Source organism: Arachis ipaensis, chromosome B3 (assembly GCF_059453495.1).
Source record: "Arachis ipaensis isolate K30076 ecotype BB chromosome B3, ASM5945349v1, whole genome shotgun sequence".
NCBI classification, from domain to species: domain Eukaryota; kingdom Viridiplantae; phylum Streptophyta; class Magnoliopsida; order Fabales; family Fabaceae; genus Arachis; species Arachis ipaensis.
Window position 1 is genome coordinate 108,676,042 of NC_142438.1, and position 60,948 is coordinate 108,736,989.

General features: G+C 36.2%; 2 non-coding genes and 1 pseudogene across 2 annotated transcripts; 1 reads left to right on the top strand and 2 right to left on the bottom strand.

The window, feature by feature from the left end:
- Positions 1–26,117: 26,117 nt before the first annotated feature.
- On the bottom strand, positions 26,118–26,225 carry LOC148571990 (small nucleolar RNA R71). Its single transcript, XR_015908606.1, has one exon. It is a non-coding gene; the product is annotated as a small nucleolar RNA R71 (small nucleolar RNA).
- A 12,223-nt stretch (positions 26,226–38,448) lies between these two features.
- LOC148571991 (uncharacterized) lies at positions 38,449–39,348 on the top strand (annotated as a pseudogene).
- A 19,824-nt stretch (positions 39,349–59,172) lies between these two features.
- LOC148571992 (small nucleolar RNA R71) lies at positions 59,173–59,280 on the bottom strand. Its single transcript, XR_015908026.1, has one exon. It is a non-coding gene; the product is annotated as a small nucleolar RNA R71 (small nucleolar RNA).
- Positions 59,281–60,948: the final 1,668 nt, after the last annotated feature.

Consider the following 60,948-nt stretch of genomic DNA (forward strand, 5'->3'; position numbering starts at 1 on the left):
ATTAATCTAAACTTATGGCAAAAACAATAAAATTAACTAGAAAACAAAATGGTATATTTATAAAAATATCAACATAATAAATCTCTTGCTAAGAATTGTATAGTCAAATTTAAAAAAATGTTTGCTTTAAACTAAAATAAGTCCAATCCTAGTATTCTATTTTTCACTATCTCCTTCCACAAAATTCATCCTTGCAGCGATGTCTGGTGCTAGCTCCTTATCCTGCCGTTAAAATAGATATCTCAGAGTACTCTCCATCGCCTGCCTATTTTTCTTCTCTGCTGCTACTTCATCCTTCATCACCTTCCTTTTCAAATTCTTGGCTTCTAGTTCTGCTTGTAGTTCAAGCAGCTTCCTCTGCGTCTCCTCTACTTGGACTCCGTTGCTCGACGGATTTGAATTCAGACAGAAGAGTTGACTAAGAGTCGGTCCAAAACCCGCACTACGCACTCTACCCGATTTCTCTTTTCCAAGTACTTGAATAATCGAATCATTTTTAGACAACACTGTAGAAGACTCATCCTATTGCTCAATCTCCTCAAGTCTTTCCTACAAACATAAATCAGCAAAAATAATCATTTTGATGATTGGTCTATCTCTTGTCAAGAACATGCCAAACAGGATGATTAACTGCATGACTTTCATCACAGTAAAATAACATTCAACCATTACAACTCTATAAGTATGTTAACGAGTACAACAACTTATATCCTCATACCAATAAAGGGATCTATTTCAAAAAATAAAAGGGTAAAACACAATAAATTAAACAATTAACCTATGTGAGATTATAATTTTATCAATCAATTATAATAAGTAGTACTTACACCAATTGCTCTTCCTCCATCATTGATATAGGAGTCATTTTTTTGTACACTGTGATCCATAACTCTCCTCTACCGACTCTTATCCCTTATTGTTTTGACTGTAACAACAAAGTTTATACCATTACCGGATTCCACACAATTAAGGAAAATGTAGTCATAGAGATAGTCCAAAGAGTGAATAAAAAAGTAAAGTACCTCTTCTTTCTTCTGCCTTGCCAAGCTTTTTGAACCGCCAGTGTGGGTATATAGTTGTTTTAATCGATTCATCACGTTTTTTCTACACTTCTCCTATTGGTTTATCAAAGATAAAGGGCGATTAGAAACTGATTTAAAAAGACTCAATGCAAGATAAATAGTATTATTGTGTTGCAAATGATATACTAGATTACATGCATCTCACGTTTACTGCGATAGTCAAGAAACCATCTCCAATGCTCTCGATCAATTTTCGACGAGCGGTTCTCAATATTTTGTTCAGTCATTGATGTTGAGTTGTAATAAGCATCATACAACATCAGCCTTGTATTCTTCCAAAACTTTTCCATACTTTTCAAAATATTTTCTTGATAGTTCCTTTACTATCTTTATCAAAGTGAAAAATTTGCTGTATAGACAATACAATTTGTTAATAATTGTCAAACAAAGCATATTTAATTTAGCAACGCTATAAACTTTTACCTTTACACATTTGTTATAAATCTTGTCTTTAGTGGTAATCTTATGCCAATTTTTCTCACATAGGAAATTTTTTATAGTCAGCTCCTAACATTCCAAGAACTCCACTCAACAGTCCAACTTCGTCTCTAATTGGTTGCATTTCGTTGTTGAACTTGAGTATGATCCTTCTGCCATCAGGCCATTTCATAGCCTCCCTCACACTTAATTTTTCTTGCTTGATTGTGCCATCGGAATCTATAAAGAATAGAATAACCTTATATATGTATCCATTGTGGACAACATGCAATAAAATTAATAAATAACATAGAGTCTAAATCATGTTGAACAAGAAAAATTATGTATATGTTACCGATCTTAACCATCCAAAATTCTATAGTCTTGCGTTTTTTGTGACTTTGAGCTCCAAAAGTAACAAAGAGGCCGTCAACTTCTTGATTAAGAGAATTTACCTCATTTGCATTAGCATCCAAGTTTTCGTGGCCTGGCTCCGAGTTCTGGGCACTATTTGTGCTCATTTGTGGAGTAGGCATTGGTTTACTGTGGGTGGACGGAACAACGGAACACTATCACCACTAGGCAGGAGAATTTGAGAGACATCCTGGTGGGAAGCCGAAGCCGTAGGCACTCACGTTTGAGGTTGCTGACATGTTGGTCCTAATTTTAATATTTTTGTGTAATGACCTGTCCTAGCCATCTTAAATTCCTAATACCAGGATGGAGAAAAAAAAAACATCACATTCTTTCCAACAACACATAATGCTGGTAAGTTATGTTTATACAAATTAACCAAAAAAAATACAATTATATAATACAAGGAGTTAACCAGCACAACACATAGTTATAACCATGTATACTTTTATGTTATTTTTAAAGGAAACTAAACTTATACAAGGAGGAAAAAGAAACATATCAACCAAAATAATAATAAGACAGAGGAGTTGTAAAAAGACCCAATGTTTGTATTGTGTGTGTTGGTGAAGTTGATAGAGTTGGATTTCATAAAAAATTGAGACAAGATTAATTGAAAAGTTTGGAATAGAACTGGTTATCATTATAGAAATTTTGTTTACAGGGTCATTTATTGCTCTAGTTGGCATATATATCTCTGTAACTTAGATAGTAAGTCATATCAAATTATGAAAATGGAGCGTTCAAAGTATTCTAAATACTAGTTAATTAAGTAAAACTATTAGTTATGTGCATAGTATCAAATCAAACAGTGTTTGAATGGATGAAATGTGTGTGACGTACTTATATTCCAATGAATATTGTCCCAAAGCTAGCTCAATAATCTTCAACGTTTCAAAGGTTCTTTATGAATTTGATCAATTTTTCAGCTCTCTAAATATTACTAATTTATAAGGAGACAGAGAAATAATGCACAAAGTTTCAAACAAAATTCCAACTCACTCAAAACATATTGCAATCTAATACAATAACACTCAAAATTCCAAATCATTCTTAGCTCACCGTTTTGGATTATCCTTCATATAACCTTTAGTTAGTTAATTGCTTAATCATCATTGCCTATAAAAATACCTACCATTAATACTAATTAACATCTCAAATAAGAAGAAATAATCAAGATTTAAGTGAGATGAAAATGACAACAGCTCCATTATTCCCATCAAATGATTATACAACTTATATAATGTAGTTAACAAAGCTCCATAGAGACGGGTGCTACTGGAGAAGAGAAGATGGACCAGTAGCAGGCCCGAACTAACGATGACAACGCAAGCAGAGACGGCGATACGACAGGCAGCTCCTAGAGACCACGACGGTGACGCGAGGAGATGAGTGGTCCTCGTCGGCGAGAGATGCGAGAGGTGAGAGCTTGTCTGGGCAGAATGCTTGGTTCACTGGATTTAGGGTTGTAAATTAGGACTGGAGTGAAATACAATGTATAAAGATGGAAAAGAAGAATTGGAGCGTAAAGACTGCTTTCAAAAGAGAAATGGCAATAAGACTGATAATTTTAACTTGTATTGATATTTTATTAATAATAATAATAATAATAATAATAATAATAATAATAATATTATTATTATTATTATTATTATTATTATTATTATTATTATTATTATTATAGAGACAATAATAGATACCGTACTAATCTTAATAATAATAATCACACTGACAATAATAATAATAATATGAAGTATAATAATATTTATTATAATGAGTATATATTGCCATAATAATAGTATAATAATAGGAATGATTATTGCAATAGGAATTTGAAGAATAAAAATATTAAAATAGCTAAACTTATAAATAAATTTTTATTTCTATAATAATAATAATAATAATAATAATAATAATATGTCTTAGTGGTTGTTTGGGCGTTATTAAAATTTTATACAAAAAAAATTATTTTTTTAATGTATTTGGTAAATTTTTATATGTAAAAATAAAGGCAATAGAAAAAATAAAAAGTCATTTTACTAATTGTGCCAATTAAAACTATATTACTCCGCATCTTGTGATAGTGTTTCAACAAATTGCTTAAATATGTAAAATGGTAGACTAAGGGCCTTCAATGTGGCATAATAACAATCCCTAAAAATAAACTGAACAGTTATAAAGTCACGACAAATTCAACAAACAAGTCTTGGCTATCCTATATAATCTGAATCGAAATTCTTCAACTAAACTACTACATTATCCTCAAGGTTTCAAGTATCGTTTTGCCTACATAGACAAGTGCCACACACTCTTCTTCTCAGGAGACATTCCACTATAAGAAAATTCATTCTCTTCTAACGTTTTATCGAGGTCATATGACAGCATGAAAGTATTTCGTCCAGTAGAATCAGTCTCATCAGAACTATCAGAGACAACGTCCTCTTTCTCTATTGAATATGGAACCACCTCTCCTGGTTTTTCGGATGTCTGTTGAATCTTGTCTTGAGATAACCCTGAAAGTTACATTATAGCCAAACAAGCCCAATATATGAAGAATTAGTGTGTAAACATAGTATTATTACATTAACATCATATAAGTCGTATCTTTCTTACGTTCCAGAGTCGTTCAAGACCATATTCTATAAGTTTGAATTCCTCCCGTGCTGCAATATCCAGTTCAACGATAAAAGTGTTTTCATAATGTGTCTACACAATATACAAAATTAATATCAAAGAGGTATAATAGTTAAAGCCATCGAGTGAAAATAAAATCAGTGACATGTGAACTATAATAAGCGGCTACTGTTAAATGCTTCCCACATTATCATCTTTCAATTCAGTATTGCAATTTGATACAAGAGTAGAAACATAGATTAGTATATATATATATATATATATATAGTCAGGTTTCTGGTGGCCTAATAATAGACGGTTAAGTATGGCCAAAAGGTTGACTAACCTTTTAATAGATGACACATGATAAAGAGTTTACTCATCATACATTTAAAGGGAATGTTGAGTGTAGTAAGTGCCATAAATTACTGATGACAAAAAGAGAAATGCAATGCAAAAAATTGTTTTTGTCTTTTGGGCCTTATAATAATTAAACCAAAAAAACTCTTGCTACTTTTAATTTAAAAAAGAAATGATGATAATAAAAGAGAGTGATAGTTCAAAAAAAACATATAAGATGATGAATTATTTTTTTTTAAATATATTATATTTGTGAAATATACTAATTTAATTACACATTTTCATTCATTTAAAAATAATTTTATCTATCCATAATAAATTTAAATGTTACTAAGATTTATTTTTTATATTATTATATTATAATTATTTGAAAATAAAAAGATTAGAATATATTAAAAAATTATACCTTCGTAGCTTTTTCTTATCAATTATTTTAATTTTTTTCTTTTTGTTTTGTTTTATAATTCGTCCACTTTCAATTTTTTTTCAATGTAGTTATTGCTCTTGAAAAATTATTTTAAAAACAAAAACATTAATATCTTAAATGTGTAATATATATTCGATTTGTTACTTTATCTAGTCAGTTTAATATTTTTTAAAAGTATTACCTAAAACTAAAAAAATAAATATTTACATGTAGTTATTTTCCTATAAAATTAATAGTTGAAAGCCATTACATAATAATTTATTCAAAATTTTAAATATATCAAATTTGGAAAAATTAATACTTACATGTAATTAATAGTTATTTTAGATAATTTGATATATTTAAAATTTTGAATAAATTATTATGTAATGACTTTCAACTATTAATTTTATAGGAAAATAACTACATGTAAGTATTTATTTTTTTAGTTTTAGGTAATATTTTAAAAAAATATTAAACTGACTAGATAAAAGAAACAAATCGAATATATATTACACATTTAAGATATTAATGTTTTTTTAAAATAATTTTTCAAGAGAAATAACTACATTGGAAAGAAAATTGAAAGTGGACGAAATTATAAAACAAAACAAAAAGAAAAAAAATTAAAATAATTGATAACAAAAAGCTACGAAGGTATAATTTTTTAATATATTCTAATCTTTTTATTTTCAAATAATTATAATATAATAATATAAAAAAATCTTAGTAACATTTAAATTTATTACGGATAGATAAAACTATTTTTAAATGAATGAAAATGTGTAATTAAATTAGTATATTTCACAAATATAATATATTTAAAAAAAAGTAATTCATCATCTTATATGGTTTTTTTTTTCTTTTTGTGAACTATCTCTCTTTTATTATCATCATTTCTTTTTTAAATTAAAAGTAGCAAGAGTTTTTTTGGTTTAATTATTATAAAGCCTAAAAGACAAAAACAGTTTTTTGCATTGTATTTTTCTTTTTACCATCAATAATTTATGGCATTTACTACACTCAATATTTCCTTTAAATATATGATGAATAAACTCTTTGTCATGTGTCATCTATTAAAAGGCTAGTCAACTTTTTGACCATACTTAATCACCTATTATTAGGCCACCAGAAACCTCACCTCTCTATATATATATATAATTACACGACGTCTAAAGTATTGCAATTCAGTATTGCAATTAAAAGTTGCAATAATGACATTCACCCATTTAGATATATATCAACAACAATTACACTCATTTGAAGTATTGCAATTCAGTACTTCAAATCAGTATTAGGCAAATAAGACATCCTAGAATGCCTATTTTTCCTCAAAATAACTTGTATATATTTTTCATAACTTTATAATTCTATAAATTAGCTTCGTATATATTGGGACCAAAACACAATAATAAAGAGTTTAATGAGTGTACTATAAGGTGATGGTGATAGTAAAGCAGCAGATCCAATATGCAGGGTATCCTAGTCCTTGAAGTTAAGAGCTAAGGGCCGCCTCTTTTATTTATATATATATATATATATATATATATATATATATATATATATATATATATATATATATATATATAGTGTACTATAAGGTCTTTATTGCTAATAAAGAGCTTTTATACACGTCAGACACAAATAGGTTCTACTTACCAATATTATATACGTCGGACACTAATAAGTGCAAATATAAATATCTAAATATTTACCTTCACTTCATCAAGTATTTTCTGTAACTACAATGTGTCCGTACTTGTTATAAATCCAAATCCAAATTTGCTTTTGTACCTTCTATCCTATTGATGCAAATCCTAAAATTTTAATAAAACCCAATGAAATCTAATTCGGGTTTCTTCTGAAAATATGAAACACAAATCAGAATTGTTGGGCAGCAGAGATCAAACCTTTTTCATTGAAGCAGGCGCATGACCAATGGCATCAGTAAGGTGAAGGTGTCCAGAGAAGGCATCGAGCCATAATTGTATACGGGACTCTTGAAACCACAGTTGTCTTGCAAAGGATGTTGCATGATCCAGCGAAGAGAACGGAGATGCATCTATCATCGCCTCTACGAACCAGATACTAGTGCAAATCAGAAGGAAGTCTCGGCTCTCCAATTTTTCTGATAGGTCACAGACATAAAAAGAATGTATAAAGATACTACTGACTCAACAAGGATAAAAAAATTGCCAAAAAAAACATCCAAGATAATACAAAAAAAAAAGTGATAAAATCAATCAATTAAACTAATTAAGACAGCAACACTCTCTAGAGGTAGAAAAATAAAGAACAATATCTAACTACTATGCGTAATTACTATAAAATTATGCAAAATGATTATTCACTGGTTGTTCATTAAAGAAACAATAATGCATGCAAATTATAATAAAAAACTACATTAGGTGGGATATGGAAATTATAATAAAATAAGCTACTTAATTAGCATTTCACATAAGAGAAAGCTTTTAGTGGGATATGGAAGCCACTCCTTAACCCTTTAATAAGCACCTTAAAGTAGAGTTTGATTGAGCAGAAATAAATATATCAGTTTCTTTTCTTTATATTAAGACAAAAGCATATTGTAATTGAGGTGATGGAAATGGCAATTTTATATATGTATGAACAAATGTGCCAGAAAGTCTTTCTCTCTCTCTCCTCCATGCAGGAGAATAAGGGGAAAACGTGCATGTGCTATATTCCCTTATTGTATGCTTCTATTTAGCAAGCTTTACTCAAGAGTCAAGAACATTGAATTTAGTTACTTTACTATAAATACCAACCATAGAATGTAACATCATTTTGAATTTTCAATGGCTTATTGCGAAATCTAACAATGGCAAGACACAAATATAGTAGTGCAGGTTATTAGGAACATATAGACTAATTTAGTCGAGTTTTATTTGGTAATTATATACTATGAGGCAAATTTCTGATATAGAAGTTTCAACAATTTTTGATTTCCAGAGATCAGAGAGATATATTCAAAACCAAAATATTCTAAGCTCTCTCCTGCATTTACAGCTATAGTGGTTTAAGACATTGAAAACAAAATAATAAAGAACAAAATTCATGAACATAATAATTAGACTCCAAGTACAAGGCTAAGGAATTAATATAGGCATAAAAAGTATTTCATTGCAATGGTTCAATTGAGCTAATAATTTTTTTTGTTTGAAGCAAGATAGTAATATATATGAAGCTAGTCAAAGCCATCATTAGTGGATTCTATTTATGAATCGGCAGCCTCATCGCGATCTTCAAAGCCATTATTAGTGGATTCTTCTAAATCGCCTTCTCTTGTCAATCGTAAGTCTTTGATGTCAAATTCAGGCAAGCTAATACAATGTTGGGGAAACAGGTCGATCTCATAATGTTCATAGTCTTCACCCATGTCAAACAAATCTATTGCCTTCACATGGACTACTATACTCCATTTCTTGTCAACTTCATCATTCACGTAGAACACAAGATGTGCCTCAGATGCTATTATGTATGGCTCGTTGTCTTCTCGATCACTAGTGTGAATCGGACTGGCGAAGTTGACACAGGTGTGGCCCAAAATGTCTTGTCGGATGCCTCTGCCTGACGTGGTGTCTGCCCAAAGACATTTAAACAAGACTACCATGAATTGACCATTGTACTTCAGCTCAGTGATGTCTACTAATCTCTCATAATATGAGACACTACCAACAGCAACATTACTATCGCGTTTGCTTGCATAACATCAAGGGATAGAAGGATCCTAAAATTTAAAGGATTACCTCATGCCTGAACCAATAAGGAAATTCTTTGCGCACAACTCTATCGATGTGAGATTGAGACCTTATTTTATTTCGTAACCTTCTCTTACTTGTGGCTCTGAACTCACTGTGTATATAAAAAGTTGATTTAAAGTCAATACTCTCAATACTCTAGGTGCTCCTTTCCTACTTTCAAAAATTGCACTCTATACTTACTCCAAGGATTTCTCGACACCAGTGCAATTGACAAGTATGTGATGATGTGTTTAAAGTTTTTCGGTTTCTGTAAGAGTAAAAAATGAAGTAGCCCCAACTGCCTTTCCAACCTCTAGGAACATGCTAGCAATCTCATTTGGCGCGGCTTCACTCGGCCAATCATCAACACGCGTCGGTCGGTGGATCCTACTCTCGATATTATCTAAGTATCTTGAACAGAATGTGAGAATCTCTTTAGATAAGTAACCCTCTGCAATTGAGCCTTCCGGTTGTGCCCTATTACGCATGTACTGCTTGAGACGACATAGGTACCTTCGAGAACATAATCAGTATCTTAGTAGGTTCAGGATATTGGAACAAAACAAGTCGAAACTTTTATTTATATGATTACCTTTCAATTGGGTACATCTACTGGTAATGCACTGGGCCACCAAGGTGTACCTCATCAACCAGATGCACCGTTATATGAACCATGACTGTGAAGAAAGAAGGTGGAAAAATCTTCTCCATATGGCACAGAGTATGGACCACACAATCCTGAAGGAGAGGAAGTTGTTGAGGGCCTATGGATTTACTGTATATTTGTCAAAAAAAGGTTGATAACTTTGCCAAAATGGCAGACACCGGGGGTGGGCAATACATTTCTTGAAGAAATTGGCAATAGATGTTCTATTAGAATGTGGCAGTCATGACTCTTCAAGCCCAACAACCTGTGCTATTTTAAATCAACACATCGAGAGATGTTGCAAGAGTACCCGTCTAGAAAGACAACATTCTTGATGGTCCTAAGAAAGACATCCTTCTGTGGATTGGACATGGTAAAGACTACGGAGGGATAATTTCCACCATCAAGTGGCCATATATATATCACACCTGATTTCCATCAGCTGGAGATCTTTTCGAGCTTTTAGGTGGTCCTTGGATTTACCACTCTCGTTCATTATTGTGAATACAATGTTGTCGCACACATTCTTCTCTATGTGCATCACATTAAGGTTGTGACGTAATTCATTGTTATCCAAGTATGGGAGTTCAAAGAATATGCTCCTCTTTTTCCAAGGAGACTCGTCTTGCACGACGGTTTGCTGTCCAAGCCTTGTTTTCCCAGCCACCATTTGCACCATGCCAAGTGAGACGTGTACAACCTCTAACTGTCTCAAGATATCTCCGTCAGTCAATTTGACAAGTAGAGATCTATCCTCTACCTTACTAAGAAATCTAATTGGGTCATGTCTATATCTGTGATCGTAATTCAAAAAGCGACGATAACCCATGAAACACCATTTCTGACTGAAGGTGAGTCGCTTAGTCTCGGCATCCAAATTGCACGTGGGACAAGCCCTCCCACTGTATGTATTCCTGATAAACCACAATTTGATGGTTTATTTCATATTAAAATGAGTGAATTTTATCAACTTAACCCACATTCATTCATTGAAATAGCATGGTTTTGTAAATTTCTCCTAAATTGTGCTTTAGATTGAAAATATGCTTTTTTGGAACTTAATTTACTAAATTTAATTCACTTTTATCCCATTTGATGCCTTGATGTGTTTGTTGAATGATTTCAGGCTTACAAGGAAAGTATGGATTGAAGAAGTGAGAAAAAACATGCAAAAGTAGAGAATTCATGAATGGAGTTTGGAGCTTTTCAGGGTCATGCGTACGCATGCCTGATGCGTACGAATGAATGTGAAGTTATGCGTACGAACAAGCCCGTGCGTACATACGTTTTAGAAATTCGCGCAACCAACATGCGTACGCATGACTACTGGCACGTGATTTCATTTAATGCAACAGGTGGGTCGTGATTTTAGGCCTTCTTAAGCCCAATACAACTAATTTCTGAAGTATTTGAAGCCAAATTTAAGAAGGTTGAAGGGGGAGAAATTAGGGTAGCTTAGAAATATGTTTTAGGGTAATTTTCTAGGGAGAAAAGCTCCCTCTTCTCTTTAGAATTTAGGATTTTTAGTCTAAATTTCTCATAGATTTAGATTTTGATTCTTGTTTTGACTTGGTTTTCTTTACTTTTTATTGTTCTAGTATCTCAATTCTCTTAGTTTTACTTGTTTATTTCTCTATTTTTGTCATTTTTTATGTTCATGAACCCTTGTTAATTTTGATTCCTTTTAATGCAATTTGATATTTTATGTTTCTTTAATGCTTGTTTCAGTTATTGTTTATTATTTTCTTGCAATTGGTAGCTTAGATTTTATTATTCATGCAATTACTATGTTTTTCCTTTTATGCATGCCAAGTGTTTGATAAAATGCCTCTTTTAGTTTTAGTGTAGTTTTTTACACTCTTGGCCTGGGATTGAGGGCTTAGGTGACCTTGAGTCATTAATGTCCAATATTGATTGGTAATTTAGGGTTGTTAGTTGATTTGGTTTCCACTAACGCTAGTCTTTCACTAAGTTAATTAGTGAGTTGGCTAGGATTTGTGGATTGAATTCAATTATGCCTATTTGACTTTCCTCAATATATAGAGGTTGACTAAGCAGGACTAACTCTTCATAATTGCCATGTTTGTGGTCAATGACTAGGATATCAAACCTTGCTTCTCATTCCCTTGCCAAAAATCTTTTAGTATTTGAATTTTCTTTCTTTTGCTTTAATTGCCTTTAGTTTAATTCCTTGCATGCTTGTTTAATTTCTTGCTATTTACATTTCTTGTTTATTTCAACCACAACCCCCAATTTTCTCATAGCCAATAATTGATCACTTTATTGCAATTCCTAGGGAGAACGACTCGGGATTCTACTCCTGGTTATTTTGGTTTATATTGTGATAACCTTTTAAACATTGATTGAGAGTCAATTATTGGTTTAGACTATACTTACAATGAAATTCTTTTCTTTTTTTTTTGAGAATTCTGAACCGACGTTTATCTCTTGATGCGTGAGCATATTTCCTATCTTTTCCTAATGAATTTGTATTCAAATTGTTGAGTTTAATCAAGATTTAAATATCTTTTAGCCACTATGAATTCTTCTTTGAGTTGTGTGTAATTCTGTTTATTTCAGGTGGCATTCAGATAGATTTGATGGAGTTTCTGTAGAAAAAGAGAAGAAAGTGAATGATGTTGTCAACTCCAACCTCCCTGCACTCCAATAGAAATAATTTGAGCTATAGAGTTCTAGTTGACGTGATTTCAATGGCATTAGAAAGCTAACGTCCAAAGCTTTCCAACGATATATAATAATGCACACTTCGTCTCCAGCACACTCGGCCTCAAAGGCGCCAAACTTGGGATTCTCCAAGTTTGGCGCCAAGAAGTGCTACAACTCCCATTCCTTTCGGCCTCAACGGCGCCAAACTTAGGATTCTCCAAGTTTGGCGCCACCTTTAATGAACCAAGTGGTCCCCATTTGTCCCAAGGAGCAACATGCGAAGGCTTTGTTAATTTTTTTATTAAACTTTATTCTATTTAAAATTAGGAAATGATATTTTTTAGTATTAGGAAATATAATTTACATTAATTAGGATTAGATATAAAAGGGAAAAGAATCAGCCCTTCGGGCTTATCTCTTCTCTTCTACCGTATTCCACAATTTACAGTTTTTCTGAATCCTAGTTTTCTCTCTGAACCATTGATAAACCCATATTTTATGATATATATTGTGCTCAATTCAAGAGATTTATTCAATCCTTCATTCACTTATTCATGTAAATTGCATGGTTTTACTTTCCCTTCCTTATTATGTGATATATGTGAAATACATGTTTTCTATGCTTTAAAATTATTTATTTTAATCACCCTTTATTACCATTCGATGCCGTAATTTGTGTGTTAAGTAGTTTCAGATATTCTAAAGGCAGGAATGACTTAAAGGATGGAAAGGAAACATACAAAAATGGAAGAAAAGCACAAAATGGACTTTTTGAAGAAACTGGCAGCGACGCGAACGCATGGACGACGCGGCCGCATGCCTAGCGCGAAAAGACAGCGAAGCGAACGCGTGACTGACGCGGACACGCGCCATGAGCAAAACGCAGATGACGCGGACGCATGACCGAGGCAAACGCGTGATAAGAAAAACTCCAGATGACGCGACCACGTGACCCACGCGGACGCGTGACAGACGCCACGCACCAGAAATTACAGAAAACGCTCCCAGCGATTTCTGAAGTCCTTTTTGGCCCAGATCCAAGTCCAGAAGGCACAGATTAGAGGTTATGAAGTGGGGGAATGCATCCATTCAGGGAGAGCTCCAATTATTCACTTTTCATAGTTTAGATGTAGTTTTTAGAGAGAGAGGTTCTCTCCTCTCTCTTAGGTTTTAGGATTAGGATTTCTCTAAATTTTAGGATTATTTCTCTTCAAGTGCAGGTTTAATGTTTCTCTTATTTATTTTCTACTTTTATTATATACCTTTAATTATCATTTATCTTTTCAATTTGGCTTATGCTACATTCATGTTATGAATGCTCTTAATTTAATTTAGATATTTTATTTCTTTTGCCTTTTGTTAAGTAATTGGTAACACTTGAGTTGTCAAACTTAGTAGTAGTTGAAATTGGCAGATTCCTAATTAATCTAGATCGCTCTAAAGCTAGTCGTCCCACAGGGATTGACTAGGACTTGAGGATCAATCTAATTAGCCCACTTGACTTAACTAAGTGGGATTAAAATCCAATTCTCACCACACCTGATAAGGATAACTAGGATAGAAATTCCAATTTCTCATACCTTGCCAAGAGTTTATTTTACAGTTATTTATTTATTTTATTTGTCCTTTAAATTACTTGTTCCTTATTTTCAGAACCCCAATTTACAAAACTCATAACCAATAATAAGAACATACTTCCCTGTAGTTCCTTGAGAAGACAACCCGAGGTTTAAATACTTCGGTTATCAATTTATTTAGGGGTTTGTTACTTGTTAAGAAAGGTTGATTGCTTGGTTTAGAAACTATACTAACAATGAGAATTTATTCTGAATTCTAAACCATCAATCTTCCTCTCTTCAAAATGGCGCCGTTGCCGGGGAATTGCAAACGTGTGCCTTATTATTGGTTATTGTAAATATTTTTATTTTACTTGTTTATTTGTTTTTGTTTTCTCCTTTTATTTCCATTAGCCACTATGAACTCTCACCCCTCTCGTTTTGAGTTTGGTTCTAATATTGTTGAAGGAAACGGAAGTTATAGCAGGAACATGCATCAAGGTCAGAACAATCAAAGATGGATAGAGCCAAGAGAATTTGATCAACCCTTTAGGCAACAACACCCTCCAAGATATCATGGACAAAGACCATTATACAATGCAAACCAAGCTAATAGATATGGTGAACAGCCTTGTAACTACCAACAAGCCCTACCCTGTGCCTATAGACCATCCTCTCAACATAACTTTGGACCACCACACTCACAAGCTCCTTTTCACCATTCACCACCATACGATCCTTATTTACCCCGATTCCAATCCAATTACTCCCAAACACCACCACTTTCCTATGTACCATGTCCAAATCCATCACCTTGAGAATCACAGGCTCGCCTCAAGGAAACAGTAGGTCAACTTCATACAACCCTTCATCAGCTGGAGCAAGCAATACATCAATTATCTTCCAGACGTTTAGGCACTCAAGGAACTCCAATAGTCTTATGTGGAGAATTTAATAATGAACGTAGCATGAAGGAGACACTAGAAACCCCAGAGGGCAGTAATGAGCATAACTTTATTCTGGAACAATTGGAGGAAGCTCAAATTATCCAAGAAGAAGAAGTACTGATTAAAGATTTAGGAGATGCTGAACCTCCATGGGAACCCAGAGTAGCGAAGAATTCCGTCAAGGACGTTACAATTGATGCTAAGGAGGATAGTGCACAAACCCCAAGGCAGGTATTTTATGAAGAACTAGACGGAATGACCCAAGATGCCAGTTTCCTTAATAATGATAATCTCAAGTCAAGTTCTCCTAATAATGAACTTGCATCTGCAAGTGAATTCTCTGAGATTGAAGAACCTTATCCAAGTGAATACGAAGAAGATGAGGAGGTAGATTTCTCTCAACCTCCAGCTTATGACTTGAGTGATGAGGAAGACATAGAAGACTTTGATCAAGACGATGTTGCATTTGAAGAATTCTGCAAGGAAGTGGAGAAATTCACAGAAGATCACAAGGGAGTAGAACTTACAGAACCACTGGAAACACCTATCCCAAGGCCATTACCACCCAATACAAGCTTCAAGTGGGTACAATCCTTAACCTTTAATTTTATTTTTTCACTTGAATATGATTTGCTTGAAACAGATGGCTAGCTTAGAGCTCTCTGTGGCTTTAAGAGTAAGAGGAAAATGGCTCGTACTCAAAGCTGGTGCACAAGGTTCAATAAGGTTCTACGCTTCAACTCGAAGTGCACGGATTGGCATTATGTTCAATCGAATGGATCTCGGAAAACGTTTGGTCATCTTGGTGAGAATCTAATTTCTGAACCGCCCGGACGGAAAAATATAGATCAAGACGAAGGCAGATTTAAAAGCAAAGTTTGGGATCCTGGAATCTATTCTGACATTCGTCACCCCGGGAACCTGAGAATCTGTTTGAAGCTGCTCAAAAGCTTTACATGCCTAGTTTGGGACCCCGGAGGCTGTTGGCATTCCAAACATTAGTGGAGATTTCTGGATGAATTTAAGCACCAGCCACTATAACAGGAAGCTCATCTAAGGTCCAACTTAAAGACTTTAACTAAAAGTGCTAGGTGGGAGACAACCCACCATGGTATGATCGTTCCTGTTTCCATTTCATTTCATTTTGTTTATTTTTATATTGTTTTATTTTCATTGAACCTGGATAGTATTCGTGAGCATTTGCATTAGCATTACATACTGCATAACTGCATAATTGCATAAAAAAGAAGGCGTGCGACGCGATCGCATCACTAAAGCATTCGTGTCAGTTGCGAAAAACACCTCCCACGCGTCCGCGTCATTCACGCGGCCGCGTGATCTGGAAATTGGCGTAAAAATCCAACACCCAGAAATCTGGGCTGGAATCGTACGGCTGTCGTACGTTTAGCACAACACGGCCCACGCGTTCGCGTCCATCACGCGAACGCGTCACTTGCACAAAACCTATCCCACGCAAAAGCGTGAGCAACGCGTTCGCGTCGCTTGGATTGCACAACACCCCAAAGGAGACAGAGAGTTGCGCTGAAACGACGCTGGAATTGTGCGTTTCGCACAAATTCCAACGACGCGGTCACATGCCTCATGCGACCGCATCATTCATCCTTGTACCCACTCCATGCGATCGCATCACTCACGCGATCGCGTCAACCCCCCTCCCCTCGTCCACCCTAGCCACGCGACCACGTGCCCCACGCGTTCGCGTGGAGTCAAATTCATTAACCCCAAGTGACGCGAAACCCTACCCCGTCGCGCCCCCCATTCCCCTTCTTCTTCCCCAACCCCCTCTGCTCTCTCCCCCTCCCCTGTGCCCATCACCACCACCCCAACCATCCCCACCGGCCGCACCACCGTCGACCACCCAGCCATGACCGCGACGCCACCACCCCCCTTTTTTCCTTCCCTCTCTTTCTTCTCTTTCTCTTCTCTTCTTCCCCCCACCACTGCTGCCACCACCGCGGCCAGCCACCACCACCACGCTCTCACCGCTGCACCTCCCACCAACACCCACCCCCTCCCTTCCTTCCCCCTTAACCACCCCTCCCTGCACCCCAGCCCTAACCAACACCACAACACCATCCCTGCCGCCACCAAGGTTCGTCGCCGCGCCGCCCTACGCTGCCGCAGCACCACCGCAACCACACCCCCGCCATCCCTCAGTTCCTTAGCTTAGCTCATACGCCTACCAGGTTCCGCCGAACGCCACCTTTCTTTCATTCCTAGTTATTTTCATATTTTTTTTAGTTTATGTTTAAATTTAGGCTAGTTAAAGATGTATGTTGTAGTGGATTCTAGGTGGTTAGGTAGCTAGGATGTGGTTAGTGGATTTAGGCCTGATTAATTGCGCTGTTCTTGCTACTTGTTTTATAATTTTAGCAATTCTGCTGTTGCTGTGATCTAAGTATTGTTCATATGATGTTCTTACTGTTCATGCTGCTATTGCGACTGCTCTTTCATGTTCATATTATCTATATCTATTTGCAGTTTATTTTAATTTATATGAACTATTCTGCTTGCTGTTTATTTTTCGGGATCATCCAATTTTAGCCGGAATGCTGCCCAATTTTCTGTAAATCGTTTGGATTCTCATGTATTGGTTTTGGCATTTTCAATTTTGCATTCCTTAGCTCTTCCCAAACCAATTCATGAATGCACGGGCCAATATTCTTATTCCTTTTGTTTCCCCAGTTAATAAATCACATTATTGTTGATTTGATTTCAAATTTTCGTTATTGGTATATCTATATGAATCATCAACAACTTGATTTCCTTGCTTAAATATAAGTTGTCTGTTGCTTCAAATTGTGAAATTCTTGTTACTTAGAAACCAATCATCATGCCACTTACTCTGACTTTCTTTTTACTAACTCACTAATTTTTGCTTTCTAACCTCTTTTTCAATTTAAAACCACTTTTAACTTTCTAACAACCCCCTCTGCTTTTTGACTCACTCTTTACTTTTACTTTTTAACTTAAGGCATGTTTATGGTTTTTCCTAATTAACATGAATTCTATTTATATTACATTTTGGATTGAAATTTCTCATCTCAGCTTTTTAATTCCGAAACAATCCAAAATGCACAATTCTTCAACTCATTTCATAGTCTACTACTCCTTTGCCACTTTGTGCTTATCTTGTTATTTTCCTACTTATTTTTCTGCTTTTATTATATCCTAAATTTCTGTTTTTCAGGATGTCTGACACTCAAAGAAAGGGAAAAGGCAAGGCAACAACTGGCAAACGGAAAAGAGGTGAATCCTCTATGTCTCTCCTGGAGCTTATGCATGATGACTCCTGGCGGGAGAAGCACTTTACCCCACAGGAGAAGGCTGACCAGCTCCTCCCTGCCACTGATCCAATTAAGTTTGCAAACCGATACTGTGAGCTGAAGTATCCAGTGTTTGCTACCTCCAGAAATCTGTACCTGGAGAGGACTTTGAAAATCCCAGAAGAACTACAGCAGTACACCTCCGATCAGATCAAACAAAGATGCTGGTTCTTCTTGGAGAGAAATTTAACTGAGGTCAATGCTTCCTGGGAAAGAGAGTTTTACTGCAATTATTTCAAGACTTCCCTGGATGCAGTGCACCTCAGAGGAAAACAGATACTGGTCACTGAAGAGGCCATTGAGGATATTCTGCGCCTTCAACCTAAGTCAGATCAGCCTGACGGTTACCAAAAGGCTGAAGAGGACATGCGCTTTCTGAGATTTGACTGGGATGCTGTCAAGGAGAGGATAGCCCTTGACCCTACTGTCCCATGGGTCATGGGTAAGAACACCACCATGCCTAAAGGAATCAACCAGATATACTTGAATGATGAGGCTCGGCTCTGGCACCAGATCCTGAGTAACTTTATTATGCCGAGCACTCATGAGACGGAGCTGCCTGCTGCTATGATTACCCTCCTCTGGTGTGTGATGGAGGGTAAGGACCTGTATCTGCCACGTTTCATCTGGCACTATATGGCCAGGGTCCATGTCAGAGGCACCCTCCCTTTCCCTTACCTGGTCACCCAGCTAGGCCGTCGAGCTGACGTGCCTTGGGAGGATGCTGCTGAGAAGCCACCTGCTGCGGACTGCAAGAAGATCATTCCTCACAGCAGGAACTTCCTGGCTTTAGGCTATAGACCTCCATTCCTTCCTGCTTCTGATGAGACAGCCACACCTTCAGCTGCCCCCTCTTCTTTCACTGCTGCACCTACCCCACCCATTGCACCCCCAGTTGCTCCTGAGCCTATTTACCATTTGGTGCATCGCCTCTTCGCCCGCTTGGATCATATGGAGTGTCGCAACAAGCGACGCTATGAGCACGTCAAGTTGATGATCCGTTTCGGCGGCGAAATCTCCTCCGAGCCTGACACCCCTTCTGATACATCTGAGGTGGAGGACGACGTTCACGAGGAGGAGACACCCACCCAGGCTGCACAGACAGGACCGGAGCAGACTGCGCCACAGCGGAAGGAGCCACAGCAGATTCAGGCTGCAGATCTAGAGATTCCTATCCAGTCAGAGCCTCCTCTCCAGCAGACAGACCCACCTACCCTCATCCAGTCTGCAGATCCTCAGGCCACCACCGGGACTCCAGCAGCCCATCTTTCCAGTAATGACACTCCTTCACACCCGACTTGAGTGAGCATCGAGGACGATGCTTTATTTTAAGTGTGGGGAGGTCGCCATCTCTGGCGCATTTTTTGGTGAACCACTACAGACTCTTTTATTTTATTTTGGTTATTTTTCCGTATTTTTATCTTTATTTTTATTTTTATCTTTCAGTACTTATACATTGTTCTTTTCATGTGTTTTTACTCTACTTTCTGCATTTTGCACTTTAGTTTATACCATTAGCCAGTTAGTTTAGTTGCAATTCCAACTTATTAGTTATAGAATATGTGGATTAATTAGTATAGTTTACCCTTTAGCATGTGATAGTTGGTTTAAGTTGAAAATAAAAAGGAAGTAAACTAGAGACTTTAACAGAATAAAAATAATCCACACACCTTGTATATAGAACATAACATGTTAGTTAGTTAACAACATTTCACCAAGGAGGAACACTAAAACTTTAAAGCCACAAAAAAAATTTACATTGAGAATAATGGGAACTCTTAATTTCCACTTGCATGACATATATAACTGATATATAATTTTTGAGCTAGAGAACACACAGCCTGTGAGTTTTAGGCTTAATTGTATGGTTACATTCAAACCATAAATTTTTATTCCTGTGTGTTTCGCCCTTCTTTTTATCCTGATGTTCTTTGCTTTGTTTTAATCGATATATCCAATTATAGAGTATAGATACATACTAAGAGATGATTGAGGCAATTACTTGTTTAAGCTCACTTATCCCGAATAAGCCTACCTTTTACATCATCCTTGTTAGCCCCCTTGAGCTTTTAAACCCCTCTTGTTATATAAACCACATTACTAGCCTTAAGCAGAAAAACAAAATAAAAATTCCAAGTTGAATCCTTGGTTAGCTTAAGATAGAAATTGTGTATTGTTTAAGTGTGGGGAAATTTATGGGAACATGGATGATAGAAACAAAGGTAGAAAGTTAAAAAGAATAAAGATATCTCAAAATAAAAATTTTGGGAAGCATGCTCATGTGAAATCAATTGAATTACCATGTGCATTAAAAAAAATTGTAATTTTTATTTAAATAAAAGGGATACAAAAATTCCCCAATTACAAAAAAAAAAATAAAAAAGAATCAATGCACATGGGATAAAAAGTTAATGCATGAGCTTGCAAAATAAAAGTGAGAAAATCTGGGCAAATAGGTTAAGAAGTTTTGAAATACAAAATATCTATGTTAGGTGAGATCTTAGACTAATCAAGGATCCACTTATTAGCTCACTTAGCCTTATACATATACCCTTACCTTTACCTTGGCCCTATTACAACCTTGAAAAAGACCTCATGATTTTTGTATGTCTGTATTCTATAATTGTTGATTGGTTAGATGAAGAATAAAGTTATAGAAAGTAAGGATAAAAAGAAGAATAGAGTGATTAACCCAATAAACACTGAGTGACTAGAGAGTAAACATAGAATCCAGTGAGGGTTCAATAGCTCATCACCAAATATCTCTGCTTAAATTGTTAATTGTCTTGCAAGTTTAAAAAATATTTTTACCCATCTCAATTGTAAAAGTGCTTTAACATTATCTAGGGTTTGGCTATGCATATATGATTCCTTGAGAATGTGAATTAATTTGACTACATGTAAGTTTTATATACAAGTGAATAAAAATTAGAATTGCATGACTCATTTAGGTAGTTGCATTTAGATAGATTGCATTGCATGAGATTTCACCACTTTAACCTTACCTTATTCTTTATCTTGGACTTAGCATGAGGACATGCTATTGTTTAAGTGTGGGGAGGTTGATAAACCCATATTTTATGATATATATTGTGCTCAATTCAAGAGATTTATTCAATCCTTCACTCACTTATTCATGTAAATTGCATGGTTTTACTTTCCCTTCCTTATTATGTGATATATGTGAAATACATGTTTCCTATGCTTTAAAATTATTTATTTTAATCACCCTTTATTACCATTCGATGCCGTGATTTGTGTGTTAAGTAGTTTCAGATATTCTAAAGGTAGGAATGACTTAAAGGATGGAAAGGAAACATACAAAAATGGAAGGAAAGCATAAAATGGAGCTTTTGAAGAAACTGGCAGTGACGCGAACGCATGGACGACGCGGCCGCATGCCTAGCGCGAAAAGACAGCGACGCGAACGCGTGACTGATGCGGACGCGCGCCATGAGAAGAACACAGATGACGCGGACACATGACCGAGGTGAACGCGTGACAAGGAAAACTCCAGATGACGCGACCGCGTGACCCACGCGGACGCGTGACAGACGCCACGCACCAGAAATTACAGAAAACACTCCCAGCGATTTCTGAAGCCCTTTTTGGCCCAGATCCAAGTCCAGAGGGCACAGATTAGAGGTTATGAAGTGGGGGAATGTATCCATTCAGGGAGAGCTCCAATTATTCACTTTTCATAGTTTAGATGTAGTTTTTAGAGAGAGAGGTTCTCTCCTCTCTCTTAGGTTTTAGGATTAAGATTTCTCTAAATTTTAGGATTACTTCTTGATGAGCGGATAATTTATACGCTTTTTGGCATTGTTTTTAGTACGATTTTAGTAGAATCTGGTTATTTTTAGGGATGTTTTCATTAGTTTTTATGTTAAATTCACATTTCTGGACTTTACTATGAGTTTGTGTGTTTTTATGTGATTTCAGGTATTTTCTGGCTGAAATTGAGGGACTTGAGCAAAAATCAGATTCAGAGGTTGAAGAAGGACTGCTGATGCTGTTGGATTTTGACCTCCCTGCACTCAAAATGGATTTTCTAGATTCCAATTGCGTTGGAAAGTAGACATCCAGGGCTTTCCAGCAATGTATAATAGTCCATACTTTGCCCAAGTTTAGACGATGCAAACTGGCGTTCAACGCCAGTTCTCTGCCAAATTCTGGCGTCCAGCGCCAGAAACAAGTTGCAAAGTGAAGTTCAACGCCCAAACTGGCACAAAAGCTGACGTTCAACTCCAAGAAGGACCTCTACACATGCAACACTCAAGCTCAACCCAAGCACACACCAAGTGGGCTCCGGAAGTGGATTTATGCATCAATTACTTACTTCTGTAAACCCTAGTAGCTAGTTTATTATAAATAGGACCTTTTACTATTGTATTAGACATCCTGGATTGTATTTTTAATCCTGTGATCAAGTCTTGGTTACTCTAGTTCCCCTCTGGGGCCGAGACCAATGAACTCCATTATCACTTATGTATTTTCAACGGTAGAGTTTCTGCACTCCATAGATTAAGGTGTGGAGCTCTGCTGTTCCTCAAAGATCAATGCAAAGTACTACTATTTTCTATTCAATTCATCTTATTTCGCTTCTAAGATATTCATTCGCACTTCAACCTGAATGTGATGAACGTGACAATCATCATCATTCCCTATGAACGCGTGCCTGACAACCACTTCCGTTCTACATTAGATTGAATGAGTATCTCTTAGATCTCTTAATCGGAATCTTCGTGGTGTAAGCTAGAATGATAGCGGCATTCAAGAGAATCCGGAAAGTCTAAACCTTGTCTGTGGTATTCCGAGTAGGATTCAATGATTGAATGACTGTGACGAGCTTCAAACTCGCGATTGCTGGGCGTAGTGACAGACGCAAAAGGATAGTAAATCCTATTCCAGCATGACCGAGAACCGACAGATGAATAGCCGTGCCGTGACAGGGTGCATTGACCATTTTCACTGAGAGGATAGGATGTAACCATTGACAAGGGTGATGCCTCCAGACGATTAGCCGTGCCGTGACAGGGCATTTGGATCATTTTCCCGAGAGAAGACCGAAATTAGCCATTGACAATGGTGATGCATTACATAAAGCCAGCCATGGAAAGGAGTAAGACTGATTGGATGAAGACAGCAGGAAAACAGAGGTTCAGAGGAACGAAAGCATCTCTATGCGCTTATCTGAAATTCTCACCAATGATTTACATAAGTATTTCTATCCCTATTTTATTAATTATTTTTGAAAACCCCATTACCATTTTATATCCGCCTGACTGAGATTTACAAGGTGACCATAGCTTGCTTCATACCAACAATCTCCGTGAGATTCGACCCTTACTCACGTAAGGTATTACTTGGATGACCCAGTGCACTTGCTGGTTAGTTGTGCGAAGTTGTGAACCATGGTATTGGCATCATGTTTTTGGCGCCATTACCAGGGAAAGAAAGAGCGATGAATTTTACATAATCAAAGTGTGATCACAATTTCTGTGCACCAAGTTTTTGGCGCCTTTGCTGGGGATTGTTCGAGTTTGGACAACTGACGGTTCATCTTGTTGCTCAGATTAGGTAATTTTCTTTTTGTTTTCTTTTCAAAAAAAAAAATTTTTTTCAAAAATCTTTCAAAAATTTCTCCTTTGTTTTCGAAAAAAAAAATTTTTAAAATAAAAAAAAAGTTTTCAAAAATATATTTTCCTTCAGAATTTTTAAGAATGAATTCTAGTGTTTCATAAAGCATGTTGAAGCCTGGCTGGCTGTAAAGCCACGACTGTAGGGCATGATAGACGTGTCATGTCTGAATTACATACTAAAGCTTGGCTGGCTATTAAGCCATGCCTGACCCTTTGATTGGAGCTTTAGAGTATAAGATTCCTGGAATTCATATTAAAAATTTTGGAATCCTTATTTTTATTTTTTTCAAATAATTTTCAAAAAAAAAATCCAAAAAAAATTAGAAAATCATAAAAATCAAAAAATATTTTTTTTTGTGTTTCTTGTTTGAGTCAGGTGTCATGTTATAAGTTTGGTGTCAATTGCATGTTCATCTTGCATTTTTTGAAAAAATTCATGCATTCATAGTATTCTTCATGATCTTCAAGTTGTTCTTGGTAAGTCTTCTTGTTTGATCTTTGCATTTGCATGTTTTGTGTCTTTTCTTGTTTTTCATATGCATTCTTGGATTCTTAGTGTCTAAGCATTAAAGAATTCTAAGTTTGGTGTCTTGCATGTTTTCTTTGCATTAAAAATTTTTCAAAAATGTGTTCTTGATGTTCATCATGATCTTCATAGTGTTCTTGGTGTTCATCTTGACATTCATAGCATTCTTACATGCATTCATTGTTTTGATCCATAACTTTCATGCATTGCATCATTTTTCTTGTTTTTCTCTCTCATCATAAAAATTCAAAAATCAAAAAAATATCTTTCCCTTTTTCTCTCTTAAAATTTTGAAAATTAGATTTGACTTTTTCAAAAATCTTTAAAAATCTAGTTGTTTTTATGAGTCAAATCAAATTTTCAATTTAAAAATCTTATCTTTTTCAAAATCTTTTTCAAAAATCAAATATTTTTCAAATTTTTTAGTTATTTTCGAAAATATTAAAAATATTTTTCAAAAATCTTTTTCTTATTTTTATATCAAATTTTCGAAAATAACAATAATAATTAATGTTTTGATTCAAAAATTTCAAGTTTGTTACTTACTTGTTAAGAAAGATTCAAACTTTAAGTTCTAGAATCATATCTTGTGATTTCATGTGAATCAAGTCATTAATTGTGATTTAAAAAAAAATCAAATATTTTTTAAAAACTAATTTCTATCATATCTTTTCAAAAATATCTTCTTATCTTATCTTTTTCAAAAAAAATTTGATTTTCAAAATATCTTTTCTAACTTCCTAACTTCTTATCTTTTCAAATTTGTTTCAACTAACTAACTAACTTTTTGTTTGTTTCTTATCTTTTTCAAAACCACCTAACTAACTCTCTCTCTCTCTCTAATTTTCGAAAATATCTCCCTCTTTTTCAAAATTTCTTTTTAATTAAACTAATTATTTTATTTTTTATTTGAATTTTTGAAAAACTACTAACCTTTTTCAAAAACTATTTTCGAAAATCACTAACTCTTTTTCAAAAATGTTTTTCGAAAATTCTTCTCCCTCATCCCCTTCTATTTATTTATTCATCTACTAACACTTCTCTTCATCTCACATCACTGCTCCTATCCCTACTTTTGTGTTTGGATTCTTCATTCTTCTTCACCCCTATTCTTTTTCTTCTTCTACTAACAATAAGGAACCTCTTTACTGTGACATAGAGGATTCCTCTTCTTTTTTTTTTCTCTTCTCTTTCTTATGAGCAGGGACAGAGAAAAAGGCATTCTTGTTGAAGCTGATCCAGAACCTGAAAGGACTCTGAAGAGAAAACTAAGAGAAGCTAAATTACAACAATCCAGAGACAACCTTATTGAAAATTTCGAACAAGTAAAGGAGATGGCAGCTGAACCCAACAACAATATTGCAAGGAGGATGCTTGGTGACTTTACTGCACCTAATTCCAATTTACATGGAAGAAGCATCTCCATTCCTGCCATTGGAGCAAACAATTTTGAGCTGAAACCTCAGCTAGTTTCTCTGATGCAGCAGAACTGCAAGTTTCACGGACTTCCATCTGAAGATCCTTTTCAGTTCTTAACTGAATTCTTGCAGATATGTGATACTGTTAAGACTAATGGAGTAGATCCTGAAGTCTACAGGCTCATGCTTTTCCCTTTTGCTGTAAGAGACAGAGCTAGAGTGTGGTTGGACTCTCAACCCAAAGACAGCCTGAACTCTTGGGATAAGCTGGTCAAGGCTTTCTTAGCCAAGTTCTTTCCTCCTCAAAAGCTGAGCAAGCTTAGAGCTAATGTTCAAACCTTCAGACAGAAAGAAGGTGAATCCCTCTATGAAGCTTGGGAAAGATACAAGCAGCTGACCAAAAAGTGTCCTTCTGACATGCTTTCAGAATGGACCATCCTGGATATATTCTATGATGGTTTATCTGAGCTATCAAAGATGTCATTGGACACTTCTGCAGGTGAATTCATTCACCTAAAGAAAATGCCTACAGAAGCTTAAGAACTCATTGACATGGTTGCTAATAACCAGTTCATGTATACTTCTGAGAGGAATCCTGTGAGTAATGGGATGCCTATGAAGAAGGGAGTTCTTGAAGTTGATACTCTGAATGCCATATTGGCTCAGAACAAAATATTGACTCAGCAAGTCAATATGATTTCTCAGAGTCTGAATGGAATGCAAGCTGCATCCAACAGTACTCAAGAGGCTTTTTATGCAGAAGAAGCTTATGATCCTGAAAACCCTGCAATAGCAGAGGTGAATTACTTAGGTGAACCTTATGGAAACACCTATAACCCATCATGGAGAAATCATCTAAATCTCTCATGGAAGGATCAAAGGCCTCAACAAGGCTTTAATAATGGTGGAAGAAACAGGTTTAACAATAATAAACCTTTTCCATCATCCACTTAGCAACAGACAGAGAACTCTGAACAAAATACTTCTAATTTAGCAAACTTAGTTTCTGATCTATCAAAGGCCACTGTAAGTTTCATGAATGAAACAAGGTCTTCCATTAGAAATTTGGAAGCACAAGTGGGCCAGCTGAGTAAAAGGATCACTGAAATCCCTCCTAGTACTCTCCCAAGCAATACAGAAGAGAATCCAAAAGGAGAGTGCAAGGCCATTGACATAAGCACCATGGCCGAACCTGTAAGGGAAGGAGAGGACGTGAATCCCAAGGGGGAAGACCTCCTGGGACGTCCAGTGATCAATAAGGAGTTTCCCTCTGAGGAACCAAAGGAATCTGAGACTCATCTAGAGACCATAGAGATTCCATTGAACCTCCTTATGCCATTCATGAGCTCTGATGAGTATTCCTCTTCTGAAGAGAATGAGGATGTCACTGAAGAGCAAACTGCCAAGTTTCTTGGTGCAATCATGAAGCTGAATGCTAAATTATTTGGTACTGAAACTTGGGAAGATGAACGTCCCTTGTTCACCAATGAACTAAGTGATCTGGATCAACTGACATTGCCTCAGAAGAGACAGGATCCTGGAAAGTTCATAATACCTTGCACCATAGGCACCATAATCTTTAAGGCTCTGTGTGACCTTGGTTCAGGAATAAACCTCATGCCCCTCTCTGTAATAGAGAAACTGGGAATCTATGGGGTGCAAGTTGCTAGAATCTCATTAGAGATGGCAGATAATTCAAGAAAATAGGCTTATGGACAAGTAGAGGACGTGTTAGTAAAGGTTGAAGGCCTTTACATCCCTGTTGATTTCATAATCCTGGATACTGGGAAGGAGGAGGATGAATCCATCATCCTTGGAAGACCCTTCCTAGCCACAGCAAGAGCTGTGATTGATGTAGACAGAGGAAAATTGATCCTTCAACTAAATAAGGACAACCTTGTGTTTACAACTCAAGGATCTCTCTCTGCATCCATGGAGAGGAAGCAGAAAAAGCTTCTCTCAAAGCAGAGTCAACCAAAGCCCCCACAGTCAGACTATAAGTTTGGTGTTGGGAGGCCACAACCAAACTCTAAGTTTGGTGTTGAACTCCCATATCCAAACTCTAAGTTTGGTGTTGGGAGAGTCTCAACAATGCTCTGAACATCTATGAGGCTCCATGAGAGCCCACTGTCAAGCTATTGACATTAAAGAAGCGCTTGTTGGGAGGCAACCCAATGTTTATTTATCTAATTTTATTTTTGTTTTTCATGTTTTATTAGGTTCATGATCATGTGGAATCACAAAATAAATATAAAAATTGAAAACGGAATCAAACACAGCAGAAGAAAAATCACACCCTGGAGGAAGCACCTGCCTGGCGTTCAACGCCAGAACAGAGCATGGTTCTGGCGCTGAACGCCCAAAATGGGCAGTATCTGGGCACTGAACACCCAAAATGGGCAGCATCTGGGCGCTGAACGCCAGAATTGCACCCTGGAGAAGAGCTGGCGCTGAACGCCCAGAACAAGCATGGTTCTGGCGTTCAACGCCAGAAATGGGCAACAAATGGGCGTTGAACGCCCAAAATGGGCACCAACCTGGCGCTGAACGCCCAGAGTTGTGTGCAAGGGCATTTTGCATGCCTAAATTGGTGCAGGGATGTAAATGCCTTGACACCTCAAGATCTGTGGACCTCACAGGATCATCTCAGGATCTGTGGACCCCACAGGATCCCCACCTTCCTTCCTCATAATCCTAGTTTTTTTTTCCACATCTTCTTCTTCATCTATTCCTTCTTTTTTTGCTCGAGGGCGAACAACATTCTAAGTTTGGTGTGGTAAAACAATTATGTAAAGGATCTATAGCTCAGTGATAGAACATATGGCTGCAAATCAAAAGATCCCTGAAATACCTCAGGGAATGCACTTCCCTCCACATAGTTATTGGAAGCAACTGAGGATAGAAATACCAAAAATCACTAGGAATCAAGCCACAAAGGCAAGGAAGAGACATAGAAGAGCTCAAGAACATCATTGGTTCCTCAAGTAGGAAACGCCATCATCACTAAGGTGGACTCATTCCTTGTTCTTACTTTCTCTGTTTTTCGTTTTCTATGTTAAGTGCTTATCCATGTTTGTGTCTTCATTACATGATCATTAGTAGTTAGTAACCATGTCTTAAAAGTTATGAATGTCCTATGAATCCATCACCTCTCTTAAATGAAAAATGTTTTAATTCAAAAGAACAAGAAGTACATGAGTTTTGAATTTATCCTTGAACTTAGCTTAATTATATTGATGTGGTAACAATGCTTCTTGTTTTCTGAATGAATGCTTGAACAGTGCATATGTCTTTTGAAGTTGTTGTTTAAGAATGTTAAATATGTTGGATCTTGAAAGAATGATGACTAGGAGACATGTTATTTGATAATCTGAAAAATCATAAAAATGATTCTTGAAGCAAAAAAAAGCAGCAAAGAACAAAGCTTGCAGAAAAAAAAAAGAAAAAAAATAGGCGAAAAAAAAATAATAGAAAGAAAAAGCAAGCAGAAAAAGCCAAAAGCTCTTAAAACCAAGAGGCAAGAGCAAAAAGCCAATAACCCTTAAAACCAAAAGGCAAGGGCAAATAAAAAGGATCCCAAGGCTTTGAGCATCAGTGGATAGGAGGGCCTAAAGGAATAAAATCCTGGTCTAAGCGGCTAAACCAAGCTGTCCCTAACCATGTGCTTGTGGCGTGTAGGTGTCAAGTGAAAACTTGAGACTGAGCGGTTAAAGTCAAGGTCCAAAAGCAAAAAAAAGAGTGTGCTTAAGAACCCTGGACACCTCTAATTGGGGACTTTAGCAAAGCTAAGTCACAATCTGAAAAGGTTCACCCAGTTATGTGTCTGTGGCATTTATGTATCTGGTGGTAATACTGGAAAACAAAGTGCTTAGGGCCACGGCCAAGACTCATAAAGAAGTTGTGTTCAAGAATCATCATACTGAACTAGGAGAATCAATAACACTATCTGAACTCTGAGTTCCTATAGATGCCAATCATTCTGAACCTCAATGGATAAAGTGAGATGCCAAAACTATTCAAGAGGCAAAAAGCTATAAGTCCCGCTCATATGATTGAAGCTATGTTTCATTGATAGTTTGGAATTTATAGTATATTCTCTTCTTTTTATCCTATTTGATTTTCAGTTGCTTGGGGACAAGCAACAATTTAAGTTTGGTGTTGTGATGAGCGGATAATTTATACGCTTTTTGGCATTGTTTTTAGTACGATTTTAGTAGAATCTGGTTACTTTTAGGGATGTTTTCATTAGTTTTTATGTTAAATTCACATTTCTGGACTTTAGTATGAGTTTGTGTCTTTTTCTATGATTTCAGGTATTTTCTGGCTGAAATTGAGGGACTTGAGCAAAAATCAGATTCAGATGTTGAAGAAGGACTGCTGATGCTGTTGGATTCTGACCTCCCTGCACTCAAAATGGATTTTCTGGAGCTACAGAACTCAAAATGGTGCGCTTTTAATTGTGTTGGAAAGTAGACATCCAGGGCTTTCCAGCAATGTATAATAGTCCATATTTTGCCTAAGTTTAGATGATGAAAACTGGCGTTCAACGCCAGTTCTCTGCCCAATTCTGGCGTCCAGCGCTAGAAACAAGTTGCAAAGTGGAGTTCAACGCCCAAACTGGCACAAAAGCTGGCGTTCAACTCCAAGAAGGACCTCTACACGTGCAACACTCAAGCTCAGCCCAAGCACACACCAAGTGGGCCCCGGAAGTGGATTTATGCATCAATTACTTACTTCTGTAAACCCTAGTAGCTAGTTTATTATAAATAGGACCTTTTACTATTGTATTAGACATCCTGGATTGTATTTTTAATCCTGTGATCAAGTCTTGGTTACTCCGGTTCCCCTCTGGGGCCGAGACCAATGAACTCCATTATCACTTATGTATTTTCAACGGTAGAGTTTCTGCACTCCATAGATTAAGGTGTGGAGCTCTGCTGTTCCTCAAAGATCAATGCAAAGTACTACTGTTTTCTATTCAATTCATCTTATTTCGCTTCTAAGATATTCATTCGCACTTCAACCTGAATGTGATGAACGTGACAATCATCATCATTCCCTATGAACGCGTGCCTGACAACCACTTCCGTTCTACATTAGATTGAATGAGTATCTCTTAGATCTCTTAATCGGATTCTTCGTGGTGTAAGCTAGAATGATGGTGGCATTCAAGAGAATCCGGAAAGTCTAAACCTTGTCTGTGGTATTCCGAATAGGATTCAATGATTGAATGACTCTGATGAGCTTCAAACTTGCGATTGCTGGGCGTAGTGACAGACGCAAAAGGATAGTAAATCCTATTCCAGCATGACCGAGAACTGACAGATGAATAGTCGTGCCGTGACAGGGTGCGTTGACCATTTTCACTGAGAGGATAGGATGTAACCATTGACAAGGGTGATGCCTCCAGACGATTAGCCGTGCCGTGACAGGGCATTTGGATCATTTTCCCGAGAGAAGACCGAAAGTAGCCATTGACAATGGTGATGCATTACATAAAGCCAGCCATGGAAAGGAGTAAGACTGATTGGATGAAGACAGCAGGAAAGCAGAGGTTCAGAGGAACGAAAGCATCTCTATGCGCTTATCTGAAATTCTCACCAATGATTTACATAAATATTTCTATCCCTATTTTATTAATTATTTTCGAAAACCCCATTACCTTTTTATATCCGCCTGACTGAGATTTACAAGGTGACCATAGCTTGCTTCATACCAATAATCTCCGTGGGATTCGACCCTTACTCACATAAGGTATTACTTGGACGACCCAGTGCACTTGCTGGTTAGTTATGCGAAGTTGTGAACCATGGTATTGGCATCATGTTTTTGGCGCCATTACCAGGGAAAGAAAGAGCGATGAATTTTACATAATCAAAGTGTGATCACAATTTCTGCGCACCACTTCTCTTCAAGTGCAGGTTCAATGTTTCTCTTATTTATTTTCTACTTTTATTATATACCTTTAATTATCATTTATCTTTTCAATTTGGCTTATGCTACATTCATGTTATGATTTTCTTAATTAATATTACTTGAGGTATTTCAGCTTATGATTGTTTTTTCTATTTATGAATGCTCTTAATTTAATTTATATATTTTCTTTCTTTTGGCTTTGGTTAAGTAATTGGTAACACTTGAGTTGTAAAACTCAGCAGTGGTTGAAATTGGCAGATTCCTAATTAATATAGATCGCTCTAAAGCTAGTCGTCCCACAGGGATTGACTAGGACTTGAGGATCAATCTAATTAGCCTACTTGACTTAACTAAGTGGGATTAAAATTCAATTCTCATCACACCTGATAAGGATAACTAGGATAGAAATTCTAATTTCTCATACCTTGCCAAGATTTTATTTTACAGTTATTTATTTATTTTATTTGTCATTTAAATTACTTGTTCCTTATTTTCAAAACCCCAATTTACAAAACTCATAACCAATAATAAAAACATATTTCCCTGCAGTTCCTTGAGAAGACGACCCGAGGTTTAAATACTTCGGTTATCAATTTATTTAGGGGTTTGTTACTTGTGACAACCAAAAACTTTTGTAAGAAAGGTTGATTGCTTGGTTTAGAAACTATACTTACAACGAGAATTTATTCTGAATTCTAAACCATCAATCTTCCTCTCTTCAACCATGAGCAACTAAAACCTCCACTGTTAAGGTTAGGAGCTCTGTCTATTGTATGGATTGGTATTATTATTTTTCTATTTTAATTCATGTACTGATTTCTATTTCAAGAATTGTTTTCGTTCTTTGTCTTATGAATTTGGATGCAACGGAAGTATGACCCTTTTTCTAATTGAGTTCTTGTATAACATAGAAAACCTCTTTACTTGAACAACATCTTGAAAATAATTTCTCCTAAATTTCTAATTATCTGGACTTAACGGGATATGTGACATATAATCTTCTTATATTTGGGTAATTAGGGTTTCTGTGGCATATAAACTAAAATTGAACTTAACCCTCTGATTGGAATTAAGTGACCAAGCAAACTTGAAATCACTTAATATGTAAATAGCTTATTTTTGTTAGTAATTAGGAGTTTGTTTTCTTTTGTTTTTTGATATCTTTTGTTTTTATATTCTCTATTTTCTATGAATTCTAACCCTTTTGGCTTGGAGTTCGGTTGTTACTATGTTGTAGGGAATAGTAACTTTAATGCCGGTTCGCATTTTGAGATGAAAGATCAATTAAGGGAGGAGCTAAGTGCTTATAGATAACCTTCTTGGCAACAATCTCCTCCGGTGCACTTTAATTGAAATCCTTCCTATGGTGTGCACCAATTCAATGGATATGGTGGATCTTCTTATGGTTATCAACCAGCACCATATGTCTATGAATCATACCCTCAACATAGTCCTCAACCACAACATTCCCAAGTCCTATTCTAGCACCAAACACCTCCATATAAGCCTAACCCATATCCACCATACCATCAAACTTTTGTGCCTCATGAACAACCATATGAGCTACACTTAGAACCACTACTATTTCAACACCAATAATCGCATGAACCTCTTGAACAATTACCCTCATACACACCACCTTAACACTCTTACCAATATGAACCACCTTCCATATATGAAGACCTTCTCCCAATTAATGAGCCCTCTTTTTCCCCACAACTTTCAATGAAGGAAACACACTCTAATTGTTCCTTCAAGAGCAAGAAGAGTACCAAAATAAGGAAAAAAACATCATGGCTACTTTAGCCAAAGTTTTATCTCACTTAGCCTCAATACAGTCTTCCAATAATTCAAGCACTTTCACGGATAAAAGTGAAGAACCAACTTCAATTAAAGCATATGGAGTGGAATAGAGCTTGGAACTTAAAAGGAAAGAAGAGGAGTTGAAGCATGAGTTGCAACAAGTAGAGGAGGTTGAGATCAAGGAGTCGAAATAAGCGGTTGAAGAGTTAGCAGAAGATGAACAAGGAAACGAGCTTGGGGTAGTTTGTCAAGAGGTCGAGATCATACAAGAGGAGCAAAAGGGAGCAAAACTTACATTGATAAAGCCATTAGAAGTCCCTTGGTGCACGAAATTACAATCACACTTTTGTAATTCCGCACAACTAACCAGCAAGTGCACTGGGTCGTCCAAGTAATACCTTACGTGAGTAAGGGTCGATCCCACGGAGATTGTCGGCTTGAAGCAGGCTATGGTTATCTTGTAATTCTTAGTCAGGATATCAGTAATAATTCTTAGTTTTAATTGTAAAAAGTAAAAGAACATGAAATAAATACTTGTTATGCAGTAATGGAGAACAAGTTGAGGTTTTGGAGATGCTCTGTCCTCTGAATATCTGCTTTTCCACTATTTTCTTCACGCACGCAAGGCTCCTTCCATGGCAAGCTGTATGTTGGTGGATCACTGTTATCAATGGCTACCATCCATCCTCTCAGTGAAAATGGTCCGGCTGCGCTGTCACTGTAGGACTAATCATCTGTCGGTTCTCACTCAGGTTGGAATAGGATCCATTGATCCTTTTGCGTCTGTCACTACGCCCAACACTCGTGAGTTTGAAGCTCGTCACAGTCATCCCTTCCCAGATCCTACTAGGAATACCACAGATAAGGTTTAGACTTTTCGGATCTCAGATATGGCCGCCAATAATCCTAGCCTATACCACGAAGGTTCTAATCTTAGATTAGAAACCCAAGAGATATGCACTCAAGCTATTGCAGATAGAATGGAGGTGGTTGTCAGGCACGCGTTCATAGGTGAGAATGATGATGAGTGTCACGGATCATCACATTCATTAGGTTGAAGTGCGAGTGAATATCTTAGAATAGAAACAAGTGTGATTGAATGGAAAACAGTAGTAATTGCATTAATTCATCGAGACACAGCAAAGCTCCTCACCCCCAACTATGGAGTTTAGAGACTCATTTCATCAAAGATACAATATGAAACGTGTAAAATGTCATGAGGTACATAGTAAGTCTCTAAAAGTAGTTTTTATACTAAACTAGTGATCTAGGTTTACAAAAAATGAGTAAACTAAGATAGATAGTGCAGAAATCCACTTCCGGAGCCCACTTGGTGTGTGCTTGGGCTGAGCATTAAGCTTTACACGTGTAGAGGCTTCTCTTGGAGTTAAACGCCAGGTTGCAGCTTGTTTGTGGCGTTTAACTCTGGTTTGTAACCTGTTTCTGGCATTTAACTTCAGAATAGGACAGGAAGTTGGCGTTTAAATGCCAGTTTGTATCGTCAAAACTCGGGCAAAGTATAAACTATTATATATTGTTGGAAAGCCCTGGATGTCTAATTTCCAACGCAATTGAGAACGCACCAATTGGGTTTTTGTAGCTCCAGAAAATTCATTTCGAGTGCAGGGAGGTCAGAATCCAACAGCATCTGCAATCCTTTTTCAGCCTCAGAATCAGATTTTTGCTCAGGTCCCTCAATTCCAGCCAGAAAATACCTGAAATCACAGAAAAATACACAAACTCATAGTAAAGTGTAGAATGTAATTTTTGCATAAAAACTAATAAAACTATACTAAAAAGTAGCTAAATCCTACTAAAAACTATATGAAAATACCCCCAAAAAGCGTATAAAAATATTCGCTCATCATCCCTCCTCCTAAGTCACTATCCATTCCTTCGTTTAAGTGGGTAAAACTTTTATCCTTAAACTTTAATATCCCGCTTGAATATGGTTTGCTTGAAACGGATAGTCAACTTAGGGCTCTTTGTGGATTGGAAATTAAGAGGAAGTTATGTAGTGGTTGGAAACATAATTCTAGGTTCATTGAGGTTGAATCTTTAAGGCTTGGTTTCGATGGTTGGTGTAATGCTTGATTGAGTGAATTTTGGAGAATATTTAGGTGTTTAAGTGAGAATTTCAAATTCTTGTCACCTAGATGGAACTATGAGACTCAACTAGAAGATAGGTGCAAAACCAAGATTTGGGATCCTGGTATACATCATGTGGATTAATTTTTGGAGCTCGAAGCTTGGTTTAACTTTCATCAAGGCTTGGTGCATTTACTTAGAAATCTTGAAGATCATTAGAAGTCCAAGCATTGGTGGAGGCTCAAAGATGAGTTCAAGCACAAGCCTCCTTGAAAAGATCTCTCCAAAATGTCCAACTTAAGGTCTTTAAATAAAAGTGCTAGGTGGGAGACACCCCACCATAGTAATATCCTTCCAACTTCCCTTCTTTATATCATTCTTGTAAATATATCTCTTAATTGTTAGCTTTCCTTGGTAGATTTTTGTTTTAAGTTGCATATTTGAATAGTTAATAATCTTGTTTTAAATTACTTTTTTGTTTTGAATTGCATGTTTAATGAGTTGAAATAGTTTTTGGAAGTTAGAAATTTTGTTAAATTTGGAGTTTAAATTATCTTAGAATGTAAATAGTTAGGATGAAAAAGTCTTGTGCTTAAGTTGTTTATGTTTAAAAAAAAAGCCATTTGTGCGTATGCATAGCTTTGTGCGTATGCACACCTCTCCCAAACCCCTCTGCTCTGTGTGTGCACACACAGTTGTGCTTACGCACACTCCATTTTGAGCCCTTTGCTCTGTGCGTACGCACAACCCTCTAAATTCCTTTGTCATGCGTACGCATGGTCATGTGTGCATATGCACGGATTCAAAATCCCAGCCCCTTTTAGGCGAAGCACTAAATGCATTCACACAACAACCCCCCAACATCTTTCTTCTTCATCATCCCCTCTCCCTCTTTTCACCACCATCAACACCATCACCCAATTCCAATCACCAAACCACCACCAACGTCCCACGCTGGTGACAACCCTAATTGTCGCCGTCAAGCCTTTATTATTTTTTCCCTTCTTCCATTCTTTCTTTCTTTCTTCCATTCCTCTCTCCTTGCCCTCCGCCACCCACAGCCATAGCGCAGAACAGCTGTCGGCGCCACCGCACCACCCACATCACCCCTTCCTTCCATTCCTCCTCTTTCTCTCACCCCCTGTCCGAGGCAATACTCACAGAGCATGACCCTGTTTTCTCCTTCCTCCAGCGAGCTCACTGCTGCCGGCAACGCCTCCTTTGGCTGCCGTCACTGCTGCGGCTACACCACCGCTCCACCCACTCCCACCATCCCTTCCCTTTTCTTCCCTGATTAGTACCCTGTTCTAGGTTCTTCCATGTTCCATTTTCTTTAATTTCTGTTTAATTAGTAATTTTTTTAATTAAATTAGTTAGATTATGCATGTTTTAGTTGAATTAGGTGGTTAGGTAGGTTTGAACTTAGTTTGTAGTGGATTTTTAGGTCTGAACTGCTCTGATGTGTTTAGAATGAATTTTCTTCTGAATTTGTTTATTAAATGATGATAATTTTCTTGGTTTATGGATTTAATTGTGAACTGCTACTCACTCAAGTTTGTTTATTTGTTTAGTTCCTATGAATTGATATGTGAATTGTTTTTATTTGTTTGTTGCAATCATATGGAAACTTGTTGATTGAGTGAATTTGGGAATTGTGTTAGTTTACTGCTGAAATATTGCCAGAAATTACTTGGTTTAGTTTTAATTGTTCATTCTTGATGCAATTGAGTAATTGAGATTGACAACATGCCACTTTTGCTTTGAAATGTCGCTAAGCTCAATTAATCAATCATCCGGCTAATTGCTTCACTATTTTGTTGCTGAAAGTTGAGATTTCTGTTATTCTGTTTCATTAAGCTGCATTCTGAGATTTGGTTCAATAAGGTTTTATTCGATGGTTTTCTATGTCAATAGAACCTTGCTTATCAAACAGTTTTCAAAGATGCCTCAAGGAAGCTTTATTGCAAATTTTGGTCATACCTTATAATCATTTGCTTGTTTTCATCCCAACTTACTCATATGCATTGAATGGATTGAATTGATTTTCAATTTAACCAAAACTTGGATTCTTTTGTGATTAGAGCCTCTTTTGCATGAATTCACAAGATTGGGAATTCTTAACCTATGTGACTAGTTTTATCCACTTTCACCATGCTTAAACTGCTTTAAGTCACATAGAGCATGAATTTTTCAATTCCTATTTCAAACTTGTGAATTTAATGCTTGAATGCATTCTTGGTGTTTGACTTTCCTTAATTGCTTTGTTAATCAACACTTTAGCTTTTTAAACACCAAATGCTTAAGCTTATGCCAAGTGACTTGTGACCATTATTTATATGATTATGTGCTCTACAAATACATTTGCATCACTCACTGTGGCATATTGCATTGTTAGGAAGTGAATGTGAGCTTGCCTGTCTGTTGGAACTTTTTGAAAACCTTCATAGCTTAAGAACCATGCCTGCTATGCATTGACATTTAACTTTCTTTTTCCCCTAACTTTTGTTTTCCAACTGACTCTTTTACTTTTTTTTCAATTTTTTTCAACTAATTCTTTTCCTCTTTTCTTTAATGCATAACAATATTGTTTCTTACCTTCTTCCATTAAACGGGCAAGTGACCTAACTTTCATTGAATAAAATTGTTCGGAATGTTAATCCTAACTGACTTTGATTCCTATTTTCATTCACATTCCAAGTCAATTCTATGTTTATCCGTTCACTCTACATGTATGCTGTTATTGCATCAGTCTTTTGTTTCTTGCTTGATTGTGACATCATTTTACTCTGTGTGCCTTAGATCATATTTTATATCCCCATTTTCTTTGATCCTTTTTAAGATGATTGATAGAAAATGAAATGGTAAGGCCACGGGATCCGGTAAAAGGAAGCAGACCTCACAGATTGCTGAAACTGCGGATGCAGCATTTTATGAGAGACAAATCAGTGGAAGAGACAGAGTTGATTAGAATACACCTCCTGCTGATCCGTACAAGTTCAACAGCCATTATTCAAACCTTAAGTCCCCAAATTTCTTTCGCAAGAGGAGCCTGCACATTAAAAGAAAGCTCCAAATCCCGGATAATCTGAGCCAGTACACTGATGATGAAATTGTTCAGCAGGGATGGGGTTTTCTAGGTAGGGTTCGAGAATTTTATGCAAACTACTACACAGGGGCCCTCGATGCAGTTCACCTTCGAGGCAAGAAGGTACTAGTGACTGAGGAGGTCATTGAGCGGACTTTTCACTTTTTTCCTAAAACTAATGAAAAAGATACTTTTGAAGAGGCAGAAAGTGAAAGGAAGATGATGACTTTTGACTGGGACAAGATATTGACTATCATTGCAAAGCCTGGGAGTTCATGGATGTTTGGAGATTACAAGACAACTCCCTAGGGGATCTCAGTTCACGCTCTAACCAATGAGGCTCATATTTGGCAGCAGATCATGGCCAATTACGTCACACAGAGCACCCACGAGACCAAAATCATTGCTGACTTGGCGGTCTTGGTTTGGTGTATCTTGGAAGGTAAACAGCTGTACCTTCCAAGGCATATCAGATGGAACATGGGGTGGGCTCACTATATTGGCAACCTGGCCTTCCCGTGTATGATCACTGAGTTAGCTACAGAGGACGAGGTTGTCTGGCTAACCACAGATGAGAGGCTGTCTGTCGCTGACAGCAAGAAGATAGTCCCTCCCAATGACTGGTTAAGACCTCAGCCGACCTCCAGACAATGAGGCAGATGGCAGACAGCATCTCCTTCAGAGGCAGGACCTTCAGCCTCAGCTTCAGTAGCACCCCCAGCCCCTCCAACACCAGCAGCATCATCATCATCACAACCACTTTACTGTCTGATCCATCGGTTGGTCGAGGACATAGCTCATTTGGAGCGCCACTCCAAACGATGCTATGAGAACATCAAGAGGCAACATCCAGCTTGGGATACAACGATAGAGGAGCCAGACACCCCCTCCGATCACAGTAAGGAGGAGGAGGAGCGGGACGCACCAGCTCATAGTAGCTACGAGGACTCCTTCCACTCCGCGTGACTTCAGGAGCACCGAGGATGGTGCAAATCTGAAGTGTGGGGAGGTCGTCCGACTTCGGCGGTGTATTTTGGTTGAGAATTTTCATTCTAAACACTTTAGCTTTAGTTTTTATTATGCTTTATAGATATTTTGTATATATTTTTTTTTCATATTTTGAACATCTTTTTAGTTTATTGCACTTTTTATCTTTGCTTGAACATAACTTAGCTTTCTATTTTAGTGATGCATACTTTTACACTTTCTTTTATTTTGGCTTGTATATATGCTTTTTAGCCTTTAGTTGTGCTTGTGATTGGATAATGTTAATATTGCACCTAGTTTAGTTTCATATACACCTGATGATTTGAGTTGATTGAAATTAGGAAATGAACTCGGAATTTTTCATGATTTCCATCCAATCACATTATATATACATATAGAATAAGTATAGTCAAATTAATGAAATTTCCAAGAAAACTTCTTTTTATATAGGTCTTGACATTCCGATTAAATTGGGTTGAGATTTTTCATTGAAACTTACTTGAATTATATATTGTGCAACATGGTTTTCGAGCTACGAACACAACCTTGTGAGTTTTGAGCTTTAATGTGTGGTTACATCACATTAACCACTATTTTTATTCTTGTGTGTTATTCTCTTTATGATTGCAATCTTTGGTTCGTTTGATTCTTTATGTCCATTATTGAATGTATATATACATTTATGTGATTGAGGCCTTCATTTCATTATAGCTCAGTTCCCCAAACAGCCATTCCCTTTCATTTACCCTTGTTAACCCACTTTGAGCCTAATTAATTTTCTTTTGCTCTTAATTTTAGCACATTACTAATCCTAAGTAAAAAATAATAAATATCTTTAATTTGGATCTTTGATTAGCTTATGTTAGTGAGATTGTGTAATATTTAAGTGTGGGAATATTGAGAACCTTGGTTGATGAAAATGTGGTTTATATTTTTATTAAAAATATTGGAAATGGGGTGTATAATTGTGTATTAATTGTGTAGACCATATACATTTATTATATGTGTGTGTGTGTGTGTGTGTGTGTGTGTGTGTGTGTGTGTGTGTGTGTGTGTGTGTGTGTGTGTGTGTGTGTGTGTGTGTATTTCACTTAAAAAAAAAAGAAAAGAAAGCAGTATATAGGGGACAAAGGCCCTAAACAAAAATAATAATAACAATGCATATGGGATTGAATTGAATTGAATTGAATGCATGAGTGTGTATGAAAAGTGAGATTATGGGTAGCTAAGCTTAATATTAGAATTGCATAGGTTATATATCTTAGGTGAGAGCTTAGGTTAATCAAAGATTCAAATTCTAGCTCACTTAGCCATATATATATCCTTACCTTTACCCTTGACTCCATTACAACCTTAAAAAGTTCTCATGATACTTGTATGTGTGCATTAAATATTTATTGATTGTTAGATGAAGAACAAACCTTGAAAAGCATGATTAAAGGAGAATTGAGTGGATCGACCCTAAACACTTGAGCGACTAGAGTGTATACACATCCGGTAAGGGGTTCGATTGCTCAATTCTATGTTTCCACCTATGATTATCTATTATCTTGCAAGTTTGTAAATTTTTTCTCATAACTCAATTCAATTGTGGATTTGATTTGGTTTTGATTGCTTTAGCCCATGATTGTGTATATATGCTTTCTTGGAAATTGATTTACTTTGACTAAGTAGGTACATATAGATATTTAGATAGTGTTAGGTAGAATAGTTACATACATTTAGAAAGATTGCATTTAGATAGTTTACATTGAATAATTGTTGATGCCTCTTTCTTGTCTTTCTTAGTGTTTAGCATAAGGACATGCTATTATTTAAGTGTGGGAAGATTGATAAACCACAATTTGATGGTTTATTTTGTATTAAAATGCGTGAATTTTATCAACTTATCCCACATTTATTCATTGAAGTAGCATGGTTTTGTGAATTTCTCCTAAGTTGTGCTTAAGATTGAAAATATTCTTTTTTGGCCCTTAATTTGCTAAATTTAATTCACTTTAATCCTATTCGATACCTTGATGTGTTTTTTGAGTGATTTTAGGCTTACAAGGCAAGTATAGATTGAAGAAGTGAGGAAAAATCATGTAAAAGTAGAAAATTCATGAAGAAATAGAGTTTGGAGCTTTTCAGGGTCATGCGAATGCACACCTCATAATTACGCATGAATGTGAAGTTGTGCGTATGCACAAGCCCGTGCGAACGCATGTTTTGGAAATTCGCGCAACCATGCGTATGTATGCCTCATGCGTACGCACGACTGCTGGCATGTGATTTTAGGTCATGATTTCAGGCCTTTCCAAACCCAATCCAACTTATTTCTGAAGTATTTAAAGCCAAATCCAAGCTTACAAACATATTTTAGGATAGTTTTCTAGAGAGAGAAGCTCCCTCTTCTCTCTATAATTTAGGATTTTTAGTCTAAATTTCTCTTAGATTTAGGTTTTGATTCTTGTTTTGGCTTAGTTTTCTTTACTTTTAATTGTTTTAGTATCTCAATTCTCTTAGTTTTACTTATTTATTTCTCTAATTTGTCACTTTTATGTTCATGAACCCTTGTTAATTTTGATTTCTTTTAATGCAATTTGATGTTTTATGTTTTTTTATGCTTGTTTTAGTTATTGTTATTATTTTCTTGCAATTGGTAACTTAGATTTTATTATTCATGCAATTTACTATGTTTTTTCTTTTATGCATGCCAAGTGTTTGATAAAATACCTCTTTTAGTTTTAGTGTAGTTTTTCATACTCTTGGCTTGGGATTGAGGACTTAGGTGACCTTGAGTAATTGATGTCTAATATTGATTGTTAATTTAAGGTTGTTAGTTGATTTGGTTTCTATTAACGCTAGTCTTTCACTAAGTGAATTAGTGAGTTAGCTAGGATTTGTAGATTGAATTCAATTATGCCTATTTGACTTTTCTCAATATATAGAGGTTGACAAAGTGGGACTAACTCTTCATAATTGTCATGTTTGTGGTCAATGACTAGAATAGGAAACCTTGCTTCACATCCCTTGCTAAGACTATTTTAGTATTTGAATTTTCTTTCCTTTTCTTTAATTGCCTTTAGTTTAATTCCTTGCATTCTTGTTTAATTTCTTACTATTTACATTTCTTGTTTATTTCAACCATAACCCCCAATTTTTTTATAGCCAATAATTGATCTCTTTATTGCAATTTCTAGGGAGAACGACTCGGAATTCTACTCTCGGTTATTTTGGTTTGTATTGTGATAACCTTTTAAACTTTGATTGAGAGTTAATTGTTAGTTTAGACTATACTTGAAATGCCATTCTTTTCTTTTTTTTTTTTTTGAGAATTCTAAACCGACATTTTTCTCTCTCCATCAATTCCACCCAGATAAATTGCCCAAGCCTAGAAAATCGATGATTGTCCACAGCAATGCAGCATACATCTTGAAGGTTTTCTTTTACTAGTATCGTACATATCAACACCAGCCCACAGTTGCTTCAACTCATCGATCAAGGGCTGTAGGTAGACATCTATGTCATTTCCAGACATTTTAGGACCCTAAATAACTATAGAGATGATATAGTTGGTTTGTTTTATGCAAATTCAGGGAGATAAGTTGTACAGAATAAGAATCACGGGCCAAATTGAATACTTTAAACTCAGTCTTCCAAAAAGATTGAAGCTATCACTGGCCAAGGCTAAGCGAATACTGTGCGTGTCACTGAAAAAGTCAGTATAAATTCTATCAAATGCTTTTCAAGCCTCGCCGTTCCTAGGATGCCTCAAAGAACTGTCAAAGATAGTACATTTCTTGTGCCACAACATGTCGATGGATGTCTTGCTAGACATGAATAATCGCTACAATCATGGAATTAGAGGAAAGTAACGAAGAATCTTCGCCATTTGAGGTTTCCCATTCTTCTTGACAATTATGTTGATTCTTAATATAGAATTCTTCCTAGTCTTTTGCTTACACCTCAATATCCCATACCGTTTGCATCTAGACAGGTCTTGGTCGTAGCCTTGGTATAACATGCAGTCATTTGGACATGCATCTATCTTCTTGTAAGCAATACCAAGCTTTCTTATGATATTATTAGCATCATGCAAGGTGTTTGAAATCTTTGCATGCTCAAAGACGTCCCTAATAACTCTAGAATCAAACCAAATGCCTTGTCGCTCACTCCGCACATGCACTTTTTATGGTACAACTTCACCAAGAAAGACAGCTTTGAGAATCTTGAGCATCCTGGATATAATTCCTACTCGCCATCTTCAAGCAAGTTATGAAAGTCACGAGCTTCGCAGCTAGGTTCGTCAGATAAGTACGGCAACCCCTCCGCAACATCTCCGACATGTTCATTCATCGAGTCTTCATCATCACTATGCAGTCCTTGGAAGTTGAATGCCTCGTGGACCATGTCACGCATTGGATCTCCTGAGTTTCCAGTGGGTTCTAATTCTTCTCTACGCTAGAGCTCTCGTCTACGATCCTCTCACTGTGATGTAACCAAAATGTATAATTAGGGAGAAAGGGTTTCATTAGCAGATGATAGTACACATCCTCTCTAGTTTGGAAAAACCAAAACCCACATAAAGGATATGGACAATGTATCATTCCATCGAATGATGCATTGACAAATACGAAGTCTAGGAATCTATTCAGACCATTCCTATATTCTGCATTACTGTAACGACCCATATTTTTGAAAATCTAAATATAAATAAGTTATAATTTATTTTATAAATTGGAGTTCCTCATTTTTAAAAATTATTTTATTATAAGTATTTAAATTAATTTTATAACTATTTGAATTCAATCAAATTTATATTTTTATATGTTTCTTTTTATTATGATAAAATATTTTACATAATTAAAACCATAATTCTAGTAATTTAATAGTAATGAAAATTATATGTATATTTTAATTTGAGTACTTGATATTTTAATTTAAAAATAGAGTTTAGTTAATAATATTATTATCGAGTTCAATATTCGCCGATATGAGTAAATATCGGTATTCTTCGGTGAACTTAGTTTTATTAATGCTTCATCGTATATCTTTTATCCTTTTGTTACTAATGTCATTTATATTAGTAACTCATATATATTATTACTTTTGTTTTAATATATCCAGCTTTTATAATTATCCATTTCAGATATTTATAATTTAAATCGCTAACTCAGCAGCTTAAGAACATGACACGTGTCTCTTAATGTGACACATGCCTTTATAACACACATAATCACATTTAATCTCATCCTTCCCTTCATTTTGACTGAAGCCAAGAAAGGAAAAGAGAGAGAGCACGAGAAACCCTATGGAAGCCACGAACCTTCGGCATTCAATTTCTTGAGATCCGTAACTCCAATAAAAAATTTAATCCGATCAAAGTATTCATATCTTCTTTCTCTTCATGTTGACGTCACTTTTTTCCAGGAGAAATTGATGGTGGAGCTGCTATCCCTCCATGCAAAGTTTGGCCGAGGGAGTCTCAGAGGTGGAGTAGCCAATTTTGATTTTTTCTTCTTTAATTTCTCCTTCAGAAACCCTCCCTGAAGCTTTGGTTGTTGTGACTTCTATATGGAGGTAGGATTTGGTAATTTTATAATAATTAATTATGAATTTTATAAGTGAATATTGGTTTGATTGATTATTATTTGAGTTTGATTAAGTTTATGTTGAATTTTTGTTGAATTATTGTTGTTTACTTGAGATTTTGTTTCGGCTATATATGAACAGCCAGCTGGGGTGTTTTGATTATTTTAGGACTTTTGTGATGTGGTATTTTGAGATAAATTTGATGAGGTTTGATGCCACGAGATTAAATTAAAAGCTGTGAAAAATCAATTACCGAAATCGTTGAAAAACTAGTTAAAAATCAAGTAATTTTGATGAACTTTTGATGAGTTTGATTTGGTTCTTTAAAATATACAAAACCCTTATATTTTGACTATTTTGTGGCCAAATATAATTAAGAAAGAGTTTTGGGACTGGAAGTTAAATAAAAGAAAGTTTGTGAGTTAAAATAGAATGTTTAGAAGTTTAGTGATTAAAGTGTAATTTCTAAAACGTTTGGGGGGTCAAAATGAATTTTCAAAAGTTTTAAGAATAATATTAGCTGATTTTGAATTATTAAAGAAAATGATTTGATTTTGGAAGTGGTTGGATTTTGAGTTAGTTTGATTTTGAAAGAGATTTAATATTAGGATTGGTTCGATTTTGTAAATGATTTTGCTGTTGGAAATAGTTTGGATGGGACTCGAGAATGGTGGCAAGGTCCGAGTTTTTGGGGAAGTGCTGGCAAAATTTTTAGAAAAACTCTGAGGAATTTTATTTTGGTTAATTTGGATTGAAAGAATTGATTTATTTAAATTTGATTTATTTAAGAAAAGAATGAATTATGTTTGAGTTTAGATGATTTAGTTTTGAAATAAAATTGGTTGTCACTCTCCTAAAGTCTAGAGGCCTTGCCGATGGGTTTAACTAATAAATAGTTTTTCTTTCTCTTTTGAAAAGAGTTTAAATTCGAAAACTAATGAACGGATTTTTGACGGTTTAGAATTCACAATAAATTCTCGTTGCTAGTATAGTTTCTAAACCAACAATAATCCTTTTATATAAAAATTTAGTTGTCACTTAAACAAACCTAATAAAAATAAATTGAAGTATTTAAACCTCGGGTTGTCTCTCAAGGAATTATCGGGAGGTGTAGTTATTATTGGTTATAAGATAGTATCTTTTTGGGTTTTTGAATAAGGAACAAGAAAAGTAAATTGCAAGAATTAAATTAATAGCTAAGAAAGCTCTTGGCAAGGTATGAGAACTAGACGTCCTATCCTAGCTATCCTTATCAATTGTGATGAGAATTGTTCATTGCTCCCACTTAGTTAACCTCTAACTATGAAGGAAAGTCAAGTGGACAAATCAATTTGATTCCTCAATTTCTAGTCAATTCTTAAGGAAAGACTAGCTTTAGAGGGATCCAAATCAACCAGCAACTTTCAATTATCAGTCAACAAAGGAGTTTGATGACTCAAGAGTCTCCAATTACTCTATCAAAGACAAGAAGAGAAAAATCTAACTTAAAACCCTCCCAAGCATTTTATCAAATACTTGGTAGGCACAACATAAAAACATAGAAAACTTATCAAGGAATATTAAATCCAAACAACCAATTGCAAACATCAATGATAATAATTAAAATAAGAAACAATAAACATGAAATACCTCAAATTGCATTAAATAGAAAATTAAATATAACATGGAGTTCATAAATTCAATTGGGAAGATAAATAAACTAGAATGCTAAAACAATTAAAAGTAGAAGAGAAACTAAATTAAAGGAACATTGAACCTGGAATTGAGAAGAAATAAACCTAAAACTAAGAGAAATCCTAAAACCTAGAGAGAGGAGAGAGCCTCTCTCTCTAAAAACAATATCTAAAACCTAAAATTATGTGAATGAAAGTTGTCTGCATGAATGTATGAATGATTCCCCCACTCTGCAGCCTCTAATCAGTATTTTTGGACTTGGAACTAGGCCAAAAATAGACCAAAAATTGCCCCCAGTGTTTTCTGATACGTCCAGCACGCAGCTCTGTCACGCGTACGCGTCGCCCACGCGTATGTGATGAGCGGATAATTTATACGCTTTTTGGCATTGTTTTTAGTATGTTTTTAGTATGATTTAATTAGTTTTCATTATATTTTTATTAGTTTTTAATTAAAATTTATATTTCTAGACTTTACTATGAGTTTGTGTCTTTTTCTATGATTTCAGGTATTTTCTGGCTGAAATTGAGGGACTTGAGCAAAAATCAGATTCAGATGTTGAAGAAGGACTGCTGATGCTGTTGGATTCTGACCTCCCTACGCTCAAAGTGGATTTTCTGGAGCTACAGAACTCCAAATGGCGCGCTCTCAACGGCGTTGGAAAGTAGACATCCAGGGCTTTCCAGAAATATATAATAGTCCATACTTTGCCCGAGTTTAGACGATGAAAAAGGGCGTTGAACGCCAGTTCTACGCTGCAGTCTGGAGTAAAACGGCAGAAACACGTCACGAACCAGAGTTGAACGCCAAAAGCATGTTATAACTTGGCATTCAACTCCAAAAGAAGCCTCTACACGTGTAAACTTCAAGCTCAGCCCAAGCACACACCAAGTGGGCCCCGGAAGTGGATTTATGCATCAATTACTTACTTCTGTAAACCCTAGTAACTAGTTTAGTATAAATAGGACTTTTTACTATTGTATTAGACATCTTTGGAACCATCTTTTGATCAATTTTAGATCTCTAGACCTCCATGGGGGGCTGGCCACTCGGCCATGCTTACCCTATATTCACTTATGTATTTTTAAACCGTAGAGTTTTTGCACTCCATAGATTAAGGTGTGGAGCTCTGCTGTCCCTCATGAATTAATGCAAACTACTACTGTTTTTCTATTCAATTCAACTTATTCCGCTTCTAAGATATTCATTCGCACTTCAACATGAATGTGATGAACGTGACAATCATCATCATTTCCCCACGAACGCGTGCCTGACAACCACTTCTGTTCCACCTTAGATTGGATGATTATCTCTTGGATCTCTTAATCAGGATCTTCGTGGTATAAACTAGATTGATGGCGGCATTCATGAGAGTCCGGAAAGTCTAAACCTTGTCTGTGGTATTCCGAGTAGGACTCTGGGATTGAATGACTGTGACGAACTTCAAACTCGCGAGTGCTGGGCGTAGTGACAAACGCAAAAGGAGGGTGAATCCTATTCCAGTATGATCGAGAACCTCAGATGATTAGCCGTGCCGTGACAGAGCATTTGGACCTTTTTCACAAGAGGATGGGATGTAGCCATTGACACTGGTAATGCCTCAAGATGATTAGCCATGCAGTGACAGCGCATCGGACCATTTTCACAGAGAGGATGAAAAGTAGCCATTGACAACGGTGATGCCCTTACATAAAGCTTGCCATGGAAAGGAGTAGGACTGATTGGATGAAGACAGCAGGAAAGCAAAAGTTCAGAAGAACGAAAGCATCTCTATACGCTTATCTAAATTCTCACCAATGAATTACATAAGTGTTTCTATCTTTATTTTCTGTCTATTTATTATTTAATTTCGAAAACTCTATAATCAATTATTATCCGCCTGACTGAGATTTACAAGGTGACCATAGCTTGCTTCATACCAACAATCTCCGTGGGATCGATGATGATTGGATTTTTGACGGTTTAGAATTTCACAAATGAAATCTCGTTGCAAGTATAGTTTCTAAACCAATTACTAATCCTTTCATACAAAAAGTTGTTTGTCACTAAAACAAACCCCTAAAATTTATAAACCGAAGTATTCAAACCTCGGGTCGTTCTCCCTAGGAATTACAATAAAGTGTCTTGTTATTGGTTATGAGTTATTTTGGGGTTTTGGATAAGAAGCATGAAAAGTAAATGGCAATGAAAATAAACTAACAACTATAAAAGGCTCTTGGCAAGGTATGAAAATTAGAAGTCCTATCCTAGTTATCCTTCTCAATTGTGATGAGAATTGTTCATTACTACCACTTAGTTAACCCTTACTAATTAAAGGAAAGTCAAGTGGATGAATTGACTTGAGCCACAAGTCCTAGCCAACTCCCAAGGAAAGACTAGCTTTAGTGCACTCCAAACCAATTAGCAATCTCTCCAATTATCAATCAACAACGGAGTTAGATAACTCAAGTGTCACTAATTACTCTACCTAGGCCAAGAGGAACAAAATCTACACTAAAACTAAAAGATGCATTTCAACAAACACATAGAGTGCAATAGAAGTAAACATTATTAATTGCAAGAATTAAAGGAATCTACAACTACAAAGGCAAGAGATCAACAATAGAAAAGCAAAGAAGAACAATTATTATGAATTACCTCTTATTGAATTGAAAGAAAGTAGAAGGAACACTACTAGATCTTCAACAAAGTATAAGAACAACATAAAGGAAATTACAATAAAAGAATAGAAGAAGATGAATGTAGCAACAAAGAATTGAGAGATAGAAGGAGATGAAAACATGAATTAAAATCTAGATCTAAGATTATTGAACTAAACCTAATCCTAATTCTAGAGAGAAGTGAGAGCTTCTCTCTCTAGAAACTAACTCTAACTACTAAACTAAGCTAATTGGTAACTAACATCTAAAGTATGAAAAGTATGTAAAAGTATGTTGATTCCCTTTCAATCCTTGGCTTAAATAGCATTAGAAATGAGTTGGATTGGGCCCACAAGGCTTCTAAAATCGCTGGCCACGTTTTGCTTTAAGTGAACTAGGTGGCAGCAACGGCGCGTGCGCGTACTTTGCGCGTGCGCGCCACCATACGTGTAGCAACTATGACAAATCTTATATCGTTTCGAAGTCCCGGATGTTAGCTTTCCAACCCAACTGGAACCGCATCAATTGGACCTCTGTAGCTCAAGTTATGGTCGTTTAAGTGCAAAGAGGTCGGCTTGACAGCTTTCCGGTTCTTTCATTTCTTCATGAGTTCTCCAACTTTTCATGCTTTCTTTCTTCATTCCCTTGATCCAATCTTTGCCTCCTAAACCTTAAATCACTTAACAAACATATCAAGGCATCTAATAGAATCAAGGTGAATTAAATTTAGCTATTTTGAGTTCTAAAAAGCATGTTTTCACATTCAAGCACAATTAAAGGAGAATATACAAAACCATGCTATTTCTTGAATAAATATGGGTAAAAGGTGATAAAATCCCCAAAAATCAATACAAGATAAACCCTACAAATGGGGTTTGTCAACCTCCCCACACTTAAACCAAGCATGTCCTCATGCTTAAGCCAAGAGAGAAACAAAGGGTATCAACATTTATTCAATGGAAACTAACTAAATGCAATCTACCTTTATGCAACTATCTAAATGAATGCAAGTGCTTGGTCAAAATAAATCAATTCCCAAGAAACATATATGCACAAGGGCTAAGGACTAGCAAGTCTAATCCACAATTGAATTGAGTTATTAAATATTTTTATAAACTTGCATGAAAATTATGATCATAGGTGAAAACATGTAATTGAGCATCAAACCCTCACCGGTAGTGTTTGCACTCTATTCACTCAAGTGTTTAGGGTTGATTCACTCAATTCTCCTCTATTTCATGCTTTCCAAGATTTGTTTTTCTTCTAACAATCAACATTTATTTCATGCATGCATACAAGTATCATGAGGTCTTTTCATTGGTTGTAATGGGGCTAGGGTCAAGGTAGGATGCATATTTGGTCAAGTGAGCTTGAAATTTGAATCTTTGATAAGCTTAAACTTCCCACCTAACCTATGACATCCTATACAATTAAGTTCTAATCTAGCTACCCATTTTTCACCTTTTCACATACTCATGCATTTTCTTTTCATTTCACAACTCATATGCATTGATCTTATTGAGCTTCACTTTGGGGCATTCCCCTTATTATTTCTTTCTTTTTCTTTTTCTTTCTTTTTCCATTTTTTTCTATACTTTTCATATATTTTTTTTTTCTCATTTTTTTTTTCAAACTATATACAAGAGTACCAATGCATAAGGTCTATACATTTAATCAATACATGAGCATGTACCCAATTCCCAATATTTACAACAAAAATACAAAACTACCCTTTTATTCACCCAATGTCCCAAGGTTCCCACACTTGAATGATACTCACACACACTAGCCTAAGCTAATCAAAGATCCAAATAAGGACTTTTATTGTTTTCCGCTTTAAGGCTTGTAATGTGCTAAATTAAGAACAAATGGGTTAATCATAGGCTCAAATTGGCTAACAATGGATGATAAGAGGTAAGGCTATTTGGGTAAGTGAGCTAATGAAATAATGGCCTCAATCACATAAATGCATGAATACACAAAATAATGGACATAAAGAATCAAACAAATCAAAGATTACAATCATAGAAAGAGAATAATGCACACAAGAAGGAAAAATAAGTGGTTATAAGATGTAACCACATCATTAGGCTCAAGTCTCACAAGCTTGTGTTCTTAGCTCAAAACATGTTCCACAATATATATAATTCAAGCAAGTTCTATGAAAAGTTTTCACTCAAATCAATTGACATGCCCTATAGATAGAAATCTTGAAAAATTCTCATTATCTTGACTAAGCTTATTGTGTATACATATGCAAAAATAAGAAAATGCAAGTAAAAATCCTAAAATCCTAGAATGAAATGCAAAAGTATTGGAGTTAGAAATTTGTCACCCAAGATTGCTGATCGGTCGGACGACCTCCCCACACTTAAAAGTTTGCACCGTTCTCGGTGCACTCAAAGATGAGCAAGGGGATACGGCGACTCTCCGGATTGCTATGTGTTCTTTCTTCCGCTTCCATGGTTGCTTGTGGTGCATTTGTTATGAAAAACAAAAATATAACACCATAAGATGAGAAGATATAAAAGCAAGGAAGCATACATTGTTGGAATGAGGTAAATCATTAGAATGAGGTGAGTGAATTAGTGTGACATTAAGAAATATTAGGTGTGTGAATTCTAAATTGTGCGGTTTAGAATACACATTAGCATAAAAGCTATGTCACAAAAGAAGCATGCACTTCACTTATCCTAGTGTGCTTGAGATGCTTTAAGTAAGCTTGTAAGGTAAGACAAGCACTAGAGAAGCATGAAAGCATTCAAGTCAAACATATGGATGGATATAATCATGAAATACAATGCATTAAGGTAAATGCTCAACATTATCCATCAAGAGATTGCCTAATCAAAGAATACGGTTCAAGTCACATGGTGGCTAGCTACAACATGCAATTCAAAAGAGTTATAAGCTCGAAGACAATTCTCATCACTTGGTATTTTTCAAAAGGTAAGCATGAGGAACTCAAAACCAAGTAGCAAAATATAACCTCAATCATAGAATCCAACAAAGATTATCTAAAAACATTCATGCTAAAATAGCATTTAGGCAATAAGGGATATAGCAATGTATAGTAAACAAAGTCAATACTCCAACACTTATAATGAAAAGAGAGAAAATAAAATGAAAACTAAACTAAAACTAACTAATCAACTAGCTAACTAACTAATTTGTTAACTAAAATAAATGGTTATCCATGGTTTTTGGAAGTGTTGGATGAGGGGTAGGAGAAGGGAAGAAGAAAGGAGAAGGAAAGAATTGGAAAGAGGAGAAGAAAAGAAAAGTGGATGGGAGAAAGAAATCCGCGCGTACGCACACATGGCGCGCGCGCGTCGTTGGCTTATTTCGAGAGTGGCGCGTACGCGTCATGTGCGCGTGTGCGCAAGTAGGGTTTGTGCCAGAGGCACAACGTTGGCGCGGCGCAGGCACAACTCTCTGAAAAATGTATGGAGGTTGGAACTTCTCAATCCGCGCGTACGCACGCATGGCGTGCGCGCGTGGATGGTCGAAAATGCTGGAAGTGCGCGTACGCGCCGTGTACGCGTGCGCGTGGATGGTGCTCTGTTTTTCAAAAAATTTTTCTATGTTTTTGCACCAATCCAAGCATTCCAAACCTCCAAACAGCTACCAAAACACCATAAAACCTTATTTAACATACTTAAACTACCAAACATACTTAACTAACTAAACAAAATATGAAATTAAACTAATTCTACCAATATATACAAAAGAGAAAATGAAAGGATTTTACCATGGTGGGTTGTCTCCCACCTAGCACTTTTGTTTATTGTCCTTAAGTTGGACTTATGGGGAGCTCCTCTCAAGGTGGCTTGTGCTTGAAGCTATCCTTGAACATCCACCAATGCTTGAATCTCCAATAAGCTCCATTCTTCAATTTTAATATCTTCAAGCCTTGATGGAGTTCTTCACAAACCATGGGCTCCCAAAATTGATCCTCATATATTCCCGGATCCCATATCTTATTTCCACACCCATCTTCAAGTTGATTATCATTATTCCATTTGGGTGGCATGACCTTAGAATTCTCAATAAAGTGACCAAACATTCTCCTAGACCCAAACAATCTAGCTCTATGCCAAACCGTGCAATTAAGCTTTGAACATGCAACCATAATGAGCCTAGAATAATGTTTCCAACCACTAGCCATTTCCTTTTTGCTTTTAAAGCCACAAATATGTCTAAGTTGACCATCCGTCTCAAGCAAACCAAATTCAAGGGGAATAATAACGCTTGAGTATAAGGAATTTACCCATTTGAATGAAAGAATGGATGGTGGTGGCTTGGGGAGAGGTATCTCCAACGTGCTAGCAAGCTTTACTCCCTTGTGTTCTTCCTTATTAATCTCCACCTCTTCATAAGCTTCTTCACTTCCAATCCTTTGTTCATCGATTTCATCTAACTCTTCCTCATCACTCAAATCATAAATGGGAGGTTGAGAGAAATCTACCTCCACATTGCTTTCTATCTCATTGGGAGAAGGTTCTTCAAATTCAAAGGATTCACCACCAAGATGGTTGGATGCATGATCTTCATCACCAAGGGAACTCAATTCTTGCTTCATTCTCTCCAAGTCTTCATATAGAATATGCCTTGGAGGTTGTGCACATTCCTCCTTAACATCAAATTTACTCTTCTTGGAGGGATTTTCTTTGATTTTAGCTTCCCATGGAAGTTCCGCATCTCCTAAGTCTTCAACCACTTCTTCCTCTTCTTCAATGGTCATAGGTTCCTCCAATTGTTCTAACACAAAGTAGCCTTCCTCCTTTTCCACCGGAGTTTCCAATCTCTCCTTCATGCTATGCTCTTCTTGAGCCATGGGAGTTCCTTGAGTGTCCAAAAGTTGGGATGCTAACCGGTTTACCACCGCATCCAAGGCGGTCATGAATTGTTGCACATCCCTTGTCATCTCCTCATGTCCTTGAAGAAGAACACCAAGGGTTCCATCCATTAGAGGTTGGAGTGGATAAGAAAGTTCATTGTCTTGGAGAAAGGGTTCATTATAGGAAGGTGGTTCTTCTTGGTGAGGTGGTGGTGTGTATTGAAGTGGTTCTTGGGAGTAGTAATCTTGGAATTGTGGTTCCATGTATGGCTCATATGGTTCAAAAGGAGGTTGGTATGGTGGGTAAGGATTAGGGTCATATGGAGGTATTTGGTGAAAATAGGCTTGTGAGTGTGGTTGAGGTTCATGTTGAGGATATGACTCATACGCATATGGTGGTGGTTCTTGAAAGTCACAAGGAGATTCACCATAGCCATTGGGTTGGTATGCATCATAGAATGGCTCTTCTTCATAGTGCATTGGTGGAGGTTGTTGCCATGAAGATTGATCATATGTATATGGCTCCACCCACCTTTGGTCATCCCATCCTTGATGCACATCTTCATTGAAGTTCCCATTTCCTACAACATAGTTGTAATCACACTCATAGCCAAAGTGAGAATTCATAGTAAAAGTAAAAATAAGAAACAAAAGCTAACAAGAAATAATGAAACAAAATCCTAGAACAAGCAAAACTAACAAGCAATCCAAAAAAATCAAGCTATTCACAATATTCACATATATACAATAACCAATAGCATAACACCATTGCAATTCCCCGGCAACGGCGCCATTTTGATGATTGGATTTTTGACGGTTTAGAATTTCACAAATGAAATCTCGTTGCAAGTATAGTTTCTAAACCAATCACTAATCCTTTCATACAAAAAGTTGTTTGTCACTAAAACAAACCCCTAAAATTTATAAACCGAAGTATTCAAACCTCGGGTCGTTCTCCCTAGGAATTACAATAAAGTGTCTTGTTATTGGTTATGAGTTATTTTGGAGTTTTGGATAAAAAGCATGAAAAGTAAATGGCAATGAAAATAAACTAACAACTATAAAAGGCTCTTGGCAAGGTATGAAAATTAGAAGTCCTATCCTAGTTATCCTTCTCAATTGTGATGAGAATTGTTCATTACTACCACTTAGTTAACCCTTACTAATTAAAGGAAAGTCAAGTGGATGAATTGACTTGAGCCACAAGTCCTAGCCAACTCCCAAGGAAAGACTAGCTTTAGTGCACTCCAAACCAATTAGCAATCTCTCCAATTATCAATCAACAACGGAGTTAGATAACTCAAGTGTCACTAATTACTCTACCTAGGCCAAGAGGAACAAAATCTACACTAAAACTAAAAGATGCATTTCAACAAACACATAGAGTGCAATAGAAGTAAACATTATTAATTGCAAGAATTAAAGGAATCTACAACTACAAAGGCAAGAGATCAACAATAGAAAAGCAAAGAAGAACAATTATTATGAATTACCTCTTATTGAATTGAAAGAAAGTAGAAGGAACACTACTAGATCTTCAACAAAGTATAAGAACAACATAAAGGAAATTACAATAAAAGAATAGAAGAAGATGAATGTAGCAACAAAGAATTGAGAGATAGAAGGAGATGAAAACATGAATTAAAATCTAGATCTAAGATTATTGAACTAAACCTAATCCTAATTTTAGAGAGAAGTGAGAGCTTCTCTCTCTAGAAACTAACTCTAACTACTAAACTAAGCTAATTGGTAACTAACATCTAAAGTATGAAAAGTATGTAAAAGTATGTTGATTCCCTTTCAATCCTTGGCTTAAATAGCATTAGAAATGAGTTGGATTGGGCCCACAAGGCTTCTAAAATCGCTGGCCACGTTTTGCTTTAAGTGAACTAGGTGGCAGCAACGGCGCGTGCGCGTACTTTGCGCGTGCGCGCCACCATACGTGTAGCAACTATGGCAAATCTTATATTGTTTCGAAGCCCCGGATGTTAGCTTTCCAACCCAACTGGAACCGCATCAATTGAACCTCTGTAGCTCAAGTTATGGTCGTTTAAGTGCAAAGAGGTCGGCTTGACAGCTTTCCGGTTCTTTCATTTCTTCATGAGTTCTCCAACTTTTCATGCTTTCTTTCTTCATTCCCTTGATCCAATCTTTGCCTCCTAAACCTTAAATCACTTAACAAACATATCAAGGCATCTAATAGAATCAAGGTGAATTAAATTTAGCTATTTTGAGTCCTAAAAAGCATGTTTTCACATTCAAGCACAATTAAAGGAGAATATACAAAACCATGCTATTTCTTGAATAAATATGGGTAAAAGGTGATAAAATCCCCAAAAATCAATACAAGATAAACCCTACAAATGGGGTTTGTCAATCGACCCTTACTCATGTAAGGTTTTATTACTTGGACGACCTAGTGCACTTGCTGGTTAGTTGTGCGAAGTTGTGAAGTTATGTCTGGACCATGGTACTGTGCACCAGTTTTTGGCGCCATTACCAGGGAGAGAATGAACAACAAATTTTACAACCTCAGAGTAACAATTTCGCATGTATCAAGTTTTTGGCACCGTTGCCGGGGATTGTTCGAGTTTGGACAACTGACGGTTCATCTTGTTGTTCAGATTAGGTAATTTTCTTTTTCGTTTTATTTTCAAAAAAAAATATTTGTTTTCGAAAATCTTTCAAAAAATTTTCTTTTCCCTTTGTTTTCGAAAATTATTTTAAAATTTTTAAGAATGAATTCTAAAGTTTCAAAATGGTATGCTGAAGTTTGGCTGGCCATCAAGCTTTAGACTAACCTGGTATGATTCCTGGAATCTTGATTGAGGACTGTGAATTCATTGCTTCCTTTTCCCTATATGTTTTCAAAAAATAAAAATATACAAAAATACAAAAAAAAATTCATAAAATCATAAAATCAAAAATATTCTTGTGTTTCCTGTTTGAGTCTTGAGTCAATTTTAAGTTTATTGCATGTTTTTATTTTTTTTTCTAAAAAAATTTTCGAAAAAATTCATGCATTCATAGTGTTCTTCATGATCTTCAAGTTGTTCTTGCTAAGTCTTCTTGTTTAATCTTCATATCTTCTTGTTTTGTGTCTTTTCTTGTTTTTCATATGCATTTTTAACTTGTTAGTGTCTAATTATTGAAAATCTCTAAGTTTGGTGTCTTGCATGTTTTTCTTTCATTAAAAATTTTCAAAAGTGTTCTTGGTGTTCATCTTGACATTCATAGTGTTCTTGCATGCATTCATTATTTTGATCTAAAAATTCTCATGCATTGAGTCTTTTTCATGTTTTTTCTCTTTCTTCATTAAAAATTCAAAAATCAAAAAAAAATCTTTCCCTTTTTCACTCATAAATTTTCGAAAATTTGAGTTGACTTTTTCAAAACTTTTTAAAATTTAGTTGTTTCTTATGAGTCAAATCAAATTTTCAATTTAAAAATCTTATCTTTTTCAAAATCTTTTCCAAAAATCATATCTTTTTTATTTTTCTTATTTATTTTCGAAAATTTTAAAAATATTTTTCAAAAATATTTTTCTTAATTTTATATCATATTTTCAAAAATATCATCAACAATTAATATTTTGATTCAAAAATTCCAAGTTTGTTACTTGTTAAGAAAGATTCAAACTTTAAGTTCTAGAATCATATCTTGTGATTTCTTGTGAATCAAGTCATTAATTGTGATTTTAAAAATCAAATCTTTTTCAAAACTAATTTCAATCATATCTTTTCAAAAATATCTTTTTATCTTATCTTTTTCAAATATCTTTTCTAACTTCTTATCTTCTTATTTTTTTAAAATTGATTTTCAAAATTTGTTTCAACTAACTAATTAACTTTTTGTTTGTTTCTTATCTCTTTCAAAACTACCTAACTAACTATCCCTCTCTAATTTTTGAAAATATCTCCCTCTTTTTCAAAAAATATTTTTAATTAATTAATTGTTTAAATTTTAATTTTAATTTTAATTCTCCTTTAATTTTCGAAAATCATCAACTTCTTTTCAAAAATTAATTTTCAAAATTTTCTCTCCCTCATCTCCTTCTATTTATTTATTCATCTACTAACACTTCTTCTCACCTCATATCTCTGCTCCTATCCTCAACCTTGTGTTTGGATTATTCATTCTTCTTCACTCTTATTCCCTTTCTTCTTCTACTCACACAAAGGAACCTCTCTCTACTGAGGCAAAGAGGATCCCTATTATTATTTTTTGTTCCCTTCTTTTTCATATGAGTAGGAGCAAGGACAAGAACATTCTTGTTGAAGCAGACCCTGAACCTGAAAGGACTCTGAAGAGGAAACTAAGAGAAGCTAAAATACAACAATCTCCGTGGGATCGACCCTTACTCACGTAAGGTTTTATTAATTGGACAACCCAGTGCACTTGCTGGTTAGTTGTATCGAAGTTGTGACAAATTATGAATTAAGATTAGAGCACCAAGTTTTTTGGAGCCATTACCAGGATTTTGAACTTAAGCCTCAATTAGTTTCTCTGATGCAACAAAACTGCAAGTTTCATGGACTTCCATCTGAAGATCCCTTTCAGTTCTTAACTGAATTCTTGCAGATCTGTGATACTGTTAAGACTCATGGAGTAGATCCTGAAGTCTACAGGCTCATGCTTTTCCTTTTTGCTGTGAGAGACAGAGCTAGAATATGGTTGGATTCTCAACCTAAAGATAGCCTGAACTCTTGGGATAAGCTGGTCATGGCTTTTTTAGCCAAGTTCTTTCCTCCTCAAAAGCTGAGTAAGCTTAGAGTGGATGTTCAAACCTTTAGACAGAAAGAAGGTGAATTCCTCTATGAAGCTTGGGAGAGATATAAGCAACTGACCAAAAAGTGTCCTTCTGACATGCTTTCAGAATGGACCATCCTGGATATATTCTATGATGGTCTGTCTGAATTAGCTAAGATGTCATTGGATACTTCTGCAGGTGGATCCATTCACCTAAAGAAAATGCCTGCAGAAGCTCAAGAACTCATTGACATGGTTGCTAATAACCAGTTTATGTACACTTCTGAGAGGAATCCTGTGAGTAATGGGACGCCTCAGAAGAAGGGAGTTCTTGAAATTGATACTCTGAATGCCATATTGGCCCAAAATAAAATATTGACTCAGCAGGTCAATTTGATTTCTCAGAGTCTGAATGGAATGCAAGCTGCATCCAACAGTACTCAAGAGGCATCTTTTGAAGAAGAGGCTTATGATCTTGAGAACCCTGCAATAGCAGAGGTAAATTACATGGGTGAACCCTATGGAAAGACCTATAACCCCTCATGGAGAAATCATCCAAATCTCTCATGGAAGGATCAACAAAAGCCTCAACAAGGCTTTAATAATGGTGGAAGAAACAGGTTTAGCAATAGCAAGCCTTTTCCATCATCCACTCAGCAACAGACATAGAACTCTGAACAAAGTACCTCTAATTTAGCAAACTTAGTCTCTGATCTATCTAAGTCCACTCTGAGTTTCATGAATGAAACAAGGTCCTCCATTAGAAATTTCGAGGCACAAGTGGGCCAACTGAGTAAGAAGATCACTGAAACCCCTCCTACTGCTCTCCCAAGCAATACAGAAGAAAATCCAAAAGGATAGTGCAAGGCCATTGAATTGACCATCATGGCCGAACCCACAAGAGAGGAGGAAGACGTGAATCCCAGTGAGGAAGACCTCCTAGGATGTCCAGTGATCAATAAGGAGTTTCCCTCTGAGGAACCAAAGGAATCTGAGACTCATCTAGAGACAATAGAGATTCCATTGAACCTCCTTATGCCATTCATGAGCTCTGATGAGTATTCCTCTTCTGAAGAGAATGAGGATGTTACTGAAGAGCAAGTTGCCAAGTTCCTTGGTGCAATCATGAAGCTGAATGCCAATTTATTTGGTAATGAGACTTGGGGAGATGAACCTCCCCTGTTCACCAATGAACTAAATGCATTGGATCAACTGAGATTGCCTCAGAAGAAACAGGATCCTGGAAAGTTCCTAATACCTTGTACCATAGGCACCATGACCTTTGAGAAGGCTCTATGTGACCTTGGGTCAGGAATAAATCTCATGCCACTCTCTGTAATGGAGAAACTGGGAATCTTTGAGGTGCAAGCTGCTAGAATCTCATTAGAGATGGCAGACAATTCAAGAAAAGAGGCTTATGGTCAGGTAGAGGACGTGTTAGTAAAGGTTGAAGGCCTTTACATCCCTGCTGATTTCATAATCCTGGATACTGGGAAGGAGGAGGATGAATCCATCATCCTTGGAAGACCCTTCCTAGCCACAGCAAGAGCTGTGATTGATGTAGACAGAGGAAAATTGATCCTTCAACTAAATGAGGATAACCTTATGTTTAAAACTCAAGGATCTCCCTCTGTAACCATGGAGAGGAAGCATGAAAAGCTTCTCTCACTGCAGAGTCAACCAGAGCCCCCACAGTCAAACTCTAAGTTTGGTGTTGGGAAGTCTCAACAATGCTCTGAACATCTGTGAGGCTCCATGAGAGCTCACTGTCAAGCTATTGACATTAAAGAA